At 30.2% G+C, this 50558-nt stretch overlaps 1 protein-coding gene across 1 annotated transcript; it reads left to right on the top strand.

Moving 5' to 3' along the window:
• Nucleotides 1–7502: 7502 nt before the first annotated feature.
• Nucleotides 7503–49929, top strand: LOC108569766 (the record flags this gene model as incomplete). Its single annotated transcript, XM_017931445.1, has 15 exons — nucleotides 7503–8658; nucleotides 15967–16202; nucleotides 17750–17934; nucleotides 17998–18116; nucleotides 18395–18593; nucleotides 18682–18813; nucleotides 19018–19154; nucleotides 19213–19715; nucleotides 19775–19979; nucleotides 20051–20207; nucleotides 20278–20334; nucleotides 20449–20620; nucleotides 22133–22357; nucleotides 22449–22581; nucleotides 49784–49929. Coding segments are annotated over exons 2-15 (2477 nt in total), but the record flags the coding sequence as incomplete, so codon positions are not given.
• Nucleotides 49930–50558: the final 629 nt, after the last annotated feature.

Raw genomic sequence — 50558 nt, 5'->3', positions numbered from 1 at the left:
CCTATAAAATAAAAATTAAATATTTAAACCAATTTGGTTAAATTTTGAAGCATTCAAAAAATCACTAATATATTTTTAAATTAAAAAAAAATACAGTAATTTTGTTTAATAACGGAGTTCTTGATAAATTTACAGAAAATTAATAGTGTTTCAGTAATTTTTATTCATATTACATATTTAGCTGTAAGTTGGATTGCCTACATCAAGACAGTTTTTGCAACAAATTATTCTTTCATACGTAATACTAACAGTTGAAAATCTTACGTTAAAAAAATAATTTATCCAAACTAAATAATACTAATAGTTATTAACATTTTGTGAATAAAGTTTAGATTATTTGAGCTTCATCTTATGAAAATGAATTAAAATAATATTGAAAGAAATTCTATTTCATATAATGGTAAATGAAACTTATAAACTTTAATAAATTTATATAATTTTCAAGAATATAAGTTTGTTAAAGTTTTGAAAATTGTCTTTTGTTAAATTTTTATACATGATAAATGTTCAAATTTAGTTGCATATACTAGTTTATACGGGTCTATATCGCAAGCCCGACAACCGAAAGACCGTCTACCATAATCCCGACAATCAAAATTCCGACTGTATCGAAATCCCGAATATATCGAAATCCCGACTACCATAATCCCGACAATCGAAATCCCGACAGTGTCTTTTATTATTATAATTTCTACAATATTTTTTTTAAATTATTGTAATATATTTTAATAGGTACGACGGATAATGGAAAAAATATTTTTAAGACCTAGGTCGATGACTCTTTTGCCCGATTATTAATTGTTGTTATTTATTCTTAATAACAATAAATAATATTAATTATTATTGTTTTTTTTTTGTTGACTTATTCATTATAAAACTTAAGAATAAGAAATATTCTATAATAAGATTAGTTTATGTTATTAACAATAAATATCAACATTTAATAATTTTATTATGTTTTAGATTGTCGGGATTTATACAAGAACAATAATTATATGATAAACACAGAAATGTTTACAGAAAACAGTAAATACTATATGAAATATTTGTTCATTAAATATCGATAATTACATTTGATTTTACTATCCTTGATTTAATTTCAAAGCAATCATTAAATATTCAGTTTTAACCCCCAGGGGTGTCGCAGAAAAATAATGATAGATCAATCCTGGTTGTTTTTCTAAACATACTCATTCTACGCGGGAGTCGCAAAAACTGTTTGAGAATGTGATTTCTTTTTATTTACAAGGAAATAGAACATTTTCAAGAAATTTATTGACTTAAGAAATGAAATTAATGAATATAGTTTTATTCAACAACTTATTGGTAATGTGTCAACTAAATATTTTTGCTTGAGAATTTACAACCAAGTCACTTGCAAAGGTTGAGTATTAGAGTTAATAGTTGTTATTAACAACTATATATTAAATGAAATTAACGAAATCATTTAGCAATCATGTATTTTTTATTTGCTACTTTTGATTGTTTTTAATATCACAAATATACTTAAGTTAAAGTTTCAATTAATAACTTGTTGCTTATTTAATTAAATATAATTTAGATTCATTCCAGATTAATAACATATAGCAGTTGAATTTATATTAAATGATATATTTAAAGCAGAAATATCATCTGATTTTTTTTCTACTTGGAATTAGAAGAATCGTGAATTGACATTTTATAAACATGAGCTCACGTGAGGTGACAATAGTGTGGTCTATCATTGATTTAATAGCCCCCAGAGCAGAGCATGCAAAGTGGCTGGTTATTTGCATAATGGATTCGCATAATTATAGAGAAATGCACGAAATTACGATAATGGAAAAGGGCAGGAAAGGAAAGAAATATGAAAAAAAAACGAAAAAAATTGATGAAAACAAAGGAGGTGCACGCAAGAATCCTTCCTTCCGCGATGGAAATACGTAATTTGTGAGATCGCTGATAATTTCCTCTATTTTGTTTACATTTTATTATTTTTTCCGCGGCGATCCGTACATTTTTTTTGTCGGTGAGGATGTATGGGGTGGGAGAAGGGTGTGCGAATTTTCGGGGTAGGTCTGCGGAGGGCATGTTTTGCCCCAATTACGAGGACAGCCGAGGGCCCGGATCGTCGTCCTGCTCATCATCATGCAGGCGTTGCGTCCTGGCGGCGAACTCTCGTACCAAAAAGGGAAAAACGCCCCTCCGGAGATGCTCCACGGCGCACAACATTCGTCAGGAATGTTCGTCGAAGACCTCCCGTGTGTTTGCCAGAGAGAAAAAAACACCGGAACACGGCGATAATACGCCAAGAAAAGAAAATAAATTTATAAAAAAAGAAACCAACAAAAAGAAAATAAATAAAATACAAACGAATAAGATAAAACAGAGTTGTGCCGAGAATGATTGTTGTGATCTAACTGTAACAGTGTATATCTTATTACTTATATTATAAAAAACCCTCGCCCACCACCCCCGAAAACCACGAGACACCGAATCCATCAAATTAATAATTTCTTTTATTTACAGCAAAATCACTCATTCATCATCATCAACATTATCAGCAAACAAAAAAAAATATATATTAGCAAAGCGAAACAAAATCATCACCTGCTGCCTAGATCGAAATTGATGCCACAAAAGACAATCGCATCACTTCGAGACTTTTTAACTCTTTATTTTCCATCTTTCTTTATTACTTGCTTTCCTTGTTTCTATTTTACTCTCATCGAAATCGCTACCACACAGAAAGCTTCTCTCATGCTTTTATTTCCTGTATTACTTATTATTTTATATAAGAAATAAAATACACCCACGAGAGTGACAGTTGTTTTATTAATCTAACTAAACACATCTTCCAGGCCTTTATTTAAAAAAAAAAACAACACCTAAAACGGACAACCTAAAACAACAACAAACAATTAAATAAACGCAACAAAATATGACAAAAAAAAAACGCCAATTAACTAAAGACTGATTTAAATAAAGTAAACAACAAAACAAACAAAAACAGAAAAGAGGAGACGCAAACAATTTGGAAACCTGCGGTTCACTTTGGATATATTACGTGATGAGAGTTTTAAATGCCAAAAAATGCACGCACGGTAAGTGAGTAGTGAAATTATTATGTGTATTTTTTTTTGTATTTTCATTTAGATTTTTTTTTAAGTGAAAATGTTGTGGAAATCGTAACGTTTCGTAAGTGGGCGTAATCTGCCACACCCGAAAATTCGTTGCCCTGTTCAGTTTTTTTTTCTTTTTCTTTTCGTTTTTAGTTATATTATTTTTGCTGCGTTTTCATTTTGCTTTGATTACATTTTTCCAACAAAAAAAAACTTTGAGCCAATAAAAGGTGATGCTTTTAATTTCAGTTAATTAAGCTTCATGTTTTGACACGCGGATTGAGCTCCAGTTTAATGAACCTCGACCGGAAGTCAAAACGCTCTTACATTCATATAAATTCATGGAAATATGAAAATTTTAATTGCTTTTTCTGTCTTGCAACGTTAATTTGATATTGGAATCAAAGAAAAAAAAAACTTTATTATATTAAGTTTACTATTATTGAAAATCTTTGTAGCAATTGTAGATAAATTTTATTGAATGAAAATGAATAGTACTAATTTTGATGATTTAATTTATTTATTATACACACTTTATTAGACTAAAAACCATAACAAATAGTAAAGTATAAAAAGATATGGACAGAATTAGGAGTATAATGCAAATATATACTAAAATTAGTTAAATTTTGTAATATTTCGTTAATAATTTATTAATTACGTGAATTAACGTTATGTTAAGATGTTAATAGTTATTCTACTAAATTATAGTTGGCAAATATTCGTTAATGCACGAATCATGTAAGCTCACATAATCGATGTCAATATATCAAATGAATATAATATTGATTATATTTAGCGAGAAACCGTCTAATTTTAAGTTCTAAGTGTTAGAACTAAACAGTATCAAACCGACAGTGCACAGAAGAGGTGTTCTTCTCGCGCTCTTAGACCCAAATAACTCTTCAATTAGTTAGTGATTTAGAAAGATTATAAAATTGAAGCAATACAAAAATTCGTATTTTGTAGGAAAAATAAGTCTTGAATACTATATTAGTATTTGCTAGAAGTATAAAGTTGATGTGAGTGTTTCGTAGCAAATTTGTTTTTCTACAGTGTAAATTTATTTGACTGAAGTTGGCTGATGTCGATCATCTATTCAATTGTTTTCATCCATGCACGTTGTTTAACTATTGTAAGTTTCAATATTGAAAACCTGTTAATTTGAAGAAATGTGTGAGTGATTTTCGTGTTGGTGTGTATATAAATAGTTGAAAAGTTTTGGTATTTTTAAATTAAAAAAAGAATATGTTATGTTTTTTTTAATTTGAATTTATGATGCGTTTTAGTGGATATAATATATTAATAGAGTATTTTATATTAGCTGTACATGCCATTTAGGCGCTTGGTTAAAAATAGTCCTCCAGCACTTCCAATCCTTTTCTCCTTCCGTCCAATTGCGTATGTCAATCGTTAACACGTTTTCCTCATCATTGCGTCCTCTATTAGTCTCATCTCTATGTATTTAACTTAATTCACTATACAGCAACACCTCGTATAGTGCGGTTTTGATCAGTACGAATTCTATATAGTGCGGTTTAAAAAAATCAGAACAAACTAAATTTTAAAGAAATAGTACACATCTCTATGTTTTAACTTAATTTACTATACAACAACACCTCATGTAGTGGGGATTCAATCAGTACTGATTCTATACAGTACGGTTTGAAAATTTAAAAACAAACTAAATTCTAAAAAATAGTACACATCTATGTATTTAACTTAATTCATTATACAACAACACCTAGTATAGTGCGGTTTCGATCAGTACGAATTCTATATAGTACGGTTTAAAAATTTCAGAACAAACTAAATTCTAAAAAAATAGTACACATCTCTATGTATTTAACTTAATTCATTATACAACAACATCTCGTATAGTGCGTTTTTGATTAGTACGGATTCTATATAGTACAGTTTAAAAATTTCAGAATAAACTAAATTCCAAAAACAATAGTACACATCTCTATGTATTTAACTTAATTTACTATACAATAACATCTCGTATAGTGCGTTTTTGATTAGTACGGATTCTGCATAGTACGATTTGAAAATTTCAAAACAAACTAAATTCTAAAAATAATTGTACACATATTTCTATACAGTCAAATAACTTTTAGTACAGTTTAAAGTCTTCGATTAGTTTGTCTTCAAGCAGTCCGGGATATTGACGCACCATGCGAGGATTTCGTTGTATTAGTAAAAATAAATGAGAATTTATAATCAGTAGATATTTTTTTCCCTCAAATTTAACAAGCGTTATTTTGAATACGTGAATGAATCACGTTTAAAGTAATTAGTTCGTCTGTCAATTGCATTCTATTCTAACATGTACTTAAAACTAATTATAACTCTGTGGACGAATTTATATATGTATTTTTCTTTTGTAGCCACAATCAGTGTCAGTTAGTTTAACTTATAAGCTCTGTTTTCTGTTAGACTAAACATAATGTCGCAACATAAATAACATGCCTCAATAATCCCCACATAAATCTCGAGGAAAGCAAAACACCCCAAATTGCATCGTTACATCCGACACATTCCGACTTCGCGTCGAACTGTAATTGTTTGTGTGCTTTATAGTATAATTGAAATTATAGTTTATCATCGAAACCTTTCAACACTAGTATTTTGTCAAATGATTAATCTTTGAATGAATTAGAAATTCTATACGTGAAACATATTGATTGATAAAGATTGATTAATTTTCATTAATATTGAAGAAAAGTTGTCAAAAAGTTATATATTTATAGCCAAATAAAAAAAAAATCAATATTTTTATAAGATGAAATATAAATAATTTTGACTAAATTTACAATTATTATGACTTGCTGCTGTATAAAATGAAATAAATGATATTCAATGTTAATAATTTATTTTATTGTAATCATTTAATTACAAATTGTTAATAAATTACGAGTTATTACAGTGTAAAAGGAGAGCGAACAATTGTAAATTTATATGCAATTTAAATATATTGTAATTTGCATAATTAACGCTGTTTTAATTGCATGTTTTAATCGTGTTTTTAATTAATTAAATAATTAATTAAATTTATATTACATTAAACACTAAAGCAAAGTTTCAACAAACAATTAATTATTGTACAATCAATATATTTTTTTTATATGTTATTTGGCGAAAGAAAAGTTTAAGAATTCAATTTGAAGAAAATATTAAATTATATTAGTTGTATTGCAAGGAAGTATTTTATTTTAATATTTACTGTATTTTCTATACACACGTGTTAAATTCACCTATAATTAAATAATTAGAAATTTTGGAAAACTTGAATGAACATCAAGAATATAAAGAACATAACTAAGATACTTAATGATAGAATTCAATTATGAGAACCACAGATATTTTACACAAAAAATAATCTATATTTTGTAGTTAATATTTTTCCGTCAATGTTAATATGTTTAAATAAAAATAAATGATGAAAAATATAAACAAAATGATCAAAAGTAACGAATTGATGGTTTCAGAAAATGTAATGTAATTATTTTGTTTTACGAAACTTTAGGAAAATATTCATTTTGATACAATTGCATATTGTACAGTGACAAAACTAAGTTAAATGAAATGAAAAATTATTATCAAAAATTAAAGTTATTATGATAACAGTTAAAGTTTTTATATTAGAAATCTGTTAATATTTTAACTAATTCATGTCAATTTTAACCAATTATGTTTGGTACATTTCTGATGTTTTTAAATCTAAAAATGCACTATTTTAATTTAATAGATTCCAATTTTAAAATGAATATAAATTATATACTAAAACTTAATGGATTTGTATGGAAAAAATAATGAATTAACTTTTTTCTAATCAAATGTTTAGTCAGTGAGTTCTTAATAAAAAAATACTATTAACTATGATACTTAAATAAAGAAATATCTAAGGAGATTGTAAAAATTAGCATACTTAAGTATTTCAAATTTTTCAAATAAAATTTTGCAATTTTTATAAATTATTTAAAGTTTAATGGATTTATATAGAAATTTTTATTAATATATTTTTCTCCAAGCAAATGTTGCGAGTTTTATTAATAACTGAGATACCTAAATGATGAAATATATAAGAAATAGTAACAAATGCCAAACTTAAAAAGAGTACGATAAAACAAATACTTAAGTATTTTAACTTTATAAATTGAAAATGTTCGTAAGCTTAATAATTAATGGAAAAGTTTACTTCATTCAACTTTTGAAAATGTAATTCTGAAAAGTTGATCATTTATAGAATAATGATGAATATAGTGAATTTGTAAATGCGTTAGATTCTTGGGTTATTAATTAGTGAATGATTTCGAGGCTGGAATACATTTATGTTAAATAAGTCGTTCATTGATGGAAGCATAATTTGTATATATATATACATATTTATTTTTTTTGATCGCGTGACATTTGGCGGTCGGTGAATACGTGAATGAAGTGATTTTTTTTTCGCATACTTCAAAGTTGCGTGGGAAGGGGTTGTGAGGAGGGTGAGGTTCGTAAAGGTGGGATGAAAGAGGGTGTGGGAGGGGTGGTCGGCCGGCGTGTTTTGAATGTTGTATATGCATGTATATGTGTGTGTAGTATTGGCAAAAGCCGGGGGGTTGCGTTGGCGGTATATTGCGAGAGGGGTGGTGTAAGGAAGGTGAGGGTTGTTGGTTGTGTGTGTGTGTGTGTGGCAGGGTTAGAGGGTGCGAGGATGGAAGGGACGATGATGAAGGAGGAGGTGGTGGAATGAAGAGGTGGAGGCATGCGCCTAGGCAGACGCCGCCGCCCCCATCCAAAAATCCAGCGCCAGCGCCGCCACAGCATCCGCCGCCTCCGCCGCCGCCACCACCAACGTCGCCGTCGCCGCCCCCTGCCGGCGAGCTTTACAACCGCAGTATGACCTGAAATATCGCGTACTCAGTTACGGTCGATTTTACCTCTATAAAACCCTTAAACTCGTTATTATGTGCTAAACTCACATTCAGTGCATATCCGTTAATTACAGTGCCAAAAAATATATATAAATAAAAATAAGTAGCAGCAGTTCTATTCGATACATCATCATCACCATCATCATCATCGTGAGGGTAGGAAACGGTACGCGACACTAGCCGAGATCCGCGAGATTCAAGTCGACGACAGAGGAGTAACAAAACATACACATACTCAAACATCATACACATATTTATATATGTGTGTGCTCATAGATTCATACATTCACAGTTAAACTTACACAGTTATATACGTACGCAGTGAGAAAGACTTGAAGATCGAGATGAAGATGATCGAAATGCATAATTAGTCGAGCACGTTTTATTTACAAATTTCGAAGCCGGTATTTTAGAGCAATTTTATCCTCCTTCTCAACCGCATCCCCATTCACAGCTCCCGTTCCCCCCTCGTTACAATAATACACCGAAGATTGATTTCCTGCAGCATCTCGTACGTTCGAGGTGGTTGGTTCCTCTTTCCCGTTCAAAATACACGAACACACAAATAAAACATGGGTGCTAAAGGGAGTGTTGAAGCAGGAAAGTTGAGTGTTCAAAATTGGAATAACATCGAGGTGAGTGATCATCAGAGTACTTTCCACACAACATAATTGTTTTACAGTGGTGACCCAAAAGTCTAAAAGCGGCGGCCGCTGCGGCAATTTATAAATACATTTTTGGAGAGAGCCGAAGAAGAGATGCTCCGAACCTCGGAGGGTTTTTCACAAGCGTGCATTTCGTTACTCTCTTTCTCGCATCTCTTCTCCATCCATTCATCCCTCGCCTTCATATTTCAAACGGAACAAAAGCGTCCCTTTCCGCGGCTTCTCATATTTTGTTGCCCTGTACATGTTATATATTTTTTTTTCTTTTCTTTTCCTCTCTTTGTTATTATTATTATTCTCCGTTGTACGTGTACGTTTGGAAATGGGGGGAACTTTTGTGCGATGTTTAGATGGTTACGTCACACTTACGCCGGGATGCACACGCGATCGATGAGAGCTGCCCCTCCCTAAACAGATCCGGAGGCTGGAGGAGATGCTGTACCCTACTCCTCCTCCTCCACCACCACCTCTTCCTCCTCTCTGGACCAAAGCTCCGCTCGTCTGGTCTTCGAGATTCGGTGGCTGAAATCGATTCGGCCCCAAAAGAAATATTTAATTAACCCGCCCCAATCTCGCCGTCGTCTCCACCTATGATGCTGCTACTGCTCAATATACACTATGGAAGTAGGCATTAATCCCATACATCCTACATACCTAGTCTACCTGGGGTGTTTTCCAACATTTTTATTACAAATATACCATGATCCATTATTTTGTATTTTCATGTTAAAAAATGGTTAGTTAAATATTAATTACTATAAAAATATATAAACTATAAATATCCATTCGCTTTTATAAACGAAATTACTTAATCAAATTTACGTTAATGAACATGATTCGTTCCAAGACGATATTCGCTACCCGAATTCTTCGATTTAACCATCGATTTAAGCAGCGGCTTAAGCTTCATATAACCACTAGCGTTATCTTCTAAAAGTAAAGCAAATCAACCGATTCGTTATCCGAATATGTTGTGTTTTCCGAATATAAAAATCTATCACTTTTGTTGTCCAAACTGTATATTAAGTATTTATTGCAGGTGCAAAATAAATCGTTTATTCGTTATATAAATTCGAGTTCTAAAAACATTCAGAAAATAAATTATATTTTACTTATTGCATCATATAAATGTTCATACTTGTGAATGATAAATGTCTTCCAAAAAGTTTACTAAGTTCATAATTTTTCGTAATTCAATATACTTATTATGTGTATAGTGATAAAGATGAAACGAAAAAAATGATTTTATTAATAATAATTATTGAAACACTTAAATTAAAAAAAAAGTTTAAACTAATTTAAAAGTATGCTCTAGAATCTAGACTACAGATTCTAAAATATAAATAAAGGAATAATGCGAAGTATCATTGTGTTGTTTCGAAAAGTCCGGATTCACTATAGTCCGGTTTGAAAATCTCAAAATAAACTACATTTCAAATGAACAAAATAAAATTTTGATTAAAAAAAAATAAGTACATAAGATTGTTTTGTTACAGATAAACTATTGTTTTTCTCTCTTTGTACAGTCAAGTATCGTATTGTGTGATATTAGTTTTCATTTTCCAATATATTAATGATATTAAAGTTATAATATTATTAGATTGTGTTGTTTACTATTCTTTAGCTCTGAGAGTTTTGTGATTGATCCCTGTCTCATCCACAGTTACGAAATTTATCAATGTTTAAACATATAAAACTTTGTTAAAAAGCAGTGATTATTTTATGTCGATTGTCGACAAATTATGACAATTCCAATATCTAATAATCTAATTTCTTTATTTTTTTCTCTCAAGAACTTTTTTAATAAGTGTATATGTTATTTACATAATATTTACGTAACATAAAATTAATCATTTCATGTAGACAAATCACAATCTCGTAAAATTATATATTTAGTAAAATTAGTATTAGTTCATTTTTGGTCTATATACAATGTAGGTATTTCTATAACAAAGTATTTGATAATTGAGAAATTCCAATTATTTTCAAAATTATTTTTTTTAATATAAAAGTAAATATTGTTTGAAATTTTGTTAGCAGTTTTTATACAGATTTATTTAAAATGGTAAACTATTTTTGTTTCTGTTTTTTTTAACAATTATTAGTCTTATTATTAATTATTATTAAATAGATAACAAAAAAACTCTTGTGTTTATGAAAATAATTATTAGAAGTCAAAGTAATTAGTTAAATTCTTAGTCTCCACTTCTTTACATTCGTTTGCGATATTACTACTTGTTTATCGTTGGGTGAACGCATTACTGTTACATGTAAGAAAATATATTTCTTCAGAAAACGCAACAATTTTATTTGATCTATAAATCATAGATAAAAAAAATGTACAAGTTTCACGTGATTTGTTACGTATTTAAACTCAGTTTATGTAATGTATTTTTTTATCATTATATCATTACTTTTATATAAACATGAAAAACTTGAACTTAAAAAGTATGATAAAAAAAGAGAGAGAGAAAGATATTTATTCGCAATAAAGATATGGAAAAAGGGCAGTGACCGAAGTCTGTTCAGACTGTTCACTTGATGGAATTTATATACCATGAATACGCAATTTTCGATGTAATTCATTATAAAATCCAGATATCTGTTTGTTATCAAATGCAGTCATGGTCTATGAGGGATGCTGCAGTTGAAAAGTATATTAAATTAACAAAATTAACATTAAACTTGGGTAAATTGAATAGGCTTTAAAACGACGTTAATCCATGAGTCTCAGTGTTAGCTGAGGGCCCCCAAACATTGTTATTCGTGGGTCCCTAAACATTGTTAGTCGTGGGTCCCTAAACAGTATTAGCCGGGTGCCCCAAACAGTGTTAGTCATGGGACCCTAACTAATACCGTTACTGTGATAATCGAGGGCCCACAAATGTTGACTGATCAAATGTTGTGAATTAACTTCTTCACGTATTTTTATGAATACATTTGTTAAATTTCTAATTAAATATAATAATAATTGATATATTTAAGAAATCTATAAAATAATATAAAAATAAATTGAAAGTAATTCATGTAAATAAAATTGAGACGAAATCAGGTTAGATGATTTGGAAAAAAATAATTGAAAAACCGTTACCATGGATATTTGTTATTTCATTTTAATTCAGTTTAATTATTTGAATGTACAGAAATGTCATTAATTTTGTGTGAGTTTATAAGAGTTACATTTTTTTTTTATCAAATAAAAATAAGTAAATAATTTAAGAAGCATGATAAAGGTTAGTGTCTTATAATTTATAAAATAAGTATATGAAAGTGAAAATCTTTTTAATAACTGAAAATTTCTATATGAAAAATATTTCTTTTTCTTTTCAATGCCCTCTTGGATCTTTTCAAATGAGAATAATTGCTTTCGGACCTCAAATTTTGTTATCATCACAAACAGAGATAGTTTTCAATAAAATTTCAATTTTTTTTTATGCGCGTATTTTGGAGGTGTTGAAACGTTTCAACTGTATTGATTGATGCATTGAAATATTGCGCAGCAATTCAGGAAATAACGATCATAACATAGGCAGAAACGATACCATCTATATTCCAAGCAGAACAATGATTGAAAGCGCACACCAATTACAACAACTGGAATTGGATTCAGTACCGTCCGACGAAGAATCCAATATTCGGTTTGAAACAGTTTGCATATATGCATGTATATATTACATACAAAAAATTATATATATATATATATGTACATACACATCGCACGTTGATGTCGATGAATTGCCGAAAGGCATTCAGTTTATTTTTTTTTTTGGTTTGGGTTGTTGGTAAATATTTCAACATCGTTGTCAAGATTCAATTTACAGATTAATTACAAAGCTTTTTTAAAAAAAATATTAATAGTTGTTGTAGTTGTATAATAAATGTTTTAATGGATTTGCGGTATTAAAATAATTAATTATTAAAAGCATCGAAATGATTGATAAATAACTTTGTTTAACACATTGTTTTTTTTATTAATTATTTATTATATTTATGCAATAGTTAGTTTACTGAAAAGGACCCTCTGTTACTGCTGTGGCATTTCGTAACAACGTTACTCGCGTGGCGTCTGAATAACTTCGTTAAATTTAACGTTAGTAATTCATTCATATAATATATAATTGATTAGATTGAGGAAAAGATAAATCATATTATAATTTTATGAATAACGTTATTTGTATAAGTAACATTAACTAGTGATCATTATGATCAATAATTACCATAATTCGAATGTCAATCATTTGGTAAAAAAATACAATATTTTTAGTATATCAAAAGGTTTATTAATTGCTTCTTTGGGAAATTTCTTCTATTGATAGAATTTTTGAAAGTTGATGTTTTACGGGATAAATTAAAAATTTTATTAATTAATGATAAACAAATATAATTAAAAGAATACAAATTATAAATGACTATAAAATGAAATAATACAAACGCGTTTTTTTTTAAATTATAAAATTAGTTACAATTAGATTCTTGACTTCAAAAATTTATCAAGTGTGATACTATTTGTTTGTTGTTTGATTAGTGAAATCGGTTTACGAACAATTCGGAATGCGAATAAATCAGATACAAACACTTTCGCGAAAGATTTTTACACATCTTCGGATAATGAACTTAACCCTTTGTGGCCCAGATTAATTTTGTCAGATCTATCGATTTTTTTGGATAAATTTGCTTAAAAATGTGTAATACTTTACAAATGAATGCATGATCAAATGTTTCTATGTTTGTTTAGTTTTTGAAAAAAAAAATGTGGTTCCTCCACTTGGAAATAATTATTCTTTATGTGATCCCATTGTGAAACCACTGACGCACAAAGAGTTAAAGTACATTTGTGGATCGATCAGTGAGACTAAATGTAGATGTAGAATAAATCGATGTTCGGTTAACGAACAATCATCTTTGATCGGATTATGTTCATAAACCGATCACAGTTTTCCAAACTGGGAGGCGCAGACTGCTCGAAGAAGAGGAGCGAATATTAGTCACAGTGAGCAATTTTCCAAATGACTGCTAAAGTTTTATCTATTTTATGAAATGTAGGGTGGCAAATGATTAAATATTTTTAAGTGAGCCGTAGTAACATCAAGTTTGGAAACCACTAGTCTATAATATCTCAATAAGAATTTAAATTTAGCGCTATTTTTACAACTAAATCTATCGTTCTTATTGGGACACCCTATATAATGAAAATATTTGAAGAATATTGAAAAGTTTATTATTAAATATGAGATTGTGATTGGTTGCAATTAAATGTGAGATTATTAGTAAAGTATTTAATCCAATAACCGTGTGTTGTGTATTATGTTAAGTCTATTAATATAATCCAAATAAATGTGAGAGCGGATTAATTATAAATAGGCGAGTTTAAGTTTGGCGCAGAGCGTTGTAAATGTTTGATGTTGGGATCGAAACGCTCGGACATGGGCATGGTGGATTAGAAGTGGATGGATGCATACGTATTATATACATACGCGCAATAGGAACACGTGAATATCAAGTGGCGTTCCCACTAATTGGGTCAAGTTAATTAAAACTTTATTAATCTACCGTCCAATATGTTTGTTTTAAAATTTCGCACCGTTTCCAGACACGGGAAGTGCGCGACCTTAATCTTATCGAAAAGCCATTTAAACTTTTCCAATCGCTTTTCCTCTCTCTCTCTCTCTCTCTCTCTCTCTCCAGGTACACACAAAAAAAAGAAACAAAATATCACCTTTGAAATGTTCAAAGCAAATTTCAATTAAATCGATTTTTGTTTGCATTTAATTAAAGTTTAACGCAATCCAAATTAGGAAATAACTATTTTATTTATGAAAAAAAGGTATCAAATTGTTTAAAGTTGGTAAACTTATTTATGTAAATACAACAATACCTCGCATAGTGCGGATTTAATCAGAATGGATTTACTTTTGAAAATTTAAAAAATATTTTTTTATACATAAATCCAAAAAGAGATTGACCAAATGATTAATGCGGTTTTAAAATCAATTATTTAATTAATTTTTAAATTAATCGATGAATGGATACGAAAATTAGGGCGTTTCGTTTCAAATCTATTGAGACGAATCCAATTTTTCTAATAGAAGTAATTTTAAAAAATTGTATTGAAATAATGTTTTCTTGTTTTTTAAATGATTAATACTATATTCAATTTAGTAATACTAACGTAACTTTAGATTATAGTTCTAATAAAATATTTGTATTATATGATTATTGAGTCATCTTTGCACTTTCAATATAAATTTTGTATAAATTCTTAATTTAACTTGTTGATTGTTTCTTACTAGTACTTTTCTTTAAATACATACGAATCTATTATATTTATCGTCAATTCCATTAAATTGGAACATGTAATCCACTTTAGTTATGGAAAACACATACATTTTTCATATTATTATTATTTTGTAAACCTTAATTACATGTGATCAAATTATTTGTAAATAACTTAAAGATAATGTTAGTTAAAAATATTTCATTTGGGAACTTTAATTGTATTAGCTGTTTATTGAAACTTATCAAAATCAAATAAAATAGTAATTTATATTATTTATTCAGTGCCGAATTTAGGATACTTGGGACCCTCACGCAAATTATATTTGGGGGCCTCCAAAAAATAATAATTTATTAAAAACACGTGCCTCATTGCCTTAATGAGTAATACTCCTGTGGTCTTATCCATTAGGCACTTTAGACGTAGCGCTTAGGGGCTACACGAAGTGTTGGGGCCCACAAAAAAAAAAAAAGATTCAATAGAATATTCAATAGAAAAGATGTCGACTGGGTAGGAAATTTAGTACTTAGAACCAAAAACAATCTTAATGCGGTCCTGATGTTATATATAATTATTGTTAAATATATATGAAAAATGTTATGTAAAAATTTCATTGAAACATAACGTAAATATTATTAAGAATTTATAAAAAAAAAAAGGAAAACTTATAAGAAATGGTGTAAATTTTATGGCCATAAAAAACTATTATAAATGACTTATTTCATATTTTATAGGGCTTATTCATGCAACATAATACAGTATTCAATTTCGTGCACACCTTAACTATGTTAATTTATGTAGTGCATGAAATAAAAAATTTAGTGGATGACGCTTATATTACGCTTTAAGACGTATTTACTAAAAAGGGAAAATATAATTTGAAAATATTTTTTATATAAAACAATTTTAGCATAAGCGCACTTTAATTATGTACATTAATTTTGTGATTGAAATGTTAAGGTTTATTGTTATTAATTATTATTTTTTGTTTGTTTTTGTTTCAGCACAAACAGAAGGGTCTGCATCAGAGATCTCAGTCCTTGAACAGGGGCGCCCGTGGGCAATGGGGTACTAGGGGTGCAGAAGGTGGTGACATGTGGTGACAAAGGGGGCAGTGCCAGTGCCCTGCAGGAATGGGTAACAAACTAGCTTGCTCCTGCACTCCGCTCATCAGAAAAGCGTATCGGTATGAGGATTCTCCGTGGCAAACATCCAGACGAAGGGACGGACACCTCTTACGGTACGTACACTACCACTCTATGCAGCAAAAGAGCAATTACGTAAAGTGCACCGCGCACTTACAGCCATCGTAAACTAGACGCCCTTAAAGAGAAATGCTAACGCCGATTCATAACCTTCCTCCCTTTTACAATTCCCGATTCTTACACAGAAAACCCTATATAAAATATTGAAAGGAATGAAGGAAATGCATATTGTATTACTTATTAATATATAATAAAGTTAACTAAAATTTATAGTATCATAAAAAATATATATACAAAATGAAATTCACAGCAGAATTCTAATAGATTTATTGATAATAAATTCATAATTTTGAAATGAACTTGAAATTATTTTTTTATGTATTTTATAATTAAATTTAATTAATTTGTAATTCAGATAATAGGAAAGTTTAAGTACAATGACGATGATTTATATTTATTCTTTGCAGAATATCTCGCATGAAATATAAAATCAATAAAGGCACAACTTTGCAAAGGCGTTCACTGCGTTCATTGTGTCTCGTGCGTCGCTTTTCTTTCATATATAATTGTGTATACTACTATAGAGTATACATATACGTATTAATTGATTAATTAACTTTAATGACCAACAATTATTGGTTTAAATTAATTAAGTGGTTTAGTTTATTTAAAAATTTATATAATTTACTTTATTCTGTTTTGTATCAAGAGTATACGACGGATTTAGTCTAGTACGGGTTGAAAATTTGAAAACAAGCAAAATATAAATTAATACATAAACTTATTTTTCAGTTAAGTTTTATTAAAGTTCTTGATTAGTCCGGTTTCAAACAGGCAGAGCCGATTATTCGCACTATACGAGGTATTGCTGTACTATATTTTTCCGAATTGAGTATTCAAGATAATGTTACTTGTTACTCTATATATTAAACATATAGTATAGTTGATTCACATTGTAAAAGAAGTATAGGAGTTATAGATAATTTAATGACAGTTTATGTGAATCAGAGAATATGGTTGAAAGTAAGTAAGAATTGTGAGTTTACTATTTGAAGTATATGTACTAAAAAATGGGATTGTACAGAAATGTTATAGATAATTTCAAAAAAAGTCAACTGATACAAAGGGTTATTGATCATAGGTTTTTCTGCCTTGTTATAGGTATTATACACATATTAAGTAGACTCGTTTCTTCTTGAATTTCTTATTCAATATATAATTATTCTTCATTTTGTATAAATAAAATTATAATTTGCTTATCTAATATTGTATATAAAATTATCTCAAAGTAATATGAGTAAAACAAAAAGGTATAAATATAATTGTCATAAAGAGCAGTTGAAATTAATTTGAAAGAATACAGATCAGTTTTTTTTTTGTCAATAAATTGGATTAAAGTGAATTTAAATAAAGAAACCTTAATGTCTAATTGTTTCGTATTAGGTAGAAAGAATCAATACAGTGTGCGTATTACAATGGAAATAATCCCATTATATAGCAAAAAAAGCAAAGGATCAAGTGATTAAAAATAAACTGCTTGATGGGGTTTGATGAATAAAATTGGTTTCTGGTTTCTTTGCAGATTATGGGCGGAGGTATTCCACGTATCGGCAAGTGGAGCGGGCACAGTTAAATGGCAACAAGTCAGCGAAGATCTTGTCCCAGTCAACATCACCTGTATCCAGGACTCACCCGAATGCGTATTCCACATAACAGCATACAACTCTCAAGTGGATAAAATTCTGGACGTGAGACTGGTGCAGCCCGGTAAAACAAATACGACTTATGATTGAGTGATGGGATAAATGTTGATGTTGTTGATGATTGTAGGTACTCGGATCGGACAGGCCTCGGAATGCTTCGTGTACTGGAAAGATCCAATGACCAACGACACTTGGGGTCTGAACTTTACGTCGCCGATAGACGCAAAGCAGTTCCGGGAGTGCTGTGTAAGTAATTCTTAAAAGTGTCTTTATTTCTCTATTTATCTATATCTTGGTATAATGCTTTCTACTGTCTTTCTTCCACTTCTTTCTTTTATACTTTTGACCACTGTTTTCAAGAATGCCGCTGCACTTTCAACACGCACACATTTTTTGCATTGGTATGGCTGGTAATGAACGCTTTCCAGATCTCTCTTCACCTTCTTTCGAAACAAACATCTTAATGTTTTAATTATCCGAAGAGCCATAAGGTTGCTGATTAATAGTAGTGTGATATGTTGCAGTCGCCATCCTTCAAGTTTTCGAGGAAAGCGTCCTCTTCGTATTCGCTGAAGCTCGAACCTCCCAACAAGCAGAAGCTGAAGACGAAGAGGAAACCTCTAAGCACCCCGGCCTCTCCCAACAGAGCCAGAGAGCCCCAGTGCACCTGCATGAGTGCAGAACAATATAACAGGCTGAGGACACAAGATCCTAGACACAGAGGTAGTAGATCATCAATCCACCATAAATATTAATGATGAAGATATCATGTGCAGATCATTTTCAATTATTACTGGTGTTGCTTTTGTAGGTTCTTCCACATTACCTCGAGCTCAAACTAGATCCACGGATACCGAATGCCGTACCGATAAAGTAACCGCCGCCACCTCATCAACTAGCCTTTACGATAATGTAAGCGCTACACAACCCGGATCAGCTCAAGGTAAACCTCATAACTATTAAATATTTGAAGAGTTACTAATATCAATGAAACTAATATTGTATATTTGTTAGTGGTGAATCAGTCTGTAATTGCATTGTCAAGAATAGACTAAGAGTTCTTGGTCTTGGATATTATTGATTTTAAAGTATTTTGTGCATGTTTCAGATTTCTGTAGTTTGTGATATATGTATTTATTGTTTTTAGGAACTTTGCAATTAAATAGACAAACTAGAGACAGAGGTACTCAACAACAGACTCAAGAAACTATGACCTCAACAACCCCGACAGGACCAAAAACTGGCACGACTTCGGTTGGAACACAAAACACAGCAACTTCCGAGGTAAATTACTCATTTATTGTGGTTTTAAATGGATTTTGATTTGTTTTTTTTTTTGTAGACGAACCAAACTGAAACTCAATCTCAAACGCAATCGACTGAATCTTCAAAATCCGAAGGCACTCAGGCCGGAGGAACTCTACAAAAGGATACCAAATCTTCGTCGACCTCAACCCGCCAACCATTGAGGGATACACATCACGTTCTTACCAACACCAAATCCGTCGATTATTCCGAGATTGACATGGTTCGCGACGCAGAGCTACGTGCTGCTCACCATCATAACATACTGAACAACAACATCAGCAAGAGGAATAAATCGAAGAGCACCGAGGATATGAATCGCGAGAACGGTATGAGTCTGGATAGTAACACTCTGAAGAGGATGCTGAAGCCGATGCCTAGCGTTGAGAGTCCGGTGACCTCCCCAGAAATGGGCAGGAGGCGATACAACTACTATAATAACCATCATAATCGTTACAACGGCCGACACTCCGAGTCCGAATCGGGTCATCCGCATCCGAGGTCCGCAATGGCTCATAATTCCAGATTCTCCGGATCAAGGCAACCACTAAATACGGGAGACCGGACGAGCGTTATAATTAATTGCCAATGATTTGCAGGTCGTCCCATGAAATCGGTCGAGGATATCCTGGCCGGGGTCTCTATTTGGAATTGGAGCGGGGATCGTGCGGCGACCTCTCGCCACCCTCCGACAACGTGCTCTTTGATAACCAATGTTATGCAACTACGCCCAGTTCGAGCAACGGTAACTCTGATCCAGAGTCTTCTCATCACTACGGTAGACATAGACACATGCATCCTCCGGTAATTACAAACTCAGCACATCAATCGAAATCACAACATGTATTTTTATTATCACTCTTCTGCACTATCAGAATCCCAATCCAACGCCAACCCCCGGATCACCGACGAGCCGTTTACTATTAGAATATGAAATGCACCTAAGGAATACGCTTGCCAAAGGAATGGATGCCGAGAGCTACAGTCTTCACACTTTCGAGGCTTTGCTCACTCAGAGCATGGAGAATCTTGGTAAATTGCCAATGATTAGATGGGGAACGCTCAGGCAATAATTTATGTTATGTTCTTTTTTTTTTTATAGAATTCGCCGAGAGTTTGCCCGGATCCAATCAACGCAGCCCGTACCCATCGAGAAAAAGTAATTCACGAAGTAAATACCCCTGTTACTATTCTCATCCAATTACTCTACTATACTTCTTCTTTCTATTCCTCGTATTTCTTCGATACTTAATGCTGCTCGGTTTCGTTTCAGGACCTGCTTCAAGTGCTTCCATGAACAAGTCCTCCACATTACCTCACAGACTGAATCAAAGTAGAGACAGCAGAGACAGAGACGGGTACTATAGTGATAGGAATGAGCTCATTAGAGAAAGAGAGAAGGAAAGGGAACGCGAACGTGGTTACCTTAGTGACCATAACTCGAGGTAACTAATAGCTATTATCAAGTATCAATGTTTGTACAATTAATCGGCTTCAAACAATATTCCTGATTTGATTTGAAATGTCAATGTTGATATTCATTTAGAAAAGTTATAAAGTATATTTAATCACACTGACAAGTACCGTTTGGTAGCAGAATGTGGGCTATTAATACTAGTATTTATATAATATCAAGGAATTATCTTTAATATTTGATTGTCTTACCTCGTGCAAGTATTAACAAATGAAATAAAAGTCTCTTTTATCGTTTTAAAAAATAATGTTTATAAGAATTTACAACAAGCCTTATTTTCTTGAAATTTATAAATGAGTATGCATTTTGAAAGTAAATAATAGTAATATTTCAATAATATCTTAAATTTAATTTATAAAATAAAAATATCACTAATAATATGTAAAAGCAAGTTTGTCTATCTTTGATCTTTCAAAATATAAATGGAAAGGTTTATTCAGAGATGAGTGCCAATATTAATTAGAACATACTTGTCTGTCCTTGTTCTTACAATATGCTAAATATAAGTTAAACGTTTATAATATTATCCAACATAAAAAGCTAATGCTTAAAAAGTAATGTTAATGGAAAGGTTTCTCGTTTGATCTTCAAAATTAAATTATAAAAGTAGATTTACCTTAAATTGATTTTACATCATAACGTTGATAAAGTGAGAATACTTTTAGTAATCAGCATTAAGCAAATACCAAAATGATACAAGCGGAAACTGTAAATATTTATATACGATCATATTTGCTTTTCATTTGATCTTCTTAATAGAAATTCAAAAATAAATTTGTATGATTTAGAAAATCTGTCCAACATCCAGTAACCATATTTTTCCGCTGTAACAATATTTTTTTTTACAACGTACTCAGTAAGTACAATTAGTAAATTATGACTTTTACAGAGAATGTTTATGAAAATTTCCTAAAAGTTAATTTTCAACTTTTATTAACATGAAATTTCATAATTTATTTACTATATGATGTCAATCAATTGAAGATCTTAATGAATTACTTGATTACAAAAACAAGGCTTAATAATTCTACTATAACAATATAAAATTGATAATTAACTTATGAAGTATCGTATAAAGTTGGTACACTTTATCAAGTAAATGTTATTTTAAACTTAATTATTATATTTAGGGCAGAAAGACTTTGTTAGCCCAATTAGTAAATAATAATTAATTAAATTTTCTTTATTTACAAATTTATTAGTCTTTTGTTCCATCAAAGAGATATCGATCAATTAATTTCTAATTTATTTATTAAAATATTATGATTTTTCTAAAAAGGGTTTGTCATGATCATGATATGGAAGTAAGAACATCCAACAAGAAAATACTTATGTATAATATTAGTTAAACAATCAAGGGTATTTGATATAACAACACAAGAGTTAATTAGCATGATATGCAACAGCGTGTCTGGTAGCTAGTTGCTAGGTTGTGCAGCGCATATAGCGGGGAGTCTCATTGTGTTGAGTAATTGTATATTAGTTTCAGCTCGAGGTGCGCTTCGTGCATTGGGGAGTCTAGCAGAGAGCAATGGTTCCGGCATTCGGACGGCTGGAGATCCGGAAGTTCAACGTTCAGTTCCGCACAGGGGGGAGCTCCACCAGGACACAAAAGGTCCCCATGGGATTCGCTGCCATCCCTCAGGCAAGACAGCAGCCTCAACGATAGCGGATACAAGAGCAACCGTGCCGACTCCTTTGAGCAAAGGTAAACACCGTATCAAATTACAGACAGTAAAATCTTGATTCTTCACACAACTTCTCGCTCTCTTTCTCTATCATCTATACTTTATTTTTAGGGGCATGTTTGATAGGCAGGACAGCCTGAGATCCGATTACATGAGCGATCGCGAATCCAATCGTTACGGCATCGTCCAGCAGGCTTCCATCGAAAGCGCCGACTCCAGGTTATGCTACCTGACTTCCTCCGAGGTAAGTCTACAACCAAATCTATATACCGCACACAATAATTCTACTACTGAACCAAAAAAAAAGAACTAACAAACTCAGTACGAATACATTGGAAATTTAAAAAAAGACCAAACAAAATTACTGGTTATTGATAATAGAAGACGTCTGGTGTTTAAAGTCATGGATGTATTCGTTTTAGGCTAAATTTCGGAAATGTAGGCGCTTGGCAACGGTAAGAGACATACGAAATTCGAAAGAAATAAAAAGAGATATGCGTTTAACCGATACCTAAGTTTTCGCAAACATTTTCTTCCGCTTGTATTCTATTGTGTCTCTCTCTCTATATTTCTATGTATCTATCTGTCTACTTGAAATACTTCCATTCTTCATTTAGTGAAGAACGCTTTTCCGTTTTGTTTTCGTTCCATTTCCTTTTGGTAACCGTTTTTTGAATTGACCGTAGTTACCATTATACGATGTAGATGTCGTACTGTTGCCATCACCCGAAATTTACAACTAACAAGAAAATTGAAAAACGTAAATTTAAAACAACAATTGAATAATACAATACAAATTAAAAAAGAACGCATTAGAGCTTAATTCATACATTAATGATCCTCCCCCCAGTTGGTCTTTAGATGGTTCAGAATCGCTTTTGTTGAAAACTTTCATAATAACCTTTATTGTTAATGGAAATGGTAGATGTTAAGTAATCTCTTGTTCTTGAAATTGTTTTATTTATTTTTAGTAGATTGAGGGTAGATTAAGTAGAAAAAAAACTTCGATTCGATCCACGGAAAATTTATACCGAAACCCATAAATACGTAAGCCGAAAATAAGAGTGGAGATATTTCAGCGGGTTAAATAATGAAAAATGCGTTTCAAATCATCGTACATCTTAAGTTTATGTCTTTTCTCGTTGCGGCTTTTTACAGTATAAAGGAACGAACCTATTCGGTATTTGCATGGGAATCTCTATCCATCATTTTTCTGCATTTTTCGCTAGGCGGACGACCATTCTTATTTATTGTCGATTCCTTGCGAGCGTTTCGGAATTTATGTTCCTTCGACGACGGGGATAAATACATACATTACGTACGCGTCCTGGAAATAATATTTGCCTTCACTTTGGGAAATTGATCCGGAGGCTCCTCCAGAAACCGGAATTACTACAACTAATGCAAAAGATAAATATAGCTTCGGATATAGATATATTTTTGTTTACCGTAAGGAAACGTTATTTTCAGGAATTCTGCAAAGAATACATATTTCAAGTGTTTTACGTGAAACTGGGTCACGCGACACGTTTTTTGCTTTTGGTAATCACACCCTGTTTTCATATAGATCTACTTATTAAAGTGAAATTACCAGACGACGGGAATTATTAAGTAATTTACGTTGATGGTTTTTTTAAAATGTATTTATTAAAGAGAACATTTACAAATTTCAAGCAAAATATATAAATCTCAATTAATGGATTATTAACCTTCCACTTTACATTTACTCTTGCTGAAATTTTATTGCGTAATTAGCTTTCAAAGGAATTACTTTACTTTGTTTTACGCTATTTTATGGAGTATAAAAAATACAATTTTTTAAATTTACCTTCGACACTGATGCACTTTTGTAGTGACATAAAAATGGTCGAGATGAATGGAATTTGGGAGGGAGAAAGTCGTAAAAGAAATGTTAACTACGCCAATATAAATCGCATAAAACGCGACTATCCCAATGATAATAAAAAAACGGGATGGACCATTAATCGCGGATACGAATATTCTAAACTAACTTACCTTTATGAGGCTTTGTAGACACGGTTACTCTATAAAAGATAATTTAAAACAATTACGAAAATGTAATACATTTAGTTTTTAAATGTAAGAAATTTGTGGATAATTTTTAATTTAAGACTTTCTTTTTTAAGTTATAAAACTTTGATTTATACATTTTCATATGAAATATTTAGTTTTTCGTGTATACAAAATTGAATTCTATTGTCATTTTTTTTGGTTTAGAGACCATTAGCATGTAGCAATTTGGTGGAAAGCTTGCGCTAGTTGTGGTTATATCGAGTGACGGAATATCACTGCTGGTACCAATTATATAACATAACTCGGTATAATAGTGGTGCGGTCGAGGATCGACGTGACACTTCGTGTTGCTATCACTATTGTTATTATTATTATTATCATCATCATCGTCGTCCTATTCGGTATAGAGGACTATTCACAAACTAGACAATATAATAAAGGAAGAAGCGTTGCTTTGAAGGATATTCATGATAATGGACAAAATTAATTGAGTAAATCAATATCATGTTATATTGAGATATTGCCAATAGATTTTTTTTTGGTGTGTAAATGTAGTTGTATCATTTAGATCAATATGATTGTTATATTTGCAAAAGGTGGTGGAAAGTAGTTTGTTGAAAATTTGATACAACAAATTGTGTGGAAAACAAGATAAATAAACTAAAAATGGTGTTTTTCTGTGGAAAAAGATAAGAAAACTTAAGTTTCTTTTTTGTTTATGAAAACTAATGGAAAGGAAGGAAGTTTTTTTTACCATGAAAAATAAATGCGGTTTCATATTAGTCTATTTCTATAAAAAGAAGAGATTCGCCATGAAAAATAAATGCTCGAACAGAAGTTTGACGATAAGGGAATTAAAGTTCAAGAAGAGACAAGCGTGAAGGAGAAAGTTTTTCCACCCTAAAACCATAATGTTACTAGTAAAAAGCTCAGACCTATAAAAAAAGTGTATAAAACGTTTATTATTATTTTCTTGAAATTTAGTTTTATAGTAATTGATAAATCAAATTTCTAATCAAGTAAAATTTGATAATGTTTCTGTATATACAGTAAACAAATGTACGTTTTGTGAATAATGAGGGTTGATTGGGTTGCGTTGTTGTTTTGCTGTGCTTGTCTGTAAATTAGATTTGTGTATAATATTTTGGAATAGAATCGAACGTTCGTTGCATATTTTATGAATGCAATCTACATTAAAATGTGGTTTTCATTCATTTTATATATTGGCAGCAGGAGGAAAATTCAAAAATAAATAGAACGCGGAGGCGAAGTGCGGTGGTTCAGGGTTTTAGTTGTGTGATGTTGGGAATGCAAATTACGATCGTAATGTAATTTCGTAATTTCTTGTTAAAACGCAAACACTCAATATGCATTCCAATCACCACCCCGGATCGCCTCCACATTTTGCAAGGGGTGAAAATTCCAATTTTAGATTACCTATTTGCAATGTAATAGAACGCCCGTCACTATATTATGAATGTATTATGACGTAACTCAATGCAATTCAATGTTATGTATTTATTAAAATTGTAATTTACATGTTGGCTATACTGGTTTATTTATTAGAACTAAATATACGGAATTAAATATTTTCTTCAAACATGAATAAATCTACACTTAAAGGTGATTTTTAACAAACAAAAACTTAAGTATTAATTCATTATTAAGTGAGATAATATTTTCTAGTGTATTTTTCTATACAATCGTTGATTTGTTTATTTTTTCGTGGAATTTATTGTGTGGAAGCGCCGGGTTATCGAAATATATTTGATTTTATAACCAATTATATTTTTTCTAAATAATTATAATTATTTGCAGTTGAAATAAAAAAATAATACATTACGTAATAAAATTATGAAAATCTTGAAAATATCACATATCTTGTTACATATATCGACTACGTGAATGAAATAATGTGATTATTGAAAATGGGTTGGATTATTGATTATATGCCCGGGGTTTTTCTTCTTTAATTAATTGTACGTTGAAAAGTTTAGCGTCGGCTTTGGATAATCCTAATTATAGCCGCTTCTAATTGGGTTTAGGCCGCGCAGAAGATAATCCCGGTCGTGTCGGATCAAAGATGAACTAATGAGAGGCGATTTGAGAGTCGATGAAAAAGAAACAAGAAACAATCTTGATTTCAATGTATACTCATTTCTAAATTTAGATTTTAAATACAGTTAATATGACAGTTATCAAAATAACCAAAATACGAACGAACTTATGTAACAACTAAATAATTAAGTTTATTTAAAATTTTAATAAAATTACAACAACTATTTATATGATATTGTTACATGTATTCAGTATATCTAATTAGATTTGAGAAATAAAATTGATTAAATTTGGTTGAAATTGCAATATTTCATTGAAAATTATTTCTACTTTCTAGAATAATTCATGAATTTGAAATACACATTCTTCAGTAAATTAATAATATATTTAAAAAGAATAAATGATAATCATGATCATCAAAAGAATGATGATATTATGTAATTATTTAAAGGTATCTATGAGATAATTTAATATTGAACATTGTAAAAGGAAGTTATGAGCTTCATCTGTTTGAATGAACTGCGAATATGAAAAGTTATAATTAGGTTGCATAACAAAAAGGTAACTAAAACGGTATTTTTTTTTTAATTTAACTCAATTTTGTATGAAACTAATTACAGTTACAAATGATTGTTATAAAATCGTTTGTATTTAAAAATATTTCAATTCTACCTTAAGTTACAATTTCTTTAAAACGAACATTGTATATATTATAATATTATTAACAATTTTTTTTATTCTATCTTTCAATAAGTTTGGTATTAAAGTTTTTCGTTGTTTAAATATTTCGTATTGTTACTCGTTATTTGACAAGTGACTTGCCAAGTACATTTATTTGATAATATTCTGTATAAATTGACTTTGATTACGTATATGATGTCTATATTAGATGCTTGGTTATATAATTGAGTGGTGTGTGGCCGACTTTATAAAAAGTTGATGTTGAAATAACCAACGAATGTTTGAAGTGTATGGGAAGTTGCTCTACGTAAACTGCATATTTATCGATCGCGAAAATATTTATAGAAAGCGCTCGACCCCGAACGGAATCCGGGAGGAGGGTGAAAGTTCGCGAACCCAGGTTAGGTTGTTATGCAAGAGGGCTTAAACTCGATTAAGTAAAACAGCGCCTCAAGATCCGAGGTTGTTCTCTCCTCTCTTCATTTTCACCTTCTCCGCGCCGCAGTTTTCACCTCCGCCACCCCTCAAGTTTCTTGCGTTTTTTCCCCATCCACCGCGACTACACAGACCTGTGCATTCTCGGGCTAGGGCTCGGAAAAGGCGAAAAGGCAGAATTGATTCGAAACGTGCTCGGCGGCGGTGGCGGGGGGATCGAAGAAAGACCGGGCCTGGCCTTGCCCCGTTTCCGGGTCGTGGCGAGGGGTGGCGTGCGGGGGTGTTGTTGAGTCCGGACGGTGGTGAGCGCACGCGCCTCACCGCCCCCGGAATGTCATCTTGCAGTGCGCGATCGGACCTTTGTGGAAATATGTGTGCAGCCCCGATTATTAAAAACCCGCTCGGATATCGCAACATGCAGTACAACTAAAACGAGGCAACAAAAATCACGAGTAGTATGCGAAAGGGAAGATGCATAAGCAACTAGTACACAATGGTAGAGAGGAGGAAGAGCGGAGCATTGCGTAATCAAGAACGTGGCTGCATAAACGACCGGAAGAACGGACGAACGAACCTAAAGGAGTCTAGCAAACGCCGTGAGCGACGCAACGAAAAAACCCCGTATACAAAAGAATAACAAAAAAAAACATACAAATAACAATAATATATAGAACTCACAGTACAAAGATAAAAGCAACAATCAGGGAAGCACAATTAGAAAAGCTACATATACCAAATCAGAAACGTTATATAAATATATACACATAGATAGATATTATATATATATATTCGAAAGAAATATAAACACAATTTTTCGTTGGCAACTTGTTGACTCGTCTATACCTGTTCACTTGATTACCGCATTTCTCTTCTTTCTCTCTCTCTCTTTCTCCTCAATCGAAATCTTTTGTTTCTCGTCAACCAATCGTGTACCTGGTGATTGCCTGCATGTTGTCCCCGACGTAATCGAGATCCATGACGCGACGCGCAAGCGTACACGCAGTGTTATTATGCATTTGGTATGTAAACAAAGCAACAAGAAACAATTCATAAGACTCTACATACTTTTGTATTTACAGCTTTAACAACTCATTAGTTTTTTTATTCAGAACAATGAAATGTAACTATTTGTTTGTTAGTAATCACAAAAAAATAAGTACATACTTAAAGTTATATTTTATAGTTGCAATTTTTGAATATTCGTAATCATTAAATATTTAAATATACTAATAAATTAGCATAAATAATTTTATTTCCATATGCAAAGTTAAGGTCACGAAATAAATATATTATCATAAATGTTTTATATACAATATTACATTGGTTTGAAGTTTTAATAAAGATTTCTAATAGTAAATAAAGCATTAAAAAATGTAAATAAAATTCGTCTATAATTCCTTCAGAATTCGTAGAGAAGCTGCCTTAGAGAGAAAAAAATATTTTGCTGCTGTTTGAAAGAATTCTTCAATGTCAAACATTCACCGATCCGGAAAGACCTAAAACTGGTACAATTCAATCTTCTCAAAAAATATATAATAAGTTCGTTTAAATTTAATTAAAATATAATAAGTTTCTATTAATTATTTATATGTAAGACTATAAAGTTTATAAAATGTTTTTGAATTAATTTAGATAATACAAATTATAATAATTTATAAATAATTGTAAACATAAAAATACATTTAAAAATCATCAATTTGGAAGAATATTCTAATTGTAAGAAGTAAGTAATTTACTTAACACTTGTGAGTTTTTCAAATTTATTTATTGGAACAATCAAATGAAGGGAGCGATATTTATTTTAATTTTATAATAGTATATAAAATAGTATTGATTTTCAGTGAGAGTTAAATTTTGTAAACTGTAACAACGGCGATTCTTTTTGCAAATTATTTTGAAAAGTGTCGGTGCGTGAGCGAAAAATAAAGACTTTGACAAGACAATTTCAGTAAACAAAGTGATTTTGGTCCATTTATATACGTAATCTGATGTCTCCTAGTCAAAAACCAGAGGTGAGCTATTTTTATTTCTTCATTCGTTCTTAAATCAATTATTTATTTATATAAAAAAAATATGAAATTTGTTGATTTATACGTATATAATAATAAATCGATACATTGTTCATCCGTTTTGTGATGGATTTTACGGAAAAGGCTTTCCGTTCGAAAGATTCGTAACGGATTCGGGATTACCTATGGAAACGGGAATGGAAAATAAGAAATGGAAAACTAGTCGATTTGAAATGGGTATCCTGGAAATATAAAATATCATTCACGTTCGAGTTGGATGTTTTTATTTCCATATACATTTTGATGTTTTCATACGTTGCTGTATAAAAAAAAAATATGTTGAAAGATCTTCTCTTTGGGTGCTGAAAGAACGATAGAAAAATGTAAAGGAGTTTAATATGGAAATGTAAAATGTTTTATTATTTATTTTCATTTTCGAATATTTCTACGTTGAATAATTTTCATAGGAAAGCGCTTTAATTTTCAATTTCAATGTTCCAAATATTTTATTTTTTCTTTTTGTCCCATATCTTAAAAAGTTTGTTCATGATTGACTTATCACCAAAATAGAATTGTAGTTACATTTCCAATCCTCTAAACAAGATATTTCCGTAAATAATGATTATTAAAATTTGTCTTCTGAGTATGAAAAACATATAGCAAATATTTTGTGTTTTGACAAAGTACTAAAAATATATGATTATAGGCTGTAGATCATTTAGTGATAATTATAATAATAATACTCTTAATAATATTTTAAATTTATGTATAGAATGAAAGGGTTGTGTAAAGATTTTCAACGCCTGACAAGTTTCGAAAGGGTGGGAAATGGTAAAAGCTTGCAAGCCATTAACATGCATAGTTTAAAGTCTGTTTAAAAAGCCATTTCCGATTTTGTGTGTGCGCGTGTGTTCCAAGTCCACATGCAAAATTAATGCTCAATGCAAATTATCCTTTTGAAGGATTCCATAGGCACCATTTTAAAAAAGACAGACCAGAAGCGAAAAAAGTTGTGTAATAATAATAAAAAAAAAGATAATAATGCTAACGAATTGCTACAGAAGCAAGTATAAATTTGTTTGGCCCTTAATCCCAATTTTGTAGAATGTATATTTCGGATCTCATTAAACGGAGAAGGTCAAATAATTGTAGGATTGTGGATATGTAGGCAACTTTCTGTACAGCATTGCATTAAATGTTGTCAAATTTGCGTAATTGATGTTGGAGTTTTATTATCATTATCGTTGTTATTATTCGCGTGTTTTTCAATTAAGACCGTGATTCAGGTTTTTAATTAAAACGAATTTTAGTGAAAAGGCAATGGAATATATTCACCTCATTCGCACTCTTGTTTTATTATAATCTTTTGGTTTGTTCTGCTTATTACAATATTAATTATGTTATACTTATTTATTCACAATTTATTAAGATACAAATTAAATTTAATTACAAAATGATGACATTAATAGATTTTGTTACAATATCCTATTTTTATACTGTATACTTGACAATTTTCAATGTAAATATCTAAATATAATATAGAAATTATAAATTTTGGTTTGAATTGTATAATACATTATGTTTATTAAAAGATTAAATGTTAAAATTTTATACTTTCCAATTTATTTAATATTTACAAAATTTCAAAAAATATATTTTTGTATCTTCAAATACTTGAAGAAGTAATTTGTTCTAGATTTCTTCAGGTTTTGGAAGATTTTTATATATCGATTTTCCCATAGAAGTTTTTCCGTTGTTGCAATATTTTGTTTGTTAGTTTTATAAAATAAAAAAATAGAATAATATAACTATATTCAGAGTTTTTAAAACAGACAAACCGTATTTGCTACTATATTTTTCAAAAACTTTATTTATTATTCCTGTATGGTTATATAAGTTTATGGATGTTTTAGAAACATTTTATTTTTTATGAGTTTTGATAATTCGTACATACAAAGTTTAATATTTTATATTTACTTTCAAACATTTTTATTTCCTTTCAACGTATTTTTATAAATTTAAAATTAATTTGGTTTATTTAACGATTTTCCAGATATATTCCAGATTTATTCAGATATATTTTTATATTTTACGTTTCAATGCGACCTGCAAATATTTGCTTTGTTTATTCTAATTTGATATTTCTTGGACTACGAAAAGATATTCTTGCAAATTGAATGGATTTATAATTATTGAATATAGGTTTTGTATTGAAAATAGAATAAAGCTTGATTAAATGATTAAAAAAGTTTTTAAAGTATGACTTTTTTTTTTAATTTAATAAAAATAATTTGTTACATTCTGTTATATATGTTTACAAACATACAAAGGCAATTAATTATTGAAATATTTATAATTACTTATTTATTAAATTCAATTTTTAAGTGAAATGTAAACAACCAATTAAATTATTAGCAAAATGTAGAAGTAAATTGTGCATATTCCTAGAATTATATTTAGAAAATCGTTACACTGCTGCAATGTCGCTAATTTTCTTTATACATAAATACAGACAAGTATTTATGCTTAGCTGAACATACACCGTTACTGCACACGCCAATGGACATGGTGATAATTAAAGCAGAAAACGTAATAAACGGACAAAAGATTTAATGCTAATTGGCACAAAACTGACTTGTTTATGAACATTTCTGCTTTCTGCATTTGCAGCTCGAATTACAAGCATTTAAACATGTAAATACAAATTACTGGTTTATCACAGTTGAAATTTAGTTTTTTTTTTGCTTGATTATACCAGTAATTATTTCAATATAATTTCCATTTCTTACATTTAAATGTACTTTCTTGTCTATTATCTGTACTTTATAATAATTTTCAATGAATATCTGAGTGTTGGTAAATAATTTATTTATTTCTTTTTAACAGAAAACTATTTTTTTTATCTTTTTGCTACTTTTCTCAAAGTTCCAATCAAGCTAATGCCTATTGTCTTTTTCGTGTCTTGAACAGCATTTTCATTGTCTTTAAATGAAATAAAGAACAGACTCTAACTAATGGAAGAGGATTATTTTGAAAGCAATGATTCTGTAGGTATAAAACACATTTTTTAAATCCTGAAAATTGTGGAAAAGGAAATTCGTAAAGCTGGGGGATGTATCTGTAATTTTATAGAATTCACGACTCGTGGATTTTCGCATTCTTAAAATAGCTTTATTGGTGCGACGCAGAATTTAGCCTCGGCCTGTAAATTAAATTTGCTTAGGATCGAATTCCTCCCTTTTTTATTTATTTAGCTCGCAAATATTTGCACAGTGGACACACCTGAATTTCCTCTGTCATCATTTTTATTTAAAATAGGTTTGTCATTAACTCGCATGAAATGTCGGTAATATAATATAATGATAAAAGAGAGTTAGATATGCGTAATGGGTTTATATATTTATGATTTTTATTTTGGATTAAAATTTACGAAAATTCTTAAATCTTTGTCTATATTTATTTTAATAAATATCGTTGTTAATTATATATAAAAATCCATTAGAAACTGAAAATAGGTGCTGTATTCTTTAATACGTAGATGACCTTGAAAAAATTAATTTGTATACTTTAGCTTTTTTTTATGTATTAATGCGACTACTTGCTAAGCATTATTTACAAAGTAACTAATTAAGAATTATTTGAGTAATCCTATATTACTTATTAATTGATAGTTTGAATATTATGTAAGAGATTTGTAAAGTATCATCGGTTAATGATTAGTGGGGGTTTGACATAAACATGGAAAGTATTTTAAAAAAGGATACAGCAATAAAGTATACAAATTGTACTGTCGCTGGGAAACGATGATTAAACAAATTTATGGGCAAATCGACAAAAAAATATACTGTGACATGATATGTCTCTTGTGACGATGATGATGATGATTAATCGTTACTTTTATGCGCGGCGGCAGTCTCATGTTATGCAATAAATGTCTTTTAGTTCATATTTTACTTTGGACATTTTTTTACTTCAATTATTTCATTGATCCACTTTCTCTCTCATTTTAATTACATAATCTATTATTTGCATCAGAAAAATGTAAAGAAAAGGAAAAATAACAATATACAACATTCTGTTGATATTTCAACAATAATGAACTAAATAAAAAATTTATTAATTATAAACTAATGAAATAAAAAAAGTTTAATTATAACCTTTATTTTCTCATTCACAGAAAATAAATACATATTGAAAATACAAACTTTTTTATTTCATATATATTTCAAACATCGATTATGGAGAAATATTCAAAACAAACTAAATTTTAATTGAGTAAAATAAAAATAATGTAATTATTACAATATCTTTTTTTCTGCAGTCGTTGTTTCAAACAGTCCGGTTAACTATATTATTACAAATTGTATTATTGTGGAATTGTATATAACAAACAGTTTTTGCTGAAACATTTTAAGTACTCATAAATCAAGAGTCAGTGGGTAATAAATATTAATTTCTTATGGAGTATAGAAACATATAGCTTTAAAGTACAAATATTTTAAGTACATACTATAAAATTTATTTTTCGTGTTTTAAAATTATACATATTTTAAATTATTGTTACTATTTTTTTTATTTCGATTATTCAAAAAGTTTTTAAATATTTATTTAATGTAAGTTTTTAAATAGTTATTTCAATGTAATTTCTTATCTATAATTATTTTTATTGAAAATCTGTTATTTATTTATGTATTTTAATACAGTTTTGTCTAATGACCATAGCAGTCGATTCTATAAAAAAAATGGTTATAGTTGAATTGATTTTTAACAAGTAGTATAGGAACATAAATATATGTGATACATTTCAATTTACACTTGTTTTGATTAGTTAGTGGTACTTATGTGTGGATATTGTTGGACAGTTTTTGGACAACGCCTGACTTGTTTTGAATAGCAAAGGGAAGAGAAAATAACTGTATTGGTTTGATCTGGCGCGAGTCCAAGTGCGATTTGAACGTATGCAGTGTTATCTGGAACCTTAAATTTCACGCAGTATATAGTAATTTGTTGTTGAATGTTGTGTATGTATATATTTTTTGGAGAGCATCGTGGAAAGGGGGGCGGTGGCGTTTTGGGGGCGGCGTCGTATCTCTGTGTATTAATGACAAAGCGAAGTGTGTGTATGTGTGTGCCGCTTTCTCTCTCCGGGTTGACTCCGGGCGCAGCGCGCATTGATCCAGGCTAGTTGCCGTCGGAGGCGGCGACGCCGACGCCGACGGTGACGGCGCGGTGGTAGTGGTGGTGGCAGGAGGCAGCGCGACGACGGCGGCGCCGCCTCCGCCGCTTCCCGACATCAGTCTGACGTCACCGGTCGGTCGGGTCACATGTAGGATGCGATGCTGCGGCCCACCACAATTCGGTATTCGTCCGACAGAATAACATCACAGCCGCCGCCGCTGCTGCCGCCGCCTCCTCCGACGGCACCGGCGCCTCCACCGTATCCATACATACGTACACCCAACATCCGAAGATACAATCTAAATGCAGGAACGACCGAAATTTAAAAAGATTAAATAAATTATTATATTTATGTAATAAACTTAAAAGTCGCACCATGATATAAAAACAAAACGCATGTTCAAATCTCGATAAATTATTAAAACATTTTAAGTAAATAATTAAAAAAAATAAATTGTTGCAGTTATATATATACATATTTATATAAATATATCTATAAATAAAAAAGTGTTGAAATTAGTTCTTTCGCGTGTGTGAATTTGTGTGATCCAACTTCGTTTTCGTCAACTTGCTGTGATACTAGGAAGCGCGTAAAAAACAAAGGGCAACAAATCATCATCCCCACGTTGGCTTGTTGTTAAATTGAATTAATAATTAAGTGAATGAAAGCAAATCTCTTTATTATTTTAGTGCCTTGTACTTGATTCGCAAATATATATATATAAATTAACAAATTAAATATAAATATAATATAATAATAAATTAAGCGGCTGTCGTTCTACTTTCTTTCTGGGCGTAAAGTAAAAAAATTATGGTTGAATCGAATTGTGCACAGAAATGCAGTAGGCATAGCGTGTGCAACGGGGTGGCCACTACCGCCGAGGAGAAGACTAGCAGTTTGTTGGCGAGGAGACGCAGACATAAAACGGTACACTTCGGGGATAATCTGCTGCTGCAGGTGTGCACGAACGCGAACCGTAGCTCGCAGGTGTCCTGCTCGAAGATGGAGCCCAACGTGCAACAGCTCTTCAGCTTTATAGAATCGGTGTTGAGCGCGTGGGTTGCCGAGGAAGGGCTAACATCGCAGGGAGAAGTATCCGAGTGCGATGAGAAGGGTCTGCAGAAGAAACGGTATCGGAAGCATTGCGAGAGGGCCAAGCGGCTCGACATCCGACGGCTCGTCCTCGAGGTGTCCAAGCTCGATGGGACGAGGTTCCTCGGCAACCTAAGGTATCGGCATTTCCATTTCAAAGGGAATCCCGACGCCGACGGATGCAACGAACTTTTCTTGAGAAAGGTAGATTCACCAAAAACAATCATAACTAAACATACCTCCGAATTCATGTACGAATGTATATTCAGACTTGCGAACTGAATCTGAATAATATTTATTATTCTTCGAAAACTAACAATAGTTGAACATTTACTTTGATATATTATTATTAAAGCCATTCAAATTTAGCTTAATGAAACAATTAAGTAATAGAAACGATAATAAACTACTTTAATTACTTTGTCTTTTAGAACAAATTAAGTAGTTAAATTATTTGTTTTATTAATTAGGAAATTAATTGGATATAAAAATTATAATTTTTATGATTAATTTATATAAAAAATAACATACATTTTTATTGTTAAAATTGTATGAATATATAATAAATTAATTAGTCATTAGCCTTCATTAAACAAATTATTTTGCAAGCGCGAAAACCATGGCGCGCCATAGTTTATTTTGATTACATTGTAAAATTTTCAATAACTGATCCTAAAAACATATAATAAGTGACATACATAAGTAATTCACATAATGAAATTAAACATTACACTTATAATTAATGAGATATATGTAGCTGTAACTTTCCACTGACAATTATATGTAGCTGTGGATCAAGTTAATTTGCAGAATGTTTTTTTACCGCTGTCTCAGATATAATTATTATTTACATGTTATCAAATTAATGATAAAATGAATATTGTAAAATCGCAAATAATATGGTTCTATAAATGATTTATATATTTTTCTTGAGAATATTGAAAATGTTGAGACTGCATCGCTCATACCATGTTTGACCAGACTTACTTTATTTTCATCTTACTTGGAGTACGTGAGATGGCAGACTCAGAATGTTTGCATGCATATATTTAATATTGAGAGGGTCGAGCAAATTTGCACAACATCGACATTATTTCCGTATACATCAACTTCATCAAAATATTTGCCATGCAAAGTTACATAGAAGAATACATCATTATTTATTATATGCAAATTTGTCACACTATTATATACAATGCACGACACTGAAGTGTATATAACTTTTCACAAATGTGACAAATTTATGTTTTCATTTTATGATTAAATGGAAAAATTGATATACCGTATTAGCCCGAATATAACGCGATATTTTTCACCATTTAATTTCCGTTAAAAAATAGACTCGCGCTAAATTCGGGGTTTAAGTAAGTTAAGAATTTTACTTTCTTTGAATTCTTTTATGCGTATTATTTTTTTTCTAAATATCTTTATGAAAATTTTGGAGTCGCGTTAAATTCAGGCTAATACGGTATATTTTTTAATGAAAATTTTAATCTAATATTCGTAATGAGGGTATTAGCGATGTACGTGCTAATTAAAGCTAGTGAAGGCGAATGTATACATTTTGTGTTTATGAAAATAGATGAATGGATACATTTGATAATTAAAAACGTGAAATGAGGACTTCATGGGATAATGAATGAAACCTGTCACAAGGACAATTGGTTAAATGAATGGATCAAAAGGTAGAATAGATATTCAATATAAGTTTATACAATACAAGCAATATAATGTGAATCAAATTTATAAAACAATAAAAGAAAAATACACATATTTAATTCTTTTCAGTTGTAAATTAATACTTTAATATTGATTAAATATATTAATTTGGGCAAATTATAGCAATTAAAGCAATTTTATGAATTATATGTATTTTTTATAATCAATAAAATAAATAAAATTATTAAATGTGACAATAAATTAATGAAACTGATTTTTATTGTCAATAATTTAGAAAGAAGTTGAAAAGATAACTCTGCACATCCACCTTAAAATATTACAACTTTTATGAAGTATTTGTATATGGAATTACTATAATAGTTGAAAGCTCAGAAAAGTGAATGAAATTGATATTTGGTATCAATTATGAATGAAATGTATTGAAAATAACAAATTAAAAAGTAGTTGCATATTACTCGTAGAATTCACCATAAATAATTATAACTTTTGTGAAGATTTTTATATATAAAATTAATATAATAGTTGAAATCTTATATAAATGCATGAAATTGATATTTAGTAACAATTATGAATGAAATATACTGAAATTAATTACTATAAATAATTACAATTTTTTTGAATTTGTAGTTGAAAATGAAGATAAATACATTCATCTGATATCAAATATGAATGTAATGTACTGAAATTTAAATTGATATTTAGTATCAATTATGAATGAAATGTACTGAAAGTAACAATTTAGTAACAAGTTCAACTCTGCATGACCCAGCGCATCCACTATACGGTTAACATCCAATAGAATCTGTAACATTAATCACAGAGATTCGCAACGAAATGAACAAAGTTTTACGACAGGCCCAAAACAGAATGCACAATTTTATTGTAATTGATGATGGCTTTCGTCGTTTGTCGTGGACCGAATCGTTCGCAAATTGTTTTTGAATAGCGTCGCTCAAATCTGGAAAGTTTCCACTGGGTCACCGATAATTTGATTACGCCATCGTCTTTTCCGCTTTACAAATATATATATATTTGTACTATTTCCTTTGTTTCCAAGCAACCGGGGAAATCGGAAAGTTTTCGTTTTTGTAAAGTATGCAATTATGAATAGTTTTTAAATTGAAAAATTCGATTACATTACAGATGCCTTTTTTCATAAAATGAAATTTTAAATTATTACATCTGTATTATTTTAGTTTACAACTGTTATCTTTTATTTCAATATACGTTTTGTTTTTCTACTTTCATACTGAAATTTTACTAATACTATTATTATTTTATATAATTTATTTTTGTATTTACTCTACGTTTCTTTTTAGTTTCATTCACACAAAATTCTACTATTTTCTTTATTTCATATGGTTTCTCTTTTATTGGATTAAAAATGTATTTTTTTTTTCATCAAAATTGAAACTTCTTTATATGAAGTGTATATATTTATTACTTTCTAATTTGACAAGTTATATAATAATATTACATACAAATGTTTTCAATTTTGTCGATTAAATTGCGAATAATTGATATGTTTATTACGATGAAGGTAAATTGTCGTATCTTGAATACGTTAAATGTACGAAATTATGAAAATATGGGAATTTTCATACATATTTATAACTCAGCAATTTAAGTTGAGCAATATAAAGGGTACCTCAATTAGTCAGATTACTGGATATGCACTAAAACGCGGATAACTCCATACAGACGAAGACTGAAAATAACATGTAATTCCATATTTAGTCTGAAATATGTATGCAAGCACGGCGACGAGCGTAAATAGGGGTTGAATCTCAATTTAACCAATTATTAACAGTTCATGTTTCGCAGGCTAAAAATAATCGACGGGGATGAAATAGGCTTTCTGCGAAACTCGTTCGCATCAATTAGCAGGACATTACCAATTTGCAAATGGACCGAGGCGAATGCCTAATAACGCTGACAACAACAATAATTCGATCTCATTCATTTCCTTTTCATTAATTTCATTCCTTTTCCAGCTTTTACAATTCGCATATGTATGTTTTTTTTTTGTCATCAATTTTTTTTTGTATATATTTTTTTTCCCTCTATTTTTGGTTGTCGCTGTTCGCCAATTAGTTATTTAATTTCGCATCACGTTTTGGCCGTCCATCTCGCCGAATTTATAATTAACTGTCCGCTCTCGGACCTCTCGTCCACTCGAAAAATCATAAATTTTCGACGGATCCCAAATTCAATTATAATCCGTTTCATTTATTTATTACGTGACGCTCGGGGATTCCCGCTCGATTATCGGCACCCTCTGCACGTTCGAGGGTGATTGATAATCCCGACCAGCGAAAAAATATACTTTTGAAATTGGAAATACTACTACGAAAAAGTGGACAATTGAAAACGGTCGATTGCAGCACTAACAATTAGTGATTTAAGATCGAATGCTTTTTTCGTTTATTTCGAAATTTGATAAAGATTTTTAATAAACTGTTTATAACGTGTATTGATTTATTTTATATGTAATTGCACATTCATTCTTGAAGTAACAGAAAGTAATTCAATAAATTTAAATCTTGCATGTAAGGTCAGAATCTAAACTGCTATATAATAATTCAAGTAGTGCATCTAAAGTACTAATATCAAAGCTTAATCCTCGACATACTATCGATATCGATATCTCAAAAAGACTAGGATTCGCTGATTATATAAAAAATATTGGGCGGATATATTTGTAACAGAAAACAGCCTTATATTGTTATTATATTTACTATATATAGTTAACATTTAAGTATATTTTATTTAATAAATAATTATATTAAGATATTTTTTCAAAAATGAAAATATAAAAAGTTTCATACATATTTGATGTATTAATTTTTGGGTGATTTTCATAGTTATTTGAAATTTTGATTAAAAAACAACGATTTTTCATTATTGAGAACACTTGGGATAAATTACCCCAAATGGGGGTAAAATTGAATTCTTGGGGGCTAATGGGGACGTTCAGAAATGAACCCCATCGTCTTAATGGGACAATACTGGGGTAAATGAATATGTATAAAAATAAGTTTTCTGACCTTTGGTATAGAAATACATTGGAGTTATATAGGCAATGGAAAGAAAATGTTATATAAAATTGATATAAATAAATTTAGATCATTTTGTTAATAAAGTTATACATTTTATATTTCAATTAACAAAAGTATTGAATAAGATACATTTTTAAGGAATTCTATATTTGTTCATATATTTCAATTACACCTTTTTTTACAACATCTTCAATAACTTATTAAAACACATTAAAAAAAATACAATCGAGTTAATTACTTTCATTTCACAATATTTTACTTTATTGAAAACATCAATCGTAACAAAACTTTGTTAAAAAGGTTATATGTACGTAATTGCAAGAATGCTATTATCTAACTGAGCTGATTCCATTGATTTATTGTAATTTAATTTGTAAGTACAATTACGTAATATTGCGAGTGTACATTATGTAATTAATCTACATATTTCTGAGAACGAATCGAATATCTTATTCTCATTTTTTTTGGTCTACTATAAAATATCTTTATTTCAGATTTTTTTTTTGTTATACGCTCATCTCTGCTCTTTCCGTATTTAAACTGCGAATTAATTAAAGCAAACATCAAAAATGCCGCCTACGAATTAAAAATGCATCTTTTCTTCATACTGCATTTTATATATTTTTGTCTATATTCAACTTCTTCTTTTCTTTTTCTCTTCCGTTCTCATTTAAATAATTTCTGTGCGTCTAATTTGCATACACATTTTTCGGCCGCAATTATATGCGCACTTGGTGCAAATCGTCGCGCGGAATTGGAAAAAGTTTCCATCTGGGAGGAAAGAAAAATAATAATAAAAATAATATTTCCACCAAAACGGTGAAATTTTTGCACGGTCGAACGAATTGAGTAAGTAAAAGTTTTCGTAGGGTTGTGGGAAAAATAAAAGTTTCCATCGAATTGATCAGCATTTTGGAGAGAGAAAAAATATATCAATCAATCTATAACCGACCGATTAAGTAAGGTTTATGTGCGGAAATAATCTTTGATGGAAATTCGCACGTCTCATATGCGATTTGCGAATTTACAATCGGGATTATTGCCGCAGTTAACTGGTTTACGATTTGCGAAATTAAATCGCGCGAGTTCAGCAGATATTCTTGCTTTACTTCAGTTGGAAAACTCGATTACTCCAATTACCGGACTCGTAAAAGTTGACTCGTATTACTGTCGATAATCATTAAGATCGAATAATTGTTTTACCTCATTGTACATTTAATATCAATTAGTATAAAAATAAAATTCATATTACAACAATACCTCACATAGTCCGGGTAACGGATAATTGAAATATCTTTTATGTATAAAAATACTAAAATCTGATCGAATTCGCACTATGCGAGGTATTGCAATATTTGAAAATGTGGATGATCACATTTAACATATAATTTTAAAACATTTCATAACAAAATAGTTGATTTTTTTTTGTTTTAAAGGAACCAATATTTCTATTTTTTTTAAATATTACCTTCACAAATTTTATTATAAAGTTACTAAAACTATTAGTAAACTGTTGTAATGTATGTATTTATTAAGAGATTGTCAAAAAGTCTTATTAATTATTTAACATCATTTTAAGTAAATCTGAAGATAAAGTTAGTAAAGTTAATTTATTACTTTTATTTTATGTCTGCAATTTAGATTGTAAGAACAATTTCTATGAAATTTCTTATAATTTTTTTTTGTTTTTTTCTTAGTGTTTTTGATATCTGTATAATGTACTAACATTTTTCATTGAAATAGTCTTCTCCAACATAGCCTATCACAAGATCAATAATCGAGGCTCTTTTTCTTCTTACAAGCCAACTTCTATCGCTCCTTGGGGATTGTCCGAGAGTTATGCCTCGTCCAGTATATATACAGTTTTTCTCATCATCTTTCATTACTTCTTTACAATCATCTACAAAAAGCATTTTTCGTATACTTCGCAGCGTTTCCAATACTCCAGAATAATAACATTTTTACCTCAATAGTTTATTTTCTTATAAATGTTTTACTTCTCAATTTTATTGATCAATCAAACATAATTAAATTTATGAAATCCGAAAAGCGTCATCTTGAAGTGTTCCATAAATCTAATATTAAAAGAAACTATTATAAGACATAATTAACGAATTATTAAGATGTGAAGGATGTTGGATGATGAAAGGATTCATGACAGATGTTTTTCCCGCACGTGAAAGGTCCTTTCGTGTCGGCCACGACCAAACATCACTGTCACTATAAATATGATGAATCGATTCCTTCCCATACACATGCTCAACGCAAAAATACAAAACATCACCCGAAACAAAAAAAAACACACGAAAGAGTGCAAACAAAAACTGGACGAGAACAAAAGCATGCGTAGGGACGCGAGGGGATGTTTTGCGTTAAAAAACAAAATACTGGGGGGTTGCACAGGTCACGAATGGACGAATAAAACAACACGAAAAACAAGGGACGTTCGATACGTTCCTGTCAAAATGATAGGAGGCGGGAGGAATGTAACAACAACAAAAAAAACTTTGTATAGAGAAGGCTTACATCATCAAAACCCGTACATTACATAGATTGCTGTGTCCTGAAAACACATCAACAATCTCGCCGCTTTAGTTTTTTTTATTTGTCTTTCGTGATTTTTCAATATCGTACGCATGTTTTTTTTTTATTTTTTCGTTTCAGAAGTTTAATCTTGCGAATGCATTTACATCTATCTGAAACATTAAAAAAATTGTTCTGTCAATGTCTATTTTAGTGTTGCAATCAATTATCGTTGCTAGGGATAGTTTTTAAATAAAACTTTGAAAGCAATATCCTGTAAAGTTGAGTATTATACAATAAAAGTTAACACAATACTAATCTTGCATCCAAACTATGGATATTGTAGTAATATAATAAAATTATCTTAGATGTAATTATAATAGAGTTGACAAGTATAGTGTGGTTACAGCTTTAGGATGAAAATTAAATGATAAAGTAAAATAATTAAATTTGTTTTTGAATATTCCCAATTTATAGCACCACTATATTGAGTTATTGCCGTTAAGGCATTACTTTTCTCCGTGATTTAATTCAGGTATAGTGTGGATGCATCTTTAAGAAGTATTTTCTATTAATACGACAAGAAATCTCTTTTTCGGATTAAAGTAACAAAACTATTTGGAATCTGATGAAATCTGTAAACTGCATATTCTGTCAAGTAGGAACTGAAGTCCTTAATCATATTTCTCAAGTACTTGTACAAGTTACTTGTCAAGTATTATATGATGAATAATCGGTTCATGTATTCGATTTTTATTTCTGACAGTAAAAACATATTCGTTTTTTTTCTATTAATACAAGAAATGTCTTTTTCGAATTAAAATAACAAAAATCTTACTCTTGTACTCTAAGTGATAAAATTAAACAAGATGTAATTACAATAGAGTTAGCAGTTGTAATTGATTCAAATTCGTCATTTGTAGTATGGTGTGGTTACACCTTTAGGATCTTCACTTTGTAATATAATTGATGAAGTAAAACAATAGTATGGATGCACCTTTAAAAAGTTACTTTTGTAAACTAAGTGATAAAGTAAAACAATACACTTCGTTTAAGGATATTCCAAATTTATAGCTTGATTACCATTAAGTTTAGTAAGTTCTGAATCAGAGGAAATCTGCAACCATTTACCAAAATGAAGAACAATCATCCCCCGTTTCGCAACTTCCATTCAATGCTTTATCAACACTAACAATAAGCAAAGGCAATCTCGTTGTCGTTTTATTCGTTGCGTCAGACACATTTCGAACGCACTGTAACCTCGTTACGTGCACACACCGAATCCGTTTTTGTTCAGGCCTTTCGAAAATATCGCCGCAGCCGCTGGGATTTCGCATGGAATTGCGTTGCGTAATCAATTTTGCAATTCGCGGGCCGCGACCAACGTTCATTTGCGTTAAGCAGTATTTAGCTGCGAGATTTAAACCGTGCTTTGTTTGTTACAAAAACAATTGTGCTTTCAAACAAATATTTAACGCGTAGCTTTCAAAAGGAATTTTCCCACGTGTATTTACACGTATACAATTAAAAAATAGAATAACAGCTTTGACAATTTTCATTTTTAATTCCATGATAATAACAACAACAACAATAATAACAATTTCCTAATTTTTATTTACATTTGATATGTAATACATTTGAAAATGTTTGCAAACTTTAAATTAAATTATCTTCTAGGATTTGTAATAATCAAGCTCATAGCCTGTTTTGTAAATACAGAGGATTAACGAACATTATCCGATAACATCAGCCGATAAAAAGTGTTCGTAATCTGAATATGAATTTGTTGTCCAAACGTAAAAATCATCAGTTTTCATTGTCTAATTTGTTCCATAGTAAATATCTATTTAAAAACTTTAATTACAAACGAATCATCATTTAAAAAATAACGTAAACTTCAATATATATAGAAAATTTGTAATTTTATTATTACATCAATGTAATATAAATTAGAAACTTTAGAAATGAATCATAAAACTCTATTAAAACTAAATAATTTGTTGATTACACAACATTATTTAATATGTGACACATTTATTCACTTTTGAATGTTTCAAGTGCATGTGACATTATTTTTGTTCCACTGTTTCAAACCAAATGGAATGGTGGTATTCTATTAAGTTGGATGGATGTAAATGGAACAAAAATAACGTTTGCCAGCTGATGCATGAAACTAGTGTTCATTAAATTTGCGCACCAAAACTTTTCCTATGCATTCTACTTTTTTTTTCATATTGATCGATTTATGTAAAAATCTGTTTTCAATGCAATACAAATAGGAAATGTAATAGTCTGTTTTATATATAAACAAATTTCTTCTACATATTTTTCTCTAATGAAATAAATATGCAATGAATATTTGTGCAACAATAATATGCACTGAAAATGTATACAGTTGTACCTATTGGAATATAATAATATGAATAAATATAATATGAAATACTAATATTGATACAGTGAGACAATATTTATTCAGCATTAGAAAATAAAATAGGTGAATTCAACTATAAAATTATTAATTTTATTGGAAATAATAATCAATTATATATTATTACTCGCCTTGTTTTAATTTGCCTCTGATGCATATTCTGTGAGTAGGAAGTTAAGTAATTAACCTTGTTTCTCAAGTACTTGCACAAGTTACTTGTCAAGTTTTGTGTTAAATGTATTCGATTTTTATTTCTGATTTTAAAAACATATTCGTTTTTTTTTCTATTAATACAAGAAATATCTCTTTCGGATTAAAATAAGAAAACTGGAATCTGATGAAATCTGTAAACTGCATATTCTGTCAAGTAGGAAGTGAAGTCCTCTCAAGTACTTGTACAAGTTACTTGTCAAGTATTGTGTGATGAAAAATCGATTCATGTATTCGATTTTTATTTCTAACAGTAAAAACATATTCGTTTTTTTTTTCTATTAATACGACAAAAAATCTCTTTGGGATCTGGCCAATTAGATTCCGGCCAATAGAGTTATGAGTGGAGGGACTATTTGTTTTCAAACGTCGGGGATTCCTCAGCTTCCTTTTGCTTTTCATCCTTCTCCACTCGTATCCCTTTCGCGTTCCTCCTCTTGTTGTTCCTCTTCTTCTTCATCAACTTGTTCACCATCTTATTCTTCTTCTTTTTTTTCTCCACTCCTCTTTCTGCAGACCCTCTTCATTTTCCGGCCTTTTGTTGGGGGAGCGCCGGTCCTGGCCGTAACTTTTCTAGTGTCCTCCTCTCTGTCTTCCTCTCCTCCTTGCCCACTGTGAAAGAGTTTTGTTTCTCGACGGAATTTCTCTCTCTCACTTTCTATCTGTCTCACTCTCTCTCTGTTTGCGTCTGCAATACTTGTACTCTCTTCCTCTATCTCTCAATGCGCTCTCGGCACTCTTAGCCCCACGGCCCTTAAGCACCACTTACCCTTTTCACATATTAAATAATATATATTCTTGTACGTTGTGTTTACGGCCACTCCCAGTAAACGTTCCCTTCCTTACACATCTCTACAATTTGTTCCGCAGCATTCCTTTCCATTAATTACATAATAAATTGTTGTAGTACACAGATTCTTTTTTTTTGAGCGCAATAAAATTATTTTGAGGTCTTCTTTCTTAATATCATGATTTTTGTTTTCGTCCTTTGAATAAGGACAAGGTAAATTATGGTAAACAAAACGATATCATTGCATATACAATTTTTGAAGGAGAAAGTTATCATCAACAACAAAATGATATATCAATCAATCAAAGTCAAATATCAAGGAATATTTTTTTCTGCTAACAATGAAACTAATTGAAAACATCTTCATTGGTTAAAGCGCGATCCAGATTTTCCATCCAATTTCCTTTTTTTTATTTTTACAGCAATTTTGGTATCAATTGTACAATTAATTCCTTAAACGGGAATATTTATTGATTTGTGTAATAAATATGTTTAGAATTAGTTTTACGCTCTAATAATTTAAATTGTATTCAATTCGAAATGTTGGCGAATGGCTAGAATTCAAAGCATAATATAGTTATTGAAATCGTTTAAATATAATTAGTTGTATTGAAAAATTGTGGTGCGGATGTGAATAATTGTAATGGTTATGAGGTCGATTAAATTCTATTTCGCTGCGGGAATAACATTTATTTGGAATGGTACCGATATTCAGTTAATATATATTTCCGTGCGTTCCGCACAGACTTTACGAGGGATAATTGATAAATGTAATATTAGGGTTTACATTGATACAATTTGGTGTGGTTTATGGAATGCCCGTTCGCCCGTGCCCCAAATACACATTTCAAAATTTCCAATTAGCCATTCACCATTACGGATCGTCCAACCGTGAATTAGAAAAAGCTGTGATCCAAATGCACACATACGTTACACACTAACTGTTGGATATAGTATAAAATATAGGACAAACGTAGTAATAAATTCAATATTTATTGACTGAAATACTTAAAATAATAGTATTGATTTTATTATATTATTAAATATAATATTACATAATTATGTACGATATGAAACATAGATTTTTCATCTGTACAAACTTTTAATGTTATATTGTATTATTATATAATAGTTGATTAATTATTTTTTTTAGATAAATGATCGTTTTTTTTTTCAACTCAGTGTGCAGTTTATTTGTATGTGGTTTAAAAGCCCTCGATTAGTCCGGTTTCAAACAGTGTGAAATAGATTACCAGCACGGTGCGAAGTATAAACTATAACAATACTTTAGGAACTAACGTTGGAAGTATATAAATATTCTGAATTTTTAATTATTTACTTCTATAATTCATAGAGTATTCTCAACTACTGAAGTTTTCTTCTGTATTTAAGTTTCATAATCGTATAATAAATTCATAAAGGTGACTACATACTTCCCAACAATTTGTTAGTAAAAACCGCGTAGTGAATAATTCATTTACGTAAAACTTATCAAACAATTTTTAATTTTGCAATATAAACATATTACAAGTTTTAAGTGTTTATAAAAATTTACTTATATGTTTATATTATATTTTAATGAGTGATTTGATAATTTTTTGAAGGTATTTTCAATATCTATTATACATTTTTACACATGGATAATACTTAGTAATATGTATTTGAATCCAAGTAATGTATATTAATATTTACAGTTTTATACTGTAAAATTTATTAAAATTTGCTAAAAAGCTTCATAATGTAACCTTCAAATATAGAATACAGCAATACCTACCTTAATAGGGTTTTGATCAGATCCATTATAGTTCGGTTTGAAAATTTCAAAACAAATTAAGTTTTAATTTTAAGAAAAATAAATTCTAAAAAAACTAGTACACATTTTCTCATACATAAATGAGCGTTTTTACAACTTTATTTTGTGCTGTTTTAAAGTCCTCGATTAGTCCGCTTTCAAACAATTACCCGCACTACGCGAGGTATTGTTGTATATTGTTCTAAAAAATTAATTAATTAATCTCTTTTAACATCATGACTATAACCAAAATATGTAAAAAAAATCATTGTGAACATTTAATACATACATATTTTAATACAATCTGAAATTGATATAATTTCCAAATGTACAGAATTTATTATCACTACACACAAACTTAATAATTTTGATGTAATTCAAACTCTACACCTACGTGTTCAAGACTTCGCATTGCGTGCATTGAATAATGCGCGACGATAAATTAAGGATATCCCAATCACTTGACACGCGCCACCCATAAATAATCCAATCTTATCTACTTAATTAAAAGTTAAAGGAAAGTTTAACGCGTTTGTTTGCAAAAAGTTTACGAACTGCGATTTTAACTAATACAGTATTGATTTTATATTATTATTACTAGATTGTAGTATTACTTTAGAAAGTGTTAAAGTTAAATAATTATTAAAAACAAATTAAATTGATAATATTGTTATTATTTAAATGAAATATAAATATTTTTTATTTCCAAAATTTAAATATTAATTAAAATACAAAGTATAAATTTCAATTATTGTTCAAATATTTGTAAACAAAAAAAAAATGCAAGAACAACCAATGATATATTCATATTTTAACTGCAATCTGCGGCTCCTGAGCCGCACGCAGTTTTTTTTTATGAGAAATTGCGGCTCTTAACTCTCACATCAGTAGCTCTGTTGGAAAACTAATTTCACTAGTCAAATGCGGCAAATACGTTCCCTATAAAGTTTTTTTTTAACAATTAGCATCTTAAAAATATCTTCTTCAAAAAGTTTGTCGATACCTGAATTTTATACAATGGACTTTTATTCATAGCACCGCATAGAGTTTTATTATAAAATAATTTATGGTTTGAAATTTAATGCACTAACGTTAATAATTATGTAATTAATGGATATCAAAAGTTTTTGAAATGTAAGAAAATTGGACGAAGTACGAATATTTAGGACAATGAAAGTAAATTTACAAAAATGTAATTACATCGAGAAAGAGATTTCCACAGAGGCCACGAACGTCGTTTATCTTGGTATTGGAAATTCAACTTCTCATCACATCGTTCTCTCTCTCTCTCTCTATTATATATATTTTTTCTATTCTGTCCTTTTTTCCATCCTTCATCGCGAAATCTCTCTCAATCGCTGTAATTCTGAGCAAGTAATCTGGAATCAATTCGACCGCAATTCCAAAACCTTCTACCTCATCCACCCACTACTGTATATGCGTCTTCGTTCTTTCATTATTTGGTTGTTGTTGTAGATTTCGGATGACGATCGCATGTCGCTGACAACCGCCGTTTCTGATGAGGATGACGGCGAGAGCGTCATGAATTCCCCGTACAAGGCTAAGCAGACGGGAACAGCTGCAGCTTCCTTCAATTGCACAGGAGCAGTCAGGAAAGCTGGGTAAGTCCATCTAAACTATCTTCATTATTTCATTACAGTGTCTTTTCATGAAAGAATCTTAAAAATAGAACAATGAAAAAAGTATTGAATAATGAAATTAAATTGAAGGAAAAAAAAAATAAACGGAATTTAATGAACGAAATTGCATGTTAAAAAGCGTCTAGCGATCATTAATAACCGGCTTGATTAAAACTCGAACGGTGCGAATGAATAGTGAACTCTTCGATTCCTGAGTGGAAAAAGTTTGGTTTTATTAATAAGTTGGTCTTTTTTTAAATATAGATCTTAATGAACTTCGAAGGTAGTGAATCAATCAATGTTAAATACGGCTATCAAATATTTAACAGTAATAATTAATCAATTATGAAACATACCAGTAAAACTAGTTATTTTTATAAAATATACTCTTTGCAATTAGTTATAATAATACTTATTTTATATAATAGCCAGTGTAAAGTGCGATTATAATGAAAAGAAGTTACAATTTCATATATATTAGGGTGTCCCAAAAAGAAATGACATAAAATTTAAAAAATTTGCCGCCATTTTTTTCCGGTAAAACCAGAGTTGAGATTTTTATATGGTGTGTAACACGATAACACTCGTGTACATAAAAAATACAAGATATA

The sequence above is a fragment of the Nicrophorus vespilloides genome, unplaced genomic scaffold (genome assembly GCF_001412225.1).
Source record: "Nicrophorus vespilloides isolate i.1.1-1 unplaced genomic scaffold, Nicve_v1.0, whole genome shotgun sequence".
In the NCBI taxonomy this organism is placed as follows: domain Eukaryota; kingdom Metazoa; phylum Arthropoda; class Insecta; order Coleoptera; family Silphidae; genus Nicrophorus; species Nicrophorus vespilloides.
This window is presented reverse-complemented; position numbering and strand designations above follow the sequence as displayed.